Below are 72089 nucleotides of genomic sequence, written 5' to 3'. Positions count from 1 at the left end.
ACCCGAAGCAAAATTATTCCTATGTGCAAGATCTAATGGAGTAATCACACACAGAGAGAAGCAACATGGGAGAAAGAGTCTGACCTCCGGCTACGATATCCTTACCTCTTCGAAGAGTACATTACGCTTTAATCTCGGGGACAAGATTCTGTTAAGGGGGTAGGACTGTAACAACCCAAAAATCCGCACACTAAAAATACCAACTACAAAATTTTTCTTAGAACTCCCATGTGATGATGAGTGTCATGTATAGTAACCCAACCTAAGAGATGCATTAGGTCTAACCCCAACCCAAGTTAACACATAAGCATGGCATGTCATTAGTTAATTGTGTTTATTTAAATTCTAACAAATAAAGTGTTGCATACATTGATTATTCAAAATGTGATTTGGATTTCCATTTGAGTTATAATATGCTTAACAACTCCAATGAATATGGTGCACCAATTTGGAATCCAAATTTAAAAACCAAATTTGAATTCAAATCAAGGAAGAAGAAAAAGAAAATAGAAAAAGAAAAAGGGAAGAAGAAGGCCTCGCAGGCTCAGCCTGCTCGGCCCGCGCCAGCCAGCTAGCCCAACCAGCCTGCCAACCCCCTTCCCGTCTTCACAGCACACGCGCACGGCCCACGAGCCGGCCCAGCAAGCCCACGCGCCCTCCTCTTCGCCTACTGTCGCTACCTGCCGAGCCCCACCCATCAGCCTTCCCCTGTTCATCTTCTCCACGCCATGCTCAACCGCTCGCGCGACCAAGAGTCGACCACGGTGGCAGGGGCAGGCCAGGGGGTCACGCCTAGGGCATGACCCTGTCCCCCTTGCGCCATGCCCACGCAACCCTGCACCACCGTCTGATGCGATGCACATGCCTCCACCGCACGATGCCAGCCGCCATGGGAGGCATGGTGCTCGGCTATAAAGCTAGCCCGCACGCCGCTCACGCTCGGCGCCTTAGCCTCTCCCTTAGCCTCTGCCGCCGCTTGGTGGCCCAGCAGCCGCACCGCACCAAGAGTAGAGGGCCAAGAAGGAGATCGTGAGAGGAGGATCAGAGCCCCCGCGCACTGCCGAAGTCGCCGGAACCGAGGGTGACGCTGTCGTCGTCATTACGGTCGCGGGTCGGCACTGCACAGCTTCCGGAGCTACACGGCCACAACTCGTCACTGCACCGCCATCCTCTCTTCCACAACACCTACAGTGAGCCCCGGTTCTTCCCCTGCTCGCCGCCAGACCTTGCTACCCCGGCCATGGCGCTCCATACTGTGAGCGCGTAGGCCAAGGCCATCCCCGGTCTCTAGGCACACAAGCACAACACACTCACGCGCACGTCGCGACCACCTCTGAGCCCTTAGACGTTGTAGACCTCTCCAAGCCCCACGGACGCCGTAGTTGAGCACGCACGCAACGCTCATGACGCCGCCACCATGGCGCAGCCACCACCGGAGCACCTGACCACCTCGCTAGACTAGAACATAGCCGCGTAGACCAAGTCGACGATAGTCAGCCGTAGCCCCTTGGCCAGAGCACCAGACCACCTCCGAGCACCAGACCACCGATCCGAGCTCTAGACCACCGGCCAGAGCACCAGACCACCATGGCCAGTACCGCTGGGAGCGCCTGGCGCCTCCCTGACTCGCCCGCCCTGTTCACTGGAGCCACGGGAAACTCATGAGCCCCGCCAAACACGCTCTTGGCCACCACCATAGCCTGACCATGCCACACCGACGAGCGCCGCCACGCCCAGCCGCCGACCACCGTGGCTGATGCTCTGGAAAGCCCTGGCCACCACTTAGATTCCACCACCATGTATGCCGAGGCTCAGCGGAGCCTTTCCCCTCCTCAATTGGGCACCAGCGCCTACGGCAAGGCTCGCCGACGAGGCACGCCGCCGGCGAGAGCACGGCCGTGGAAGAAACATGGGAGAAGGGGCGAGTCGAGCAGCGCAGCCCTGCACTCGGTGCACGTGAGCCGAGCCGAGAGAAAAGATGGTGGACTCGGTCCACCATGGACCCTGTCCTAGGTCCATGGACCGTGAACCTGCGTCCACCATGAACCACGCACCATGAACCAGCACTGTGGACAAAGCCCAATAGAAGCCCACGGCTACGACGTGGCAGCGTCACAGCTTGCCACATGGCGGGCCAAGCCCGGTCCAGATCCAGCCCTGTCCAGGCCTCGTTGAGACCCGGCCAGTACTAACCATTGACCGGTCAATGTTGACCGTTGACCTGGCCCCACATGTCAGTAGCACAGACGCTCTAGACCCACATGTCAGATGCTGACGTCATACTGACGTCACATGGGACCCACACGTCAGTGACCCCTGACCGTTGACTGTAGACCATTGACCGTTGACTCGCCATTGACTGGCGTTGACTTTGACCGGACCCACCTGTCAGTGACCCGAAAAGCCCTGGTCCCACCTGTCAGAACTGATGCCGTTGCTGACGGCATGCTGACGTCATGCTGACGTCTGCTGGACCCCACCTGTCAGCTTGGAACCGAGACGATGACATCATGTTGACTTCATGCTGACGTCAGCATGCCACATGGACCAGTCACACCATGACACGTGTCAGCCCAGGATTAATTCAGCCTTTATTCAATTTCAGAAATGATTTAAACTTCAGAAATTCATAACTAATTCATACGACCTCGAAAAAATATGAAACCAGGACCAAAATTCATCTAAAATCGAGCTCTACGCAATGAACCCATGTTTGAGTGCATTTGGCTCTTTTGAATTTCCATTGCTTCTTTGTGCTATTCTATAGACGTCGCTAACGCGACTATAATGCGAACGAAGCAGACTCGGAGGAGAACCTGACGGACGAGGACCGTGAGTACCATAAGGAGAACGGAGATGACTACACTGAAGGTGCCACATCCCACCCAATCTCGTAGCACCTATTACGCATGGCTAATATAGAACTGCTATTGCTTTACTTTACTGCTACAGTCATATTATGATAGGACTTGCATGGTAGTATACTTACTTGAAGGCCTTTACCTTGACGCAACCTTACCCCTGCTCACCCTGCTGTTAGACTAGTCACACGCTTGCTACTATATTTCACTGCTTATTACTTCTACTATGCTTGCACTACATTGATGCGTGGTGGAAACTGGTGTTATCTGGACTATGGGGAGAGTGCTGCGTGTGTGACTTGGGTGCGTGGAGGGTGAGGGTTGTGTCGACCAAGTTGGAGTATACGACAAGCCTGGGGCAAGTCTTGCTATAGGATGCTACCTGGGCACCCCTGGAAATTGATACATGTGGTGGGTAAATGGTATATGAGGTGATCCTGGGTGTGAACCCATGATGGGAGGAGCCCGGGGTAGAGGTGCTGTGGTGGCATGGTAAATGGAAACCCTGATGAAGACGTTCTAGCTTGGTCATCCCTAAGGACTTACTAGTACTCAGATTCACCGGGAAGCCTTACGTACCACTCGCCCTATATGGTGCGGGACGGCTAGACTACTTGGTAGGATATTGCCACTACTGCTAGGTTGATAGCGGACAGTGTAAGGAGGTACGGGGCGCGGAGGATTCCCCCCCCCCCCCCACACCCTTCCGAGACTTCATGGAGACCTTGTGGACCCAGCTCATGACTCACAGTTTCAGCCACCCCAGACTTGACTTGGAGTGAACCAAGGCTAAATGGTAGAGTGGCATTATCCTAGGCTAGCAAGCGGCCGGAATCAGCCTAGTTGACGACGGTCAGTGAGGAAGGCGGATCTTGTGGTTATGTAAAACCTCTGCAGAGTGTATGGTTGATCGATCGATACATGTGCCGACTTGTCGGCTATGGACCTTTCCTGGGTTTCGCTTAAACTGGATAGTGAGATGAGTCCTTCTCTTCTTCCCCCGTGAGAGAGTGTCGGCCGTAGCCAGGGGCTATGGGCCTTGAGACAGTGCCGAGAGGGAGTTGGCCTGTCGACTGAGCGATGGTATGGTTATAGTGATGGTATGGAGATGGTGGTATATCGAGCCCAGGATCGAAACCTGGCTAGGGAAAAGGGAATGGAGTGGAATGTGTGTGGGAATGGTGTTAAAACTTGACAAACTATTATTATTTACTTGATATGCTAATGCATAGGAAATCGCAGCTTTATAGGTTCCTTTTGACTATATCCAACTTGCATCCAATATCCACAAAGCAATGCTCATAGGGTTGGGAGTGGCCAGTACAAATCGTACTGATAAATTTTGGCACACAGGTTCTGCTGAGGAGTATAGCTCCGAGGAGATTGACGGTTGAGGGGTTCGTGCCTACGCTCGAGTTTGGTGATCTTATCTTCAAGATGTTCTGAATGAATGCTACTTTTGATTCCGCCAATGCGGCGATGTAATAATTTATGTAATTCCGCACTACTTGTACTCTGATATTATCATGGTATGGATGTGATATCCGACTGGAATTTGGGGAATATGATCCACAACGGTCTTATTACACTACGACGCTGTGGATTTTCCTTCGCGGAAATCGGGGTCATTTCAGCTGGTAACCCTTTGTAGGGGCAGTTTGGCTAGCCGCTCTACCGAACCGTCTCTACAAATCATGCATTTGTAGGGGCGGTTCCTAGGCCACCCCTACAAATCGATTTGTAGGGGTGGTTGGTGATTGAGCCGCCCCTACAAATCGATTTGTAGGGGTGGCTGGTATGACGAACCGCCCCTACAAATCGATTTGTAGGGGCGGCTCAATCACCAACCGCCCCCACAAATCGATTTGTAGGGGTGGCTGTAGTGCCAGCCGCCTCTATAATACCTATTTGTAAGGGCGGTTCAATTTAGAACCGCCCCTACAGTATGTTTTCCCACAAAAAAAAATTCAAATTTACAATTCAAATTTGACCAGAACTGTTTGTTTCCGCGTATTCCATCCAGCGTTCGCGTTGCCGAACGCCCCGCGACCAACGTTCCGAACGCGACTACAAGCACAATAGTATTATATAAACTACAATTATAAGTCCAATTCGTAAGGATATATACAATCAATCATTTAATATACAAATTCCATACACATTGTTATTAACGTCCTAGAGCTAGCCTTTTAGTTTCACGAAGGTGTTGGTACTGAGGATTTCTACCTAAGTTAGACTCTCGGTCATGGTAGGCGCCTTTGACATGTACAATCTGGTCTAATATGAAGTTGCAAAGGTCGCCGACGAGCTCTAAGAGTTGGTCATCCTTGTATGGGTCTTTTTTCATTCCTTTCTCTTCTCTCCACTATAAGAGAACATGTTTCGGTTTAGTATTTCATACCATGTACGAAGTTTTTATACTACTGATGAAGAGGTTCAAACTTACCCTTAAGGGGTGTCTCCTATAGGCACTGGTGTTACTCATCATAGAACATATATAGTATCCACAATGTACACTCCCAGGCCTCTGCTTGGGGCACTGTGTGTTTTGCATATGAAAATGTTAGGTAATGCTTTTGACAGCCATGTAATGGAGTACTGAAGAAGTAAGTTACACTTACCGCACATAGTGTTTTTATAGCCAGCTTTTCCTTCCTCACTGGATCATGCCTTCCGTGATGATGAGTGACATAGAACCTAAATGCCATGTTTGAATTATTTTAGCAAATACAACTTGTTAGTATCCATAAGTGAACGTTACAAGTATGTATACAAACATATAAGCTAATGAGGATTGCCGATATGTATACGTTTTGAGAATTGATATGAAGTCTTTGTATGTTGCCGGGTCCTTATCTATTGAATCAAAGACCCATGCCATGCTCCTCCCGACATCGACGGCTATACAAATCCAGTGGTTGCTGCATGGATTTAATCATAGAACTAGATAAGCTCTTTTGCATCGAATAAAATATATCGAACAAAGCTTTAAGTATATAGTTGAACTTACTCGAAGTTGTATGGTAGCCATATAGTATAGTGTTGTTGTAGATTTTTGAAAACCAGAGCAATGTATGCCGCAACCTTAAGGGACTCTTCCTTTAGTTTCGCCGTACGGATGCGCTCTTTCTCCCAAAGAGTCTTTGCAGCAGCTAGCTCTTTGGCATCCAGTGTCCACTGTTTAGGGTAATTAAAATTTGGTTGGGCTATAGCTTGAGGGTCTACATACCCGGCTTTCAGACTTGGCATTTGTTTGACAATGTGCACTTGCATTCTACAAATCACGGCGTTGGTTAGTTACAACAAAATTCAAAGATTACATTCATATCATATCGGGAGGACAAGGACTTACAAGCACCACGTGCGAATTAGATTCATCTCCATTTCTCCCAGGTGAAAGCATGTGTGCATGTCATTGAAGTCAAAGACAATTTTTCCGGCTGGGCTTCCAAATGTGCCGGTGGGGAAGCATGCTTGTACGAGATCTATGCTCGTTGGGAGAACACGCAAGTACCAATCATGGAACCTTCTCATTCCAAGTGGTAGGTGCTGGATGTCCCGGTTTGGTATGAAGGGCTTGCCTCTTTCATATGTTTTTGGGCAATCCTTTGACCATTTGATGTCATCAACATTTGGATACTGCTTTGCAATTTGGTGGAGTTTGCTAGTTACGGCCTCCTCAGAACCCCGTGATGGGACTTGTTTAACTTAGTTCTCAGGCTTGAACTGGTCATGTGAATACCACTTGGACACCGACGAGACGTCTTTCACCGGAACATAAACTGGCCTTATGTTGATTGGAATCTTCTTTCTAAGTTCCAATTCAGGCACGTCCTTGTCTTCTTGTGCATCACCTTCTTCAGGAGGCACTCGTTGTTCATGTATCAGATGTGCTTGTTGAGAAGACTGTGGCATCTCATCATGCACTTGCTTGGTACGAGCTAGAGAAGGTTGTGGCATCTCATCAGGCACATGCTCGCTAGGAGGCGGGGAAGAATGTGGCATCTCAGGTACGTGGTGGTCACGAAACGGTGAAAATATCTCCCCAACCTCAACAACTCGCTCCAAATTTGGGAGAGGGGGAGGCGGCAAAGAAGCAGTCAATATAATGTCCCGTTTGTGCCAGAGGATGAACTGCCCAATAACATCTCCGAGTAACACCAGTCCCTTAGGAGTTGCGTAGTCTATCCTCCACTGCATGAACTCAGGCTTCACGGTATGCACCTCGACCCTAGTGTAGTCTGGCGGTATCTTATTATTGTGGTGTAAGCCACCGGGAGGATGTGCCACACCCGTTGCCACCTCCATCACAGTGTTCTGTCGGACGCTGAGAAACACCAAGGTGCAACTAGTTGGTTCCCGTATGCGATCGATAGGGGTTGTGGCTGCAGTGGAACCTTGGCTGCTAGGAATTTTCGGAGGGCTGCCAACTAATGCCAGTTCTCCCAGCAGCGTCACTAATATCCATGGCTCCGTAGACAGTCCTTGCTCCTCCAGCGCCTTCGCAACTAGAGCCTTCACTTGGAGCTCAAGACTAGTCTCCCGGTCTCGGCCATGTTTCTTGTACATGTGCCTGTCCTCTTCGAATCCTTGCTTCCAGGTCGTCCTTTTCCCTAGCCCCCTCGTGCAGCCTGTGTGCTCCTTGTTTCCCAAGCCAAGGCTAAGCTCGTCCCTCTCTCTGGAAGGATTGAAGGAGCCATTCTCCTTGTCTTCAGCATATTTCAGTATCCTTGATACCGCCTCTTGGGTCTCCGGCTTATCAAACTTAAGATTACTGCTGGATGATTCTGTACTCCTCGCATATATCCAGTTCATTGAGCGTACCTTCAGATTTGTCACATCGATATTCCCAGCAGCTGCGGCCTCTTCGTCCATCTTCCTAAACTGCTCTTCCTTAGCATAGTAGCCACCGGGGCCTAGATGATGGTGGTGTTTGTTCCTCTTCGCCAGCTCGGTGTTACGGGCACTGAGCTCCAATGCCTCCGGTGAAGTCTTCTGAGCCACGAGCTCCTCCCATTGACTAGGAGTTATTTTACCGAACTCGTTGAAGGGAGTTAACCCCTTTTGGATATACTTCGTGTTGAGCTCCGACCTCCAACGTCGGAATACCTCTCCCATCATCCTGACAGCATTTTTTTTACCAGTTCGTGCTTACCCTCCGGAAATCTAAAATTGACCCTCAGGTGCCTATCCCATAGTTCATTCTTTTTGTTCTCTGGTACCTCTTTCCAGTTAGGAATTGCTGGGTTCAATTTATCTCTTACTAGGGCCCCGATCGCATTACGGAATCGTCATCTTAATTCCTTCGGCTCAAGGACCTCCCATGCTGGCCCGACCTCCGTTATCACATAGCATGCCTTATCTGGATATAGATTTCCTTTTCTATCCCCTCATTTCCTCTTAGGCTTGGTAGTCGTGGTTGTGTCTTCAGGTTGTGGAGCAGAGGCATCGTGATCTGTCTCTGTGGCTATTGCCTCTGCTCTCCTTTCCTCTACTCTGTCTTGTCCAGCGAGATGTCGTGGACGTCGACGTCGTCTTTTCCGAGTTTTAGGAGGGACCTATATATACGACAGGTCAAAGTGTTAGCAGAGGTAACACAGCCAAAGCTTTAGCAAAATTTACAAGCTAAGGTTTTTTCCCTACCTCCTCGTTCGGGTCAAAGTCCTTGTCCAAATCTTCCTCCGTTGGCCTCCTTCTGGCTTCACATGGGAAAGGATCCTCGAGACTTCCATATCCCTCTTCTGAGTCATCATCATCATCATCCTCTTCTTCTTCGCCTTCAGCAGCCTCTCCTTTGGGGCCTTCCTCCTCGTCACACTGCTCCTGAGTAAGCATCACTTCTAGATCCTTTTCTACCTCCTTATTAAACTGTTCCTGAGTAAGCTGGTCCTCTAGTGCTTGCTCCTCAAGGGTTGGCTGCTCATCATGCTCGGGGCATCGGGCTGCACTGTCTGGTGTCCACGACATTATTTCGCGCTTTGTTCTAATAGATGCAAGAAAGTGTGCTTTAGGTACGCGAGAAGGTATAAGAAATTAAAAAGGTCTATAAACCAAAGTAGTCCTATAAAAGAACAATATATAAAAAAACGAGAAGTTGCAGTGGTAGAGGCCTCATAAACATGTCAATCATCATCTGATCTTGAACTTGGAGCATCAAGGCATCATAACAGAGAAGAGAAGAGAAGGTAATGTAAGGGCGGCTGCTAATGATGCCAAGTTCCTCACAAGTTCTTGATCATCAGCTCATATTCCATATAATGTATGGACTTGGACGATTTCATCATCGGCAAAACAAAGGAGAGGAGAGGAGAGGGGAGATTTGGCAAAAAAAAGCAGGTGCTGCTTCCAAAACATAGAGGATAGGAAAGGTGGCAACAAATAGAGGAGAGCGGAGATTTGGCAAAAAAAAAAGCAGGTGCTGCTTCCCAGAAAAAGCAACATGACAATGTAAGAACATCATATGCTTAATATCTTCCGAACCTGATAAGCAGATCAGACAATCAGAAGTAGTAGACAGTAGTAGTAGGGAAGTAGTAGAAGTAGCAAAAAAAACAACAACTGCTTAGGAGAGGAGAGGAGTAGAGTGGAGTAGAGGAGAGTAGTAGTAGAAGAGGAGTACAGAGAAGACAGCAAGTATAGAGAAGATTAGTAGCCACCGGCCACAATAGTGTATTTTTTATTTTTACTAAAACTTGAGGATCATCATAATACTGACAAATGACAATGTAAGAAGAATAATATAAATGCAAGGATTATTTCTACTCAGCAGATATTTATTCCCAAAAAATGAAACTGGATGAATCGAAGTCGCACTAATTAAACAAACAAGTGCAAGGCTGCAAGCATACAATGAAAGAAGAGCATCAGAGTGTAAACTGACCGATAAAGATGAACTGTAATGGATTAACATATCTATAATCATTATTGCCACTTATTTTTCAAACACTTCAGTATGTAAGACCATTGCCCAACACCAAAAAAAATCACTGAACATGGTCAGAGTGTAATCATCAACTGTACAAGCCACACTAAAACCCAAAAGGACAAATCATGACAAAAGGCAATATTGTTAGAACAGGCACTCACATTCAAAACCACATTCTGCTGAATACCAGTGGCATAAGTTTTTTTCAGCAAAGAATGCATAGTACCAGCATAACAGGAACCCCATACATTGCATTGACTCTCAGAGAAATTTCAGAGGAAGCCTGGCTATTGGGCATGGCTTCGGGTTAATGCACTAGAGGAGCTAGTTTTGATGTTAACATGGTAGAAATATAAAAAATTGCAGAACTATATAGCACACGGTGAAAACCTGAGTGACATCAAAAAAATCATATCTCCCAAAAATGGACAGCTCTATATGTATCTGGGACCAGAACAGCTATGATTAATGAGCTAATGAGCTGTTGCAAATGGCAGGAAACGAGTAACAACAGTTCACAGATGGGAAATAATACTATTAAGAATGTATAGAAACATCATTGCAAAGTGCCTTAGGTCTCAATTAATAACCCAAGTTCTCATCAAAGCTACTAATCAGTCCACAGATACCATTAGGAAATATTGCTAATTAGACAGGGAGGATGCACTGAGGGGGTGTACTGATTATTAGCTAGCAAAAATTGCAGACAACAATCGTAAGTAAGGTGCGGCTGCCGCACCTAAGGGTGCTCCTCCTGCGCCTAAAAATCTAACATCATTAACCTAAGGCACTTTGCTCAGTGTGAATCAAAACGGGCATGAACATCATGTATAGTTCCCATTACTCTAGGCACTTTGCTCAGCGTGTAAAAATCGAAATAGCCATCATCATGTCCAAGATAAGCATTAACAGCTTCTACAATTGGAAGCATGTTTCAATTTTTAGTAGCAAGCAGCAAGCAGAGCGGAGCAGTGGTGGATCCAAATTGGGGCATCCAATTGTACAAGCATGCCCAGTTGTACAAGCAAACCAATTTGCATAATTCAGTGTCCTAATTATTGGCAAAAAGATACAGATGCAAAAGAGAGAGAAAATCAACCACCACATCATGCACCACTGCACCAGCTGTTGTTGCCAGCACACAAGACAGAGTGACAGACAGATCATAAAGTAAAGGTTCCAGAAACAAAGAGGGGTTCACAATAACAATTTATAATGATTCGGCATCACTTAAATCAAATATCAAATGAACTCAAACCAGCTGGGGATGACCAAAAAGTAAAAGTAACTGTTATATGAAGCGTGCCAGGCCAGCAATTGCTAGCTGCATGCTGTGTGCATTCACACCAGGACAGGGAAGAGGTGTTTGTATTAGCTGCACCAGCAGCACCACACCACTACCGGCCTCTGCCAGTCGGCAGGCCCAGCCGGCCGGCCAAGATTCCAGATTAGTACAAAGTCAACTTTCACAAACAGGAGACTAAATAGGGGTGTGTGAGTGAGTGTGGTTGTGGGGATTAGTAATTAACATGTACAAGTTCAATCCTAATCAAATTTTTGGGACTAAGCCAGCTGACAGTACCGATGAAATGGCCCAAATAAATGCTTGGTTACTTGGTTTTTTCTCACAAATTCATAATTTAGTTGGTTAGATATGGAAATTAGGCAATCCGATTATTGCAGTACAGTTCATCGAATAATGCACACCAGCTTGCTGCTCCTAAAATAGTACTTTGCATAATACTAGTACCAGATATTGTAACTGCTTCTAGATGAGCAGCTACAAGCAAACAACACAACCGCTTAGTATTGTTAATGACCAGCTAATTTCAATGAGGACACCCAAGATTAACAAGTTGAATTATGCATGATGGCCCTTAGCTAGCTTTCCCTTTCGAACCGGGGGCCAGAAATATCTCACTGCAAACATAAAAAGAACCAATGGTCCAAGATGGACCAGTTCATGTGATAAGAGCGCATCATCAGGTGGTCACCGAGGATCAAGCTGGATATGGTTGTATCCCCGGTAGCTCTGGTAGATGTAAAGCCCCCACGCACTTATTAGCGATGAATTGATGAAAAACTAAAGTGATACGATGAACAGCTAACCCAGCGCACAAGGGCGGCACATGTGGCTCCCCTTGGAGGCCCCAGCAAATCACAGGCCATTTCAGATCACCACATCACTATCACTATGAAGCAACAAGAATATTAGGTTTAATTGGGCATATATAATTAGGAATTCTATATTTTTCTGTGTTCAAAAAATATGTTGGGTTTTTAACTGCTCGATATTAAAATCTATGGGCACATGGGTCGCTCTCGCATGCTACTTGAGTTTTCTCTATAATAAACCTTACCCCAAAGAAAAGCTCTTCCCAAAAGTATCACTGCTACGGCGTGATATTGCTAATTTACGCAAGCCAGTGAATAAAGCGATTGAGATAAGCATATCACATAGCCACCAAAACCTACAAATTTGGTTGTACACCTCACATAGGCTGCCAGGACAAGTTCCTAGAAATTTCTCTGAACCTAACAGTCAAAACTCTGTCCAAAACTAGCAAGGCCATTGCATGTATTTACACTGATTTAACCAATTTACACAATCAGGCACACCGTGTGCAGGAACCACCACCATTCATCCATGCATATATATATAGCAGATCTATCTAACAACAAAAATAAATGAGGACGCGTCCAGCCTGACGGCGGGGCGCGGGGCAAAAACTGGGCAGCCTGACGGCCTGACGGCGGGGCGCGGGGCAAAAACTGGGCAGCCTGACGGCGTTGGAGGAAGAAGACAGCGCCCAACTGGTTTTCTCTCGTGCGCCCTCCTATTTATACTCGACTATTTCTAGGGGCGGTTCCTGATCCAGCCGCCCCTACAAATAGATTTGTAGTGGCGGTTCCTGATCCAGCCGCCCCTACAAATGCATTAGTAGGGGCGGTTCCTGATCAAACCGCCCCTACAATTATTTTCTATTTTTTCAATTATAAATTCTATATTTTTTATATCATAAAAACACAAAGTAATATAAAAAAATTGTGTATATGCACAAATATAATATTTTGTATTATTCTATATATGAAGAAATATATATAAACAATTGTAGTCAAAACAATATAGAAAACAAAAAAAAATTAAAAATTTGAATTTTAAAACTTCGACTACAATTTTATGACATTAAATGAAATAAAATGAAAATATTGTAAACATAAAAGTTGTATAACTCATCGACATGTACAACTTTTATTTTGGTCATCTTGTCATGTGACTTTGTTTGAATGACTCAAATTTTGAAATTCAAATAATTTCAACTTGAAATAATATTTTGAAAGAGTAAATGATTTCAGATGAAAAACTCATGAATACCAAAGTTGTAGAACTCATCAATATGTACAACTTTTATTTTGATCATATTTTCATTTGACCAAATTTGAACAGTTCAAATTTTAAATTTCACTAAATGTCAACTTCAAACAAGATTTTGAAACCTTAAATGATTTCAACAATAAAAGTTGTGAACATAAAAGTTGTTGAACTCCTCACTGTCTACAACTTTTATTTTGGTCACTTCTTCATGTGACAAAGTATTAGGAAACATTATTCATAAATTCACATATGACTCATAGTTTCATGAACTATACGAGAAACATGTTGATTTGTGAACAATGTTTACTATCACTTTGTCAGATAAAGAAATGATCAAAATAAAAGTTGTAGATCTTGATGAGTTATACAACTTTGGTATTCATCACTTTTTCAGCTGAAATCATTTAGTGGTTGAAAATCTCATTCAAACTAAATGATTTCAGCTGATTTTCAAACACTAAATGATTTCAGCTGTAAATGTGATGAATATAAGAGTTGTATAACTCATCAAGATCTCCTACTGTTATTTTGGACATTTCTTCATTTCATAAAGTGTTAAGTGATTTCATAAAGTTTTAGTAGTAAAAGAGTGGATGTTCAAATAGAGTCATCTGGATGTTGCAAAGGGTAGTCTCACACACATACATAAATGTAGTCTCACACACATACAAAAATATGTAGTCTTACACACGTACATAATATATAGTCTCACACGCATCCATAAATGAAGTCTTACAAACACACATTTACATAAACACTCCACGTTAAACAACTAGCTAGCCCGCTGTAACGACTTTCCCCTTGACACCTTTTCGTTCCCATGGCAATATGTCTTTGGGGAGGTTCTTTTCCACAACACTGATCTTCTTAGGAAAGTCTATGAATAGCGGCATCTCATCATAGTTATTGTAAGATTCAACATCGTCCATGCCATCAACTCCAATAATGTGCTGTTTCTCGGAGGCAACCACGTGCTTTGTCTTCTTCTTTGGGGGGAGGTTACTTTGTGGGTCAGACATATAGAAAACTTGTGCGACATGTGAAGCGAGCACCCAAGGGTCATCTTGGTAGCCTAGATTCTCGAGGTCCATGACTCTTAATCCGATCTCGTTCAGTTGGTGTTGTTTGATCCAGCGGCATCGAAATAGAGCCACCGTTATATCCCTTCCATAGTCAAGTTCCCATATCTCTTCGATGATGCCAAAGTATTGGATCTTTCACCCTAATCCATCGAGAGCCTCTATTCGAACGCCGCTGTTTTGGTTCACATATTTACTATCTTTGTGTGGGTATAGTACGTATACCCATTGATGTCATAAGCATTCCAAGATATCACTTGTCTCAATGGCCCCTCCGCCAACCTACTGATGGTAATAGAGTCTATGGTTTCTTCAGGCGGTATGGTTTGGTCCTTCAACCATGTAGTTAGTCATTGCTTGTGTTGTTTCATGACCCAATCATCCGAACGGCCATTTCTCTCCGCCATAATGATAGCCAAGTGTTCATCAATATACGGTTGCATCAGTTGTGTACTCTGCAAGACACTGTAATGCACCCGACTCACCTCTTTGTAATCATGGTCGATGAAAACTTTTCTACCACTGGTGCCCTTCCCAGCCAGCCTACCCTTGTGACGAGAATCGGGTTTACCAATCCCTTTCTGTACTTTTAGGTACTCTTGACAGCACTCGATGACTTCTTCAGTACTGTAACCCTCTATCATGGAGCCCTCTAGGTATGCTTGATTATGCACGTATCAACTTAGAACCGACATGAACCGCTCGTAGGACCACATTTCATGCAAGTAGCAAGGGCCAAGCGCCTGTATTTGATGAACCATGTGAATCATGAGATGTGGCATTATATCAAAAAAGTAGGAGGTAAACACATCTCCAGTTGGTTTTCTGTCTCCACCACAAATTCATGTAGGTCACTCAGCTCTTCCTTGCCAATCGTCTTCTGTGAGATCTTCGAAAAGAAGTAGCACATACGGGTGATGGCCATTTTCAAGAACTCTAGCTTTATAGCCCTGATTGCAATAGGTAGAAATACTATCAGCATCACATGGCAATCGTGAGCCTTGCAGTGTGTTATTGACAAGTCCTTCATCGACACTAGCTTCTTCACATTTGCTGAAAACCCAGTCGGGACTTTGATCCCTATCAGGAAAGTGCATATAGCTCTCTTCTCGTCTGGTGTTATGTTGAAGCACGCCGCGGGCAGAGTGTATTTTCCATTAGCCTCAGGTACCGGGTGAAGCTGTGGCATCACATTTAGCTGCACCATGTCTTTCCGTGCTTTCAGACCATCCTTTGACTTGCCTGTGTCCATCAAGGTAGCAATGAGACTCTCAAAGACATTCTTCTGCATGTGCATAGCATCAATGGCATGGGGGACCTCCAAGTCTGGCCAATAAGGCAGATACTAAAAAAAGATCGATTGTTTCTTGAAAGGTACGCCTTCGACAGGAGGTGTGCTTCTATCTCTATTCGTCCCATCCAGATTCTTCTTTCCATAGATGACGCGTATGTTTTTCACCATTCTGTACACGTGTTCTCTGTTATGATGTCTCTCCGGAGGGGGTTCAATCTCCGGGGCGTTGTCATAAAATCTAAAGAACAATTTGTTGCGGTACTTGTGACTTATCTTTAAGAAGCGTCGGTTCCTTAGGTAAACTATCTTCTTGGATGCATCCAGGTACACCCATGTAGTACCATCAAAGCAAACCAAGCATCCCGTCTTCCCTTTGATCTATCCAGACAAAGCAAACAGCGCGGAGTAATCATTGGTAGTAACAAATATTATTGCTCTACATATGAAGTCCTCCTTTCAGAACACATCATACATCTGCTCCCCATGCCTCCATAGCCTCTCCATTTCTTGCATCAAGGGCTCGAGGAACACGTCTATATCAATGCCTGGTTGTTTAGGGCCAGAAATAAGAATAGTGAGGAGAAGGTACTTTCTCTTTTGACATAGCCATGTTGGGATGTTGTACATGGTTAAGATCACTGGCCATGTGCTGTGGTCGCTCATCCTCTCATTGAAGGGATTCATTCCATCGGTGCTCAAGCCAAACCATACATTCCTTGGGTCATCACTGAATTCTTTGTGCTTCTCATCAAACCTTTGCCACTGACTACAATCAACCGGGTGTGCAACCAACGTAGTGAGAGCTCAGAGGCATCAACGATGCCATCCTTCACCCACTCCATATCGCCATTGCCAATCCTCATCGTCCAGGTTTCGATTGTGTAGGCGGGACAAGAACGTTCGCAGCTGGAGGCACCAGCGCCGCCACAACAGCAGCGGGGAAGATGTCGACGAACTTGAGCACGTCGCCCCCAGCAGTGGCGCACACGTTCCAGTTTGATGGCTCCCCCCATATGTTTTCCATGGGGAGCGGTAGATACTGCAGCCTGGGTGTCTCCTCATCGAACACGTCGCAGAGCACGACGCCCAGTTCCCATGGGTCGACCCAGCAGAGTAGCCCGTCGTCGCAGACAGGGACGATGCCGTGCCACAAAGGAGGATCTTCTGGCACTTCACTGCGTCGCAGAACTTGATCTGCAGACGGATCCACTGACCAGAACGGAACAGGGAGAGGTCGGCCTCCCACATCAGCTCCGGCGTGTCCGGTCCCTCCGACCAGGGACGTAGCCAGCGATGGGGCTAGGGGGGCTTCAGCCCCCCTACCCATCCTAAGCACGTGGAGTTTTCCTAAGTCCCCCCTTAAAATTTTATGCATACATGTATTAGATAGAAGGGGCTAAGGTTAAGAGAAGATAAAAAAACCTCTATTCTTTTGTTCAGCCCCTCCTAAATTTTTTTCTGGCTTCGTCACTGCCTCCGACACCATCACGAGATCAGCCACCACGACCACGTGCTCTCCACGGCGCGCAAGGCCGGTGGGACGACCGAGACGGGAGCAAACACAGCGACGGCGGCCGTGGGGGGGGGGGGGCGGGGGGGTCCGTAGCGGCGGCGCCTGCGCTGTACACGAAGTGGTCTACCCTGAGGCGATGTGGAACCTCGATGAGCACGGAGTCGCCATGCGCCGCGATGACCGTTCAATACTTCGCATCAACGACGTCAGGAATCTGAAGGCAGACGCACGAAACCCCTGGTGGCTCCGCGAGGCGGAGGGAGACTTGGATCAGGTGGTCGGTGCTGGTGTGGGCGGCCACCAGGGTCTTGCTGGCGCCGGACGTGGAGCAAGAGGAGCCCTCGCCCTGGATCTTCATGTACGGCTCGAGCATCACCCACCGTGGGTAGGCGGCGGCGGACGACGGATCGGAGGGAGGTTGCGCCATTTGCGCTTCCATGGGCGCCGCCGCCATCATCACCGCCGAACAGTTGTGTGCCCTAACTATTCCGATCCGTTTGGATTGGTATTGGAGGATCGATAATGAACGGTTGATAATATAAGGAACGGTGGTGGATATGTATTGCAAACGGAAGGTTTTTTAACGGACATATCATTGATCTCTTGTGGCGAAAACCAGAAGTCAAACAATTTAAAATTTAATTAATCCTATATAAAAGATTAATAATGTTTATGAATGATGCTAAATAAATATTACTAATTAATTGTGAAATATATTTTTATTGTAAATCTATTTAGACCTAGGCCCCGTTCGGCTGGCAGAAACTTGGCTGAAACTGGCTGGTTGTGTGAGAGAGAAACACTGTTGGCTGGTTTGATAAACAGTAAAATGAGAGAGGAAGCAGCCAAACGCGCTCATAATGTTGGTAATGGTTTTTAAAACTTGGTCAAACTTGCAAAATTGATTTATCTACATTCCCGGTGAAAAACACCATCTTATATTCGAAAGAATGATGAGAGCACCTGTCATGTGTGTAAAGAGCAAGCTGGTGGACTAACTACATAGACGACCAAGAACCTAAAATTCCCCTCTTGCATCCCAAATGAAAGGGGAGAACTCCTTCCTCCCCTCTTGCACTGCCTGCTTTGTCTCAATGAAAAAATATAGAAAAGGAAAAACTCTCGTAACCATGGGTAACAGGCTCAATGATATCCTTTGGGCACCTATTTCTCTGCTCCAGATGTCATAAGCATTCCAAGATATCACTTGTCTCAATGGCCCCTCCGCCAACCTACTGATGGTAATAGAGTCTATGGTTTCTTCAGGCGGTATGGTTTGGTCCTTCAACCATGTAGTTAGTCATTGCTTGTGTTGTTTCATGACCCAATCATCCGAACGGCCATTTCTCTCCGCCATAATGATAGCCAAGTGTTCATCAATATACGGTTGCATCAGTTGTGTACTCTGCAAGACACTGTAATGCACCCGACTCACCTCTTTGTAATCATGGTCGATGAAAACTTTTCTACCACTGGTGCCCTTCCCAGCCAGCCTACCCTTGTGACGAGAATCGGGTTTACCAATCCCTTTCTGTACTTTTAGGTACTCTTGACAGCACTCGATGACTTCTTCAGTACTGTAACCCTCTATCATGGAGCCCTCTAGGTATGCTTGATTATGCACGTATCAACTTAGAACCGACATGAACCGCTCGTAGGACCACATTTCATGCAAGTAGCAAGGGCCAAGCGCCTGTATTTGATGAACCATGTGAATCATGAGATGTGGCATTATATCAAAAAAGTAGGAGGTAAACACATCTCCAGTTGGTTTTCTGTCTCCACCACAAATTCATGTAGGTCACTCAGCTCTTCCTTGCCAATCGTCTTCTGTGAGATCTTCGAAAAGAAGTAGCACATACGGGTGATGGCCATTTTCAAGAACTCTAGCTTTATAGCCCTGATTGCAATAGGTAGAAATACTATCAGCATCACATGGCAATCGTGAGCCTTGCAGTGTGTTATTGACAAGTCCTTCATCGACACTAGCTTCTTCACATTTGCTGAAAACCCAGTCGGGACTTTGATCCCTATCAGGAAAGTGCATATAGCTCTCTTCTCGTCTGGTGTTATGTTGAAGCACGCCGCGGGCAGAGTGTATTTTCCATTAGCCTCAGGTACCGGGTGAAGCTGTGGCATCACATTTAGCTGCACCATGTCTTTCCGTGCTTTCAGACCATCCTTTGACTTGCCTGTGTCCATCAAGGTAGCAATGAGACTCTCAAAGACATTCTTCTGCATGTGCATAGCATCAATGGCATGGGGGACCTCCAAGTCTGGCCAATAAGGCAGATACTAAAAAAAGATCGATTGTTTCTTGAAAGGTACGCCTTCGACAGGAGGTGTGCTTCTATCTCTATTCGTCCCATCCAGATTCTTCTTTCCATAGATGACGCGTATGTTTTTCACCATTCTGTACACGTGTTCTCTGTTATGATGTCTCTCCGGAGGGGGTTCAATCTCCGGGGCGTTGTCATAAAATCTAAAGAACAATTTGTTGCGGTACTTGTGACTTATCTTTAAGAAGCGTCGGTTCCTTAGGTAAACTATCTTCTTGGATGCATCCAGGTACACCCATGTAGTACCATCAAAGCAAACCAAGCATCCCGTCTTCCCTTTGATCTATCCAGACAAAGCAAACAGCGCGGAGTAATCATTGGTAGTAACAAATATTATTGCTCTACATATGAAGTCCTCCTTTCAGAACACATCATACATCTGCTCCCCATGCCTCCATAGCCTCTCCATTTCTTGCATCAAGGGCTCGAGGAACACGTCTATATCAATGCCTGGTTGTTTAGGGCCAGAAATAAGAATAGTGAGGAGAAGGTACTTTCTCTTTTGACATAGCCATGTTGGGATGTTGTACATGGTTAAGATCACTGGCCATGTGCTGTGGTCGCTCATCCTCTCATTGAAGGGATTCATTCCATCGGTGCTCAAGCCAAACCATACATTCCTTGGGTCATCACTGAATTCTTTGTGCTTCTCATCAAACCTTTGCCACTGACTACAATCAACCGGGTGTGCAACCAACGTAGTGAGAGCTCAGAGGCATCAACGATGCCATCCTTCACCCACTCCATATCGCCATTGCCAATCCTCATCGTCCAGGTTTCGATTGTGTAGGCGGGACAAGAACGTTCGCAGCTGGAGGCACCAGCGCCGCCACAACAGCAGCGGGGAAGATGTCGACGAACTTGAGCACGTCGCCCCCAGCAGTGGCGCACACGTTCCAGTTTGATGGCTCCCCCCATATGTTTTCCATGGGGAGCGGTAGATACTGCAGCCTGGGTGTCTCCTCATCGAACACGTCGCAGAGCACGACGCCCAGTTCCCATGGGTCGACCCAGCAGAGTAGCCCGTCGTCGCAGACAGGGACGATGCCGTGCCACAAAGGAGGATCTTCTGGCACTTCACTGCGTCGCAGAACTTGATCTGCAGACGGATCCACTGACCAGAACGGAACAGGGAGAGGTCGGCCTCCCACATCAGCTCCGGCGTGTCCGGTCCCTCCGACCAGGGACGTAGCCAGCGATGGGGCTAGGGGGGCTTCAGCCCCCCTACCCATCCTAAGCACGTGGAGTTTTCCTAAGTCCCCCCTTAAAATTTTATGCATACATGTATTAGATAGAAGGGGCTAAGGTTAAGAGAAGATAAAAAAACCTCTATTCTTTTGTTCAGCCCCTCCTAAATTTTTTTCTGGCTTCGTCACTGCCTCCGACACCATCACGAGATCAGCCACCACGACCACGTGCTCTCCACGGCGCGCAAGGCCGGTGGGACGACCGAGACGGGAGCAAACACAGCGACGGCGGCCGTGGGGGGGGGGGGGCGGGGGGGGTCCGTAGCGGCGGCGCCTGCGCTGTACACGAAGTGGTCTACCCTGAGGCGATGTGGAACCTCGATGAGCACGGAGTCGCCATGCGCCGCGATGACCGTTCAATACTTCGCATCAACGACGTCAGGAATCTGAAGGCAGACGCACGAAACCCCTGGTGGCTCCGCGAGGCGGAGGGAGACTTGGATCAGGTGGTCGGTGCTGGTGTGGGCGGCCACCAGGGTCTTGCTGGCGCCGGACGTGGAGCAAGAGGAGCCCTCGCCCTGGATCTTCATGTACGGCTCGAGCATCACCCACCGTGGGTAGGCGGCGGCGGACGACGGATCGGAGGGAGGTTGCGCCATTTGCGCTTCCATGGGCGCCGCCGCCATCATCACCGCCGAACAGTTGTGTGCCCTAACTATTCCGATCCGTTTGGATTGGTATTGGAGGATCGATAATGAACGGTTGATAATATAAGGAACGGTGGTGGATATGTATTGCAAACGGAAGGTTTTTTAACGGACATATCATTGATCTCTTGTGGCGAAAACCAGAAGTCAAACAATTTAAAATTTAATTAATCCTATATAAAAGATTAATAATGTTTATGAATGATGCTAAATAAATATTACTAATTAATTGTGAAATATATTTTTATTGTAAATCTATTTAGACCTAGGCCCCGTTCGGCTGGCAGAAACTTGGCTGAAACTGGCTGGTTGTGTGAGAGAGAAACACTGTTGGCTGGTTTGATAAACAGTAAAATGAGAGAGGAAGCAGCCAAACGCGCTCATAATGTTGGTAATGGTTTTTAAAACTTGGTCAAACTTGCAAAATTGATTTATCTACATTCCCGGTGAAAAACACCATCTTATATTCGAAAGAATGATGAGAGCACCTGTCATGTGTGTAAAGAGCAAGCTGGTGGACTAACTACATAGACGACCAAGAACCTAAAATTCCCCTCTTGCATCCCAAATGAAAGGGGAGAACTCCTTCCTCCCCTCTTGCACTGCCTGCTTTGTCTCAATGAAAAAATATAGAAAAGGAAAAACTCTCGTAACCATGGGTAACAGGCTCAATGATATCCTTTGGGCACCTATTTCTCTGCTCCAAACGAAGAAGAATATGGAACCGTTTTGTTCGCACATGAACACGTCACCGTGTGCCCTGCCTGGCAATCATCTTAACAATTAATTTGGCTACTCAAAATTATGATTCAAGCCAAATTTGAGTGTCAACGCGTTTGACCAATCGATAAGGTCTCTTATTTATCTACGACCAAAGTAAAGCGTGGATCCAATCTGAAATACAGGTTTTTAAGAAAGCATGGAGTATATACTTAGTACAATTAGTACTTTGATATGAAGGTATTGTTTAGTTTTGATACCAATCGCCTTAGACTCAAATATCACTACTACAAAAATGATTTTAGGAGACTCCTTATTTTATTAACAAAGGCGGCACAAAATTCTTGTGTCTTGACAAATACTCGCCTAATTTCCGAGCTAGTCCTCAAGTTTACGGAGACTACCCAATAAAGTACTGCCTCTCAAAATCAACTACCGAGGTCTCCTAAGTGTCTACCTCTGAAAATGAGAGCCATCTTTAGAGGCGAGCCTCTTGCGTGGCCCATCTTTGTAAAAAAGCCCAACCCAATAAGAAACCCTAAGTATATAGCCCACATTTTAGCCGCCATCACCCACGGCTCTTCAGCCAGTCGGTCTCTCTCCAAACACACACACACACCAGCTAAATTCTCAAAATCAATCAAATTACCTCCATGTCCTGGTTTACAGTGGTTTTAAAGGATGGTTTGTCTTTTTTTAGTTAAAAAATCAATAAATACTTGGTAAGGTTCTTAAAACGCAAAAGCTGCCTCTAAGCTTTCAAATTTTTTGAAAACAATTCTAGAAATATATTGGGATATGACAAATCCAAATAAATTATTTAAACCTAATGAAAATAGAGGAAATTATTTCCTTGGCCCCAAAAAAAGTGTTGCTTAGTTTTTTGGCCCCCTTTTCTCACGAACTTGCTTATTTGGCCCTAAAACAAAATTTCTTTGTTTTCTTGGTCCCTTCCGTTAGTTTGATGGGCTAACTGTGTTAAGTTGTACGTGAAATGACTCTTTTACCCCTAGCTTGAAAAATAATTATTGAAAAAAATAAAAAATAATGATGCCATGCTTGAAAAAATATTATACCTTATTTTGAAAAAATTTGATAGAGGCAGCTGAAAAGACTTGTGAACTGTAGTCTTCGGCGCTAGGGGCAGAAGAGTCATTTCACATACAACTTAACACCGTTAGCCCATCAAACTAATGGAAGGGCCAAGAAACCAATGGAAATTCATTTTAGGGCCAAATAAATAAGTTCGAGACAAAAAAAGGCCAAGAAACTAAACAACACTTCTTTTAGGGCCAAGGAAATTAGATGCTTCAAAAATAGATTTAGCTCTATAAAAAACAAAAATAATATAAAAAATTCAAAAAAATCCCAACACATTAATGTTGAATGTATCGATGCTGGTTGCATATTATGCTTTTTCTTGCAAAAAGTTTTCAAAACATATTTGCATTCCAATGAGAATGTTTTAGGAATGTTTTAGATTTTCTACAGCTAATCTATTTTTGGCATATCTAGATATATTTTATGGGCTACAAATATTTTATTTGGAGTTATTGTATCATAATCAGTTTGTTAAATTTTTTTAGAAATTTTAAAAGCTTAGAGACATTTCTATGGTTTAAAAACCGTATCAAGTATTTATCGATTTTTACTAACGTAAAATGGTACAAAACCACCTTTAAAACTACTCGAAGCCAAGAAAATGAGATAATATGAATGGTTTTAAAAGTTAAGAGGGTAAAATATTTAGTTACAATTTAAGAAGAAAAATCAGACTACAAACAATAGTTTAAGAGGTAGAATATATTTTTTTCTTTCTTTCTTTCGCTACATTCCGATGAAAGGCCGCTCCTCAACAAAGCCAGCGCAGCCCAGATGCTCTCTTACTCGCCACAGCGCATGAGGCCCAATACTGACAGCCCACGCTGATCATGCCCTTCCAATTTCTCGGCCCACTGGACACGCTCCCACCATCACGCGGGACACGCCAGTTCCAATTCTAGCCGTTACGACCCCGAAGGTTCCAAAATCCATGGCGGCGGGCGAACGGGGACGCCCCGATCCCAGTGGCCAAGGGCGGCGTCGTGATCAAGCACATCTTCCTCAACGCGCCGCCGCCGGTGTCGAGCGCGGAGGCGGAGGAGGATCCGTGGGGGTGAACAAGGAAGAGGAGGAGGCCGGTGACGGTGGGGCGGCACACCGACTGCCACGTGCTCGTCGTCAGCCGCTTCCACCTCCATTTACAGTGCCGACGTCAACAGAAGCTGATCAGGTCACCGACCTCTGCTCTCCGTGGGACGCCGGCCGCTCTGTTTCCTTTTCCCCCTTACTCTGCATCCACGTATTGAGCTCGTGATCGCGGCGCTGACTCGATTGATCCGATTCCGCGGACTGGTCTTGTCTGCCAGTCTTTGTTTCAATTGATTCATGCTCGATCATTTGATTGAGTGCACTGGACATCGCTGCCTAATTCTCCTTTATATACTCGCAGAAAAACTTTCTTGTTGTTCTGGAGCTAGCTGTTGATTCCTTGTCGTCTAATTGTTTGATAAAATGCGCAGGAACCCAACATCCAGTTAGTGTCTGGGCACATGGATTCAGTGGACATGGAGACCCATCAGGTTTGTTCACGTCAAATATGTATTACTGAAGAGTGGAAACATTGTATGAAATGCTTATCGATATCTTTAGGGCTGCAATCCCTGTTTATTAATCTGGTAGCCTGAAACTGCAAAGTGGCTACTGATGCATCTTTTTTTTTTTGTATTAACCACGCAAGAAGAAGCTGTGTTCAGTGCGTTCGGCAAGATCGAGTCTGTCAGGATCTGCTCCAGGCTTCAGGCCAAGTTTACGAGGAGAGGAGCTGTTTTACAGGGAAAGGTCAATGAATTGGTTGACAAGTCAGTACATGTTTGCCTCTGAATTGTTGTTCTTCATCTAGTTAGTTCTGTACTTGCACTGGTCACTCTTTTGCCTGACTCTACATTGCTTCAGTGAAACTGATTTAAAACACATGACGCTTAACAGCTTTACGTTAAAATATTCCCAAATTACTGCGTGATATTGACGTGCTGATTGCATAACTGCCTAAATTTCCATATTGTTTTTGCAAGTGAGTTTCCTTTCTAAACCTTGTAACCTTTTAGTTCAGTGGCAATCACATTCATGTTGCTGAGCTTTTCGCATGCCCATGTTCTTTAGCATGTCAATGACTAAATGAGTGCATCTTGACTCTAGACCAATAGTGTGAGAAAAGAAACGTGGTCACAACATGACCGATAATAGTGTGAGAGAGCGTTTTTTTAATAGGTCTCAGACCAAACGCTCCAACAGCTAATTCACCCTTTTTTGCGAGAAGTTGGTCACAAGAAAAAACAAACATGGTCACAACATGTTTGTGAAGCCTTAAGGTTCCCAGCCAATTAAAAAAAAATGCAGTCGAGAAAATAATAGTAGACACCTCAGGAGAAATTAATGAGCTGACAATACAAATAAAATATGACAACGGAGCACATTAACCATTGTAAATTCCATAGTGTTCGAGTTTGTTCTCAGCACACCAATCCATACACATATAGCTTGGTTTTGTGTGGCAATCTGAAAATGCCAGTTATTATCACACATACGAAACCCAAACAGACCCAGCAAACCAGCACAAAGATGCCGTGTCCTTAATTTGACAAACATTATTACAAGAAACATAACACACTCAGACACAAAGCAGGATACAGCTCACAGAGATGAATATAATGGAGACGGCCACCTTAGTTGTGTGGATATGAAAAGAAACTCATGTGAGGTAGCAATGGATGATATGTGTCTTGCGCGACACAAACTCCGCCGGCGGCACATGCAAGTAGTAGTCACTCTGCTCCGGCAGCCTCATCTGCAGGTTGTGCCACCACTCACGTTCTCCGCTCACCTCCACTTTTGAATTGGGAAGTTCCTTCTTCAGGAGTGGGAGATGGTGAAAGGATTGGCAGCCCCGGACAAAGAGCTTCTCCCACTTTGGCGTATCAAACTGAAATGTAACATCATCATGGATGTGCAGCAGTTGTGGCAGCTCCTGGAGGTAGATCCTTTTGATGTTTGGGAATGGAGAAGGTGCTACCGCATATCCACGTTGTTTGTAGAAAATTGTCTTGAGGTTGGAGCAGAAGAGGATGACCAGAGTCTCTAGTGCAGGTAATGATAAACTACATGGGAACAATTTCTCCAGCCGTGGGCAGTGCTCCAGGTGAATGTGCTTTAGTAACTTCAAATGGAGAAACCCAGAATATGAAAGATCAGTAGGCTCCACCAAAAGTAGCAGGTTATTTAGATCGAAGACCTTCAGTCTCTTTAAGTATTGTAAATTAAGCCTCCTTGCCCTCTGAATGCATGATAAATGCTGCAGTCATCTGATGACAGCGTTGGAGCAGGCATTCTTCTAGCCACATGAGACTATAGTTGAGGTCTGTAAGGCATCTGACAAAAGCATCATCTGTAATGAATATTGAACTTGTGACAGAAAGAATATGCCTTAAGCCATTTGGGTACTGAGTCACCACTGATATCTCAACATGACGTTGCATTGGCTCAAGTTTCAACATGGGCATAATGCTAGCTGCCTCAGTAAATTGGACATCACGATAAGTTGAATGCCTCTGCATGCTGGCTCCACGTAGCTCAACTTCATTGTTCCATGGCCCCTTGCCTCTTACTACATTGCATGGCTTAACTTGGACAGTGAATGACTGATGAAACTGTCCTTCCTTGACTAACTTGTTAGCAGCATCTGCTCCGAAGCTATGAAACATTCTGGGGTCATTTATGTTGATCTGAGCTTTATTGGTAGTTTTCTCCTTTTGCTGATTTTTATCTCCACAAGTTTTCTGCTGGCAGAATATCTTCTGAATTAACATATTTGAATATCTTCTGTTAGCAGCATCTGCTCTCTTTGTGATGATTTTCATCTCCATAAGTTAGTTCCTGCTGGCAAAACATGTTTGGAATCTGATTATAATCATTTGCACAGTGAACCAAATAGAAAACCTTAGGAAACCGGACCAAAATATGCCATGGAAATCTCATGGAACAAGGTACACCCAGAAGAATTAACATGTTGAGGTGTGGTAGATTTGGGAGATTATGAGGGACCTCCTGAATAGCAGTTCCAGAAAGATCAACACCCTCCAATGCTGTAAGATCATCACTAAAGTTCACAGATTGGAGCTTGCTGCACCCACACAAGGACAAGCACCTAAGACCTAACCCATGGTCCAGAGAGTGAGAAGGTTCTCAGATTAGAATGCCCAAGGATCTTGATGTCATCCAAGCCCTCCCATGTTTGTATATAAAGATTTTCAAGGAATGGTAATATTTCCCAGAGAATCTGAAGCGTTAAACCAATGCAGTTAGAGATATGTAGCACTTTGAGGCCCTTGGCTTCAGAAATGGACATTAGGAGTGACATCAATAACTGCAGGTTGTTGATTAGCTTGAGTGTATTCAGGCTTTGCATTTTTTGGAACATGTGCTCTGGAAAAGAGGTAATCTGAGTCCCCTCGACATGAAGAACCAACAGATTTGACAGTTGAGCCATGGAAGGAGGTAACTCTTTGAGATTGGTGCAGTTACCGAAAATGAGCTCCTCGAGACGACATTTCACAGAAGAATTCAGAAGGCAGGGTGGTGAACTTTGAGCCTGATAGGTCAAGGTAGTGCAGATTGCTCTTGTTACTGCCATCTTGTTGTGTTAGCTCAAACAAGGGAACCCCATTCATATCTAGGACTTGAATGTTTTCCAGATGAGCAAGTGATGTTGAGTTTGAAACAGTTAAAGAAGCAGAAAAAATATGCTCTAGAAAAAAGTAAATTTGGAAGGACCAACTAATCCCACAAAAGGGCCCATCCCATTTAATTGTTTGGCACTTTATGAAGTTGCGAGCCGTCGTCCATACATGGTAAGATTAAATAAAAAAAACAGAAAGCCAAATGATAAATCTGTAGCTAAACACGCCACGCACGGCAAGCCACAAAGCTCCCCATAATTTCTGGAAATCAAAGACCCTTGAGGCACACAGATGGGCCTAATCTGCAAAGAAAATAAAACAGAAATTCAGTCAACACAATGGAGTGGGCATAGGAAATCAAATTCTGCCGTTGCATCGGTCATTCTCAATGAGGTTCACGCCGATGTGTTGACACTAATAATCAAAGTACAAACAACACTAGCTATAGAGACAATACTGTATGATATGATAATTTAAAACTAATAGTTTTACTGAAATTGTACCTGGTTTCTGGCGAGACAGCATTATTGTGCCCTTTCAGTTGAGGAGAGTGTCAATATTATAATGTCAGATTTGAATGCGACAGCGTTGAGAGATTGGAACAACGAACAAGCCTGAGTGTGTGAGGTGTGAGGTGCTGCAAAAAAAACAAGTATGGATGCTTTTCTTTTCATACAGCTGGATGCATGGACAAGTAAGGAATGATGCTCCATTTATCTTTTGATGAGAAAGCTCGGCATGCATGCCATGTTATGATGCGATGATGCAGACCACAAGCAAAGGGACAGAGGAGGACACTGCTTTTCACCTCGTCAGTCAGGCTCTAAAGGAAAAGGTAAAGAAACGCTCAAACAAAGACCATGTACGAAGTTGAATGAACAGGTAAAACGGCATGGATGAAAGCAAAGTTATTTAAGGGACCTTAAAAGGCGCGATGGGAATGGGACGGATGCTGGGTAAGGGCTGAACGGCAGACCAGACAGACTGCATGGGGGAGGACAACAATTGCTTTCGCTCTGCCACGACCGTGACCAGCCGACTATAACCTGCAAATAAGCTGTTTTACTTGTGTATTGAATAATGCTGGTTCAGTAGAACCATAGCAGTAGTTTAGAGAAGGCGACAACTATATATATAATAAACAGAACTTCCTCAGGTGGCGGTCGGACTGCAGCGCCGAGAGCACCACGTACGTGGACTGCTGCACCACGGCGACGTAGTAGATGATCCCCGTGTACCAGACCGGCACGATGCGGATGAGGCACTTGACCTCCTCCACCTGCTGCACGCTGCAGAGCCTCCAGGGGTCGGCGAGCGCGGCGCCGCCGGGGCGCACCTCGTCCGGGGACGCCACGATGGCCGCCTTGTCGAGGCAGCGGAACTGGTCCGTGTGCGCGAGCTTGGTGACGATGGCGCTGGTGTGCGGCGGGTCGAAGAGGTCCTGCTTCGGGTCCTTGGGCTGCTTCAGCGACCGCTTCTTGAGCGCGGCCGCCAGCACCTGCACGACGCTGGTGAAGGGGCTGCCCTCGGGCGTCACCCGCACGTAGAGGCGCGTGCCCATGAAGAAGAGCACGCATGCCAGGAACATGAGCGCCGTCGGGATGCCCAGCCCGATGGGCCAGCTCACGTTGCTCTGCACGTAGATGATGACGGTGGCGGAGATCATCATGGCCGCCGTGAAGGTGAAGTAGTACCAGTTGAAGAAGCTGTTGATGCCGCGCTTGCCTGACTCCGTGGTGGGGTCGAACTGGTCCGCGCCGAAGGGCATGCTGCAGGGGCGGATCCCCGCCGAGCCCAGCACCAGGAATGCGAAGGCGATGAAGAGCACCGCGAACTGGTACGACGTCGCCTTCTCGCAGGTCTCGCCCACGCCGCACTCCGGCGGGTGCAGGCTGTCCGCGCCGGCCGTCAGCGTCAGCAGGAACATGCCCTGGTGGTGGATGCATGGAACCAACGAGTGAGCAGCATGCCAACATTGAAGCACGTCTAAGACAGAATCACGAGTCTTTGGTCATGGGCTCATGGCCCACTTATGCTCCCTAGTACATGTAAAGCCCATTATGGATCTCTCCTTTCTGCCCCAACGGCCCAACTCTCGAAGCACATGCTGAAACGACAAAACCGGCCTCGTCTTCCGCCGTGGCCACTGCAATGACTCAACCGCCGCCGGCAACAGGACAAAGTGTCACCGGCGGAGCAAACCAGCAGAGGAGGCGAACCTCTAATTGACGCCTGTCATGGTCTGCTGTGTCACGTTACACGAATGGGATTGAGCTATGGAATGGATGGCCCACGGTCTAGACTTCTAGTCTATCTAGTTAGTTAGAGATAACAAAAACAATTAATCTCCCCCGTCGTGGCCACGTTCTGGTGTGGAAAATAAAACCTCGATCAATACTAGTAGTACTTTTATAATAATAATTAGGTAGCATGTCCGTGCGTTGCTACGGGACAACTAAACTTTTGTACTAAAAATACACGGATCGCACGATAAGATAACAATACTGTAAAACATTAAACTGATATTTAATCCAAAAAGCAAAGTTTATAAAATTAACAGTCACTAAGAGCACGACACCGCAGGCTCACAAACTCTACTATATAGACCTTTTTGTAATATGGCTAAAATAATGTTTTATATCGGCAAAAAGTCTCCGATATTACAAACTAAATGAAGCAATCAAATATGTCAGACAAACATTGTTCAATCCACATATTTTGAACTTGTTTGACCAATGAAAATGCACAAAATGACTATTATATTAAACTAAATTCATGTTCATCATCTATTCAAAGTGCATGTCACAAGCGTGTAAATAATTTCAATATTATTTAGTTCTCTAAACCTATGAGACGCGACACGGTATCCTTAGCAAATTCTTGAACTCGGCGACGTCTGGCTTCATCAACAAGCAGACGATTGCGTAGGCCTATAAACAAATAAAAAACTTTTGGGTCAGTGTTGTAGTCAATAAATTAAATCAATGAATTACCCCAAAAGAATCTTACTTTGAAAATCATACGCCTGATTACAAATAGGACTGAATACAAATTCACTAAAATCGTCAGTAGTGGTCACTCCGCCTATCATGCACGAGCAAAAAAAAATGTAATAACTGATACTTTATTTAGTCAATACATATGAGGACATCAGTGATACAATACCTATCTTTCTATTCATTTGTACATGGAGATTAGCTAAAATGCGCAACTCTGATGCCGCTCGCCGCCATTCCGATAAGTGACGGCATATGTGTGTATACTTGACAGTTATTATGATGCCGTGGTACCTACGAGTTACAAAATTGATTAGTATCAAACAATAAAAAATTGATAGCATGGAGCAATGATAAAATTTTCAATCTAAGTACCTTTTATTCATCAGCATCACATATCTGTACGGTCGCATCCGCACGTCATCCCTTCCTCAAATATTAGACACATGCACAACTATACCAATGACATCTACAAACGCAAACGATGGTTATTAATGGAATATGGGCATGAACAGTTAACTATGTATTTTTAAATATAGGCGTATGAGGTATACCTGCAAAAAAGTACTCAGCTTCAGCGTATACATCCTCGAATTCCATAAAGGTATGAGGATACTGACAAATCCATAGCTCTCTCGGTGGTGCATTAGCCATACTTTGTGGAGATAGAACCACAAAGTAGTCGGCACATAAACGAAAGATGTAGCCCAACGGACCAACATGAGTAGGCGCGAAGCCAACTCTCATGAAGTCATAACATTCTCCTACACGAAGCAAACGGTCGAACCTCATGGTTTGGTCGTCTTACGCAACCGCTTCCATTTTGGTTCCCTATAAGAATATTAGATCCAACAGATAGATAACAATGGTCTGTAGAAAAAAAATTAGACATGGTCCAAAAAGATGAGCTCAAAATGCACCTACTCATCCTTCAAAATTACACGCAAATATGTATCACCATGGTGATGTCGTACGTTGCCTTTCCAAAAAACCATGGCACTCACATCCCAAATGGAAGATATGTGTTCCATTCCCACTTCATGGAATTCAACCCATCTACAATCCCGTCCGTGTCAATCAAAATGATAAAACACATGAGTAAACCTATGTTGACAGAAAATGATTGCCTCGATCAATTACAAGATAAATGTAACGTAGTTACCTGTAGATGTGTGTATCGGTGATTGCTGGTGGCGGGTCAGCGTACACCCTCTTTTTGTTTTGAGCGAGCGACAGCCAGAACCCATATCGACAACTGAGAAACCAAAATCATGAAAAATATACAGGATGACATTAGTCAGTCTGAAGGCGGGCCAGCGAGGCCACCATCGTCAACGCCCCCAAGAAGCACTCCGCTGTGCTGCGCTACCTCGGCGCCATCGATATTTTTCCTTTCTTTGGATACAGTGCTTGCTATTTGGGGGTGGGGATAGATTAATTGTCTGCACCATAATTTTTATACAGAAACTCCGAAACATAGAGCTAAAATGATTTAATTTGGAATTTTGTGCTCATGACAATATAGGAAAATAAAAGTTTTCATTAAATTAAAATTCATCATAAGGTTTAGCCACATGTTTGTGCATACATGCCCTTGCATTTGATGTATTTGATTGAGTGGTTTTGATTGAAAATTTAAAATAGTTAGAATTGCTTTTGTAAATGAAAATGGCTTAGAAGTAATAGAAAAGAGAATTTGAAAATAAATGTATTTTTTTTTAAAAGTTGTAAAATTTATTTTTGGGAACTTACCCAAAATTGTTTATTTTTATTTGAACTAAAAAATGTATTTTAAACCGTGTTCAAATTTGATTTGGTTCATATTTGAATTGGATTTGAAAAAAAAATAGAAAAGGAAAAAAAACGAATTTCCCTTCTATTTTTTTTCCTTCCTCCACTTTCGGCCCATAGGCCTGCTCCCGCTCCTACCTCGCTGTTCCAGTCGGGCCGCTTCCAGTTCGGCCCATCTCCCGCGCCGCGCGCTCCGCAGCGGCCCAGCCAGACGCCAGCGCCGCGCCTTCTCTCTCTTACCCGCTGACACCCCGGGCCCAGTCGTCAGCCCTTTCTCCTATCTCTTGTCGCCGACACGGACTCTTCGTGGTGGCCGTGTCCGTCTCCGCCTCCACCCCGATTCCTCGCGGCTTGACGTGACCCGCACGCCGAGTTGCCCTATAAAACCTGGATGCCCGCGCCGTCAAATCCGTGCCGTCACCGAACCGGACTCCGCCGCCGCGCCGAGTGTCCGCGTCCATCCCGTCCTCTGCCATGCCTTGCGCGCCACACCTTTGCCCCTCATAAATAGCAGCCGCACCAGCGCCGCTTTCCCCAAACCCTAGTGTAGCATCGCCCGAGCACAAGCATCACCGTCCTGCTTACGACGGATCTTGCCGAGGAGCCAGTCACCCGCCGCCACAGCTGTGACCATCGTCGGAAGCCTCTCCATTGACCCGAGCAAGTTCCCGAGCATCACTTGGTGGTAGTAGATCTCCCCGATCTGTTTTATTGTTTCCCCTTGCTTTCTGGGCTGCTCACCCCGTCGCCGAACTTAGCAGGAAGTCGCCGTCCGCCTCGCCAAGCCCCACGCCGTTGCCATGATCTCACCGCCGACCTTAAGTCCAGGGACGGAGCCCAGTGGAGGCGAAATTGGGCTCCAGCCCCTGCTTGGCCGCTGACACATTCTGAAGCACTAGTATATTGACGAAGCAAGAACCACTGCAAGCTTACAAGTTACGTGAAGCAAGCTTAAATGCAGCAGCAGTAATACGTGTACAAGCTTACATTCAGCAGCAGTAATACGTGTACTCCTACTTGCTAAGCAGCCGCAACTGATGGGACGAGTTTGTGTCGTCACTCGTCAGGCCTCTGCAGCTCCGCTTTACATCCGGCAGCCAAGTTACTGTAGCACAACCGAATAATGGTCCCCCTTCATTTTATACCACGCTCCGCCACTGCTTAAGTCCCTTGGTGAGTTCTCCGTAGTCCTCTCTACCTCTCCGTTCTTTTTCCATTAAAAACCAAAGTCTGGAACCCCGATTCCATGAACTCCAGCGAGCAAGTAGCCCGGCCGTGCATGGCTTTGCCCTGTTCCAATCTGCTGGCTAGCTTGATGACATCATATGAGGTCATGCATGAGTTTTGTGGCCATTTTTCTTTAAGAAAACAAATCTTGAAATACAATAGAAATACACATCATCCTGAGCCGTCCGTTTTTAGATCAATGGCCCAGATTAAAACATACCCCTTTGCTGTTCATTTTGCTAAAGAGACCCTGTATTTTCAGAAAATAAACCTACAGTCCAAAACATGTTTACAGATTTTGATTTCTTCGTTTGAAAGCGTATTTTGTTTCGGTTAAGTCTAAAATATGTTTTCAGCTATTTACAAAATTGCCACTGATTTTGTTTTAGCCATAACTTCTCCGTTTTAACTCCGATTAGATCCGTTCAACTTGCGTTAGGTTCGTAATTTTATAATCTACATGTTTATACTACTGTTAGATGTGTTTTCAACTTTTAAAATTCATGATTAGATTTAATCTATTATTTTATTAAAGGAAATCTTGTTTAAATCATCTCTTCTACGTTTTAACTCCGTTTTAGCCCATTCAAGTTGCGTTAGATTCAAAGTGACGAGATCTACGCGTTAGTAACAGTGGTTACCATGTCGCTATTTCTAGAATTTTATGGTTTAAATTCTAATTTGAATAATAATTATGCAACTGGGTTTTGTAAATAAAATATGATTTGTTTTACCTTAGTATTATAATTCAAACTTAAATTTGACTTAAATTATAATCTCTATAAAATATCTTATATATATTTTTATATAATTAAAACACATGAAACTAATAGTTTTATGAGTAGATCTTTCGGTAGATGTATCTTTTTCACCGTAGCTCCGATTAGAGTGCTTTTCGCGTCTGTGTGTTCGTAGCGAGACGTAGATTCGTTTTACAAACTTTTCATTTTGATTTTATGATTGGTGTACTATTCTGATTTAGTTCTATTGTTTGCTCCGTGTATGATTGTATGGATGCTTGTGTGGTGCTTTATGATTACATCTAGTCGGTGAGATATACGTGGTGATCAAGAAGAAGAAGGAGAAGAAGAACGTTGAAGATTAAAGCTTACCGAAGGATCGGTGTTTAAGGCAAGTATAGCATGGGATCATCCTTGTTGTCCTATTCACCTTTAATCATTTAATTCATATGGCATGTGTCTACCTTGACTACCACTAAGGATATCCTAGTCTTTTGTACTTGTACCTTGACTCCTATGGGGTATTGCATTGGGTAGTATGATGCTAGTGCTCAACTACAACCATGATCTTGTAACTTGACTAATGGTATATGCAATAAACACTAAAAGATGCTTTTTAGCAACATGGAACAAGGGGGCTAGAGCATTGGGCTGTTTTTATGGTGCTCTAGATTCCTCTCCCTAAGGACTTATCTGTAAGTAATCATCCGGGACTTACAGTACAGCTGTGAGGGCTATATGGCTCTGGCTTTAGCTCAGTATGAGGACCTTTTCTAGCTTGTTAGTGGTTACCTTTATTGGCGTAAGAATGGCTTGACGAATTGGGTATAGGACAGCCTCTATCCCCTTGTGTATAGGCTGCGTGTCATTGTGCCAACGGGAAGGGGGGTTCCTACATCTGTTTGACGAGTGAATCTAATGACCCTAACTTGTTAGACGAACCTTTGAAAGGCTTCATAGTGAACCCTGCTGACCTTTCTTGGAAGTGGGTCAAGAGATTAGCTACCTCGGGAAAAAGGGTAAATCACGACTCACAGTGAAAGTGTACAACCTCTGCAGAGTGTAAAACTGGTATATCAGCCGTGCTCGCGGTCACGAGCGGCCTTGGAACCCTTATGGAAGAGATGATCACTAATGGTTAATGATGCTGAACACGGATGATACTGATGATGAATATGCTCATTAATAATTACTGTTTATGCTATTCATTATTCATGTTTACCTGATCATATGTTTATGGGCTTGTGATAAACTTGTTGCTACTCAATTGCTAAAAGATGACTCATTAAAAGCTAATCGCAGTTAAACTAGTGTCAGCCTTTCGAGCCTCATGAACCCCATGTTATATTTGTTGAGTACGACATGTACTTACGCTTGCTTTACTTTTTAAATCATTGGAAAAATCCCAGATGGGTACCAGATTGCTAGTTTGGAGGAATTAGGCTTGTGATCAACCAGTCAGTTGTCCCTGTGGATTTGGAGTCTTCGCCTGAAGATCGGAGTTGTCTTTCCGCTGTCTATACTCTGAGGTTATAATCTTTATATTAATACACTATGTATTTAAGCATTGTCTTTTGATATTACCCTTATTTGTAGCTATATGTGATATTTGACTTCCTGGGCTCACATATGGTGTGTATCTAGTTTTGTTCTTAAAACCGGGTGCTACAATTTAGGGTGGGGATAGATTAATTGTCTGCACCATAATTTTTATATAGAAACTCCGAAACACTGACAATGATACCGAGCCATATTATACTTGTGTGGTATAATACATCATACATGCCACATAGTACTTCCAATCTTAGTCAGGCAATTGTCACTGCCATGGGGATGGCCCGTGTGCTCGTCGGCCACCAGGTGTGGCGCCCGCCATCTCGTGGCACACTGGTGATTCCGCCCCTACTCCTATATGCTATTTGTGCCAAGCACGTGAATAAGAAAATAGCCGACATGCATGCTAGCGGTAGGGGCCTGCAAGGCCGCAGCAACCGAGAGTCTATCACCATCTGCGGCTATTGTCTTGCCCTTGCTAAGAAGCTAAGGTCACAGGCATGACAGCCATGGGTACAGATCCGAAGGGAGAGAATAGAGAAGGACCGTGGTGGCATGGTGCATCGAGGACGTGACACGAAGGCCATTCAACATAGACCGGTGAGGAACTCATAGTGGGTTCAAAGAAGAGATGTCAGTCGTAGGCAGACGGTGGGCAGCGCCAGGCCAGGGCCGAGCACCTCGTGGTGTCATGGTGCAACAAGATGGAGCGAGAACCGCCGATGCCGGCGTATCAATTGCTGAACAGAGTGGCGATCAATCTGGTGCTCATTGGCATAGCCGATTTCAATCCTGCATTGATGATGTAGGGCACGCGGTCTCAATCTATATCGTGGAGTCCAGTGGCAACCGAGCGGGTGATCGGTGGCAACTGGCAAGGAAGCGGCTGATTGCTGATATACCGTGACTTTCTCTTTTGGTTGATATGAGATTGAGATTGAGATTGAAATGGGAGCGAGGAGACAATGGAGATGGGAGAAGGGATCGTGACTTCCCATTTTGGTCGAGAAGACGGCGCGGAGCGAGACGGGCATCGCGGCGTTTCCGGCCAGGTTTTCTTTGTTTTTCTTTTTTTATGGAGGTAGCCGGGATCGAACCTGGCTTGCCACACGTGGGGACACGGAGCAGAGCGTTGAAGCCTAGGCATGGGGATGATCCAAAGAACCTTGGCCATCGGATCCAGTTGAAATCTTTGAGGGTTGATTCTTAGCCATTGGTTTTAATAAAATGGAATCCTGGGTACAAATTATTTGGTGCACAATGGTTGAGCTGTCTCAATGGGGAAGCATTCTGGAGTGTACCAAGGATAATTTTGAGTGTTCCTTTATGTGAGTTTCTTTGCATTAAATAGGTTGCCACATGGCACTTTTGATGACATGGCAGTGTATTAAAGAAGAATGGTGGAAAGTTTAGAACACAAATGGTGGAACACGTTCATTCCTTTTCTGTTCGAACTGAAAGTTTACTTTTGGTTTCATAAGACATTGTTTTTTACCAAAGAGGTAAAAATGAAGTCTAAAATTACAGGTGAACAGCAATACTCCAGGTGCATTACCTGCAGAGCTCCAGTCCATAAGGAAGCTAAATGAGTAAGAAATTGCAAAGGAACCCAACCAACTAAAGGATCTCACAAAACATTGTACGTAATAGCCTTTATTTATCTGTATACACCAGCTCAGTTTTGTAGCGTTTATACGATGAGGAGAACCCGTCTTCCACTCCTATCCATGAGTTTGGCCCTAAACAATGTAATTGGAATCTCAAATGACCATGGTTATAAACAAAGTGTTCTAATCAGTAACTTGTAGCACTGAAAGCAATTTATCTCAAACCTGAATAATGCCAATGAAGATGGTTCCAAGTTTTTCAGGAAATCCTAAAGTTATGATAATAGCTGTAAAGTTCAACTGTTTATATATATATGTACTGAAGGTAAAAACAATTTCTTTTTTTTTAAAAAGAACTAGACAATTCCTGAATTTCTTTTTTTGTAACAGAAATGAAATAGCTAAAGAACCAATGAATCATCAGCTTTGTTTATGTACATGATACTTTATGAACTGCAGCCGCTGCAAGCTGCAGCAATCAGAACCAATACTGGCACACAACTGGTAAGCTCATTGACACAACAACAAGCAATTTTGTTAAGAACAGATTGAAAGCTTCTTTTTTCAGTATAGCGCGTCTTTCGGATCTGATAGTGTGATCAAAACTATTATGCAGTACACACATGGAGCACGAAAAAAAACTCAGCAGCTCAGTGGTATAAGAGAACATTCCATGGTACTATCTAAAATGCAGCCATGTACCTAATTTCGAAAGGTCAAAACACCACAACTGTTGTACGGAGGCTGAACCAACAGTTGCTATCACTCTAAATTAAAGCGGCACTACAGTACTTGTATTTGCAACCTAAGATGCGAGTACTAAGACTTGCAGCAGAGAAGTAAAGCGAAACTTCTTAGAAATTACCACTTACAGTTCAGAGCACAATTGTACCTGACTTCTTGAAACTTTGGGGATTCCACTGAGCTTCCAGGTAATCTTGTCGCTGACATTTTTAGTTCTTGCTGACCTGAACCAAGCAGCAAAAGCGCTTTCATGAAACCTATGATGTAATCTGACTCAAATGATCTCAAACCATGCAAGTTACCAATAGATACAAGTATAAGAAAGAAGGAACCTACTGAAAATGCCTAGCAAACATTTTTGGCGATTCGCAGAACCTCCCATCATTGTCTGCCTTCTCCAAGATTATTGAGATAGTCAGTGTTAGAACTGACATGTATATGTGGGCTTATACGACACAGGAAGAGAAGAGGCCAATGTAGGAACATGTTCCTGTGAACAGTGGGAAAATAAGAAAGGACAAAAATGTGTCATATCATCGTCACTTCTTTGAACAAGAACAACCGATATCATATATGCGATATCTGTTATTGAGAGCTGACTATGGACCTGCATTTCCAGCAATCAATCAAATATTTAAAGGAAACGAATGAACATACGAAAATGAGAGAAACCATATGGCTAATATTCAACATTGAAAAAGCCGATAACTCGTACTACTTGAAACAGGTAATATAATAATGTCATATGGACATAATATATTACAGGGGACATCTCATTGTTACATGTAGACATGGCAAAAACATATTCTTTAGCGACAGCATGTATGAGGTGGCAAGGTTAAATAAAAGTTCATAGATAGGACGACACGCATGGTAAAGGCATATTCAGCAAGTAAACAACTGAGGAACTTATAACTGCAATTGTTAACTATGCACCTTCTGTAATGCGAAAACAGATAATATATGTACCTCCCTTCAGTTGTTTGATGCACTGATGTGCCTTGATTATCATTTGCAATTCGCCAATCAATGTTGAAGATAGGCACTGCCAGGCAACAGCATGACTGAACCACCAAGAGGTGTGATAGGAAGAAGACTGAAACAATCATTTTTTCCCTGAGATCAAACCTGGTGAACAGTTAGAAGGTGTCAGGTTGCATAAACCTCATAGCACATAGCAAGTGATATGATCATAAAAATTAGCCCATGTACTCCTGATAGTTTATAGAATTTGCAGTGACCAATATATAATAATTTGCAGGTAGCATGTAAATTAAGCAATTGTGTGCAAGTAGGCAAGATCTTTTATGGCTTGTTGAATATCGCTTCGCACCTATATTTTTCTAATCAAGCTGCAGATATAGAAACTCAGTGACTGTTTATAAGGTCTCAACCTGCACAAACTTCTACTAACCAATAGTTGGTGTTGAAATCATCAAAATAGAGCCATATGTTCTGCCAACTCCTAGAATTTATAGTGATCTACATGTGATTTTCAGACAGCATCTGAATGAAAACAAACAGAGAAAATGGAGGAGTATTTCCTCTGCCACACTCCTACATATCTATTTTACAATCCAGGATGTAAGCTAGATATCATATGCAGCCTTCAACTCTGCCAGATATATTTCACAACTGTAACTAATCTGAAATGAAGTCTCATAGTCATATAACCTGAGGACCCATTATATACCGTAAACATCTTACATAAAGCACCACACAGGAAGAAAAGAGGAATTTTCATTGGCCCAATGGTAAACTCACCAATGGTTTGAGGAGTTGGCAGGATAAAAGCACAAAAAACACACACAGTATTAACCCGTAGGCAACTGTTTGTAAGAGTGGTAACACACATGACAGGGAAATTCATAAGCTCAATTGAATTTATCTGCCTTTTGTGGTCTAGGTCTGCATTAAAGGCAGGACATACAAAAGCTGACCTTCTTGTTGAAGAGGCAGCTATGATTCCAAATCTTCCACATGGCCCTTCTGAAGCAGGCAGCAATAACACCACTCCATATTTGTTGAAGGCTAACCAAGAACTAGAAATCTAAAGGACAACAAAAGAAACAAAGTCAAGTCGAACTGTAGAAGGCCGATATTCATAACCGAAAGTAATTTGATAGGACCTCGAAGCCCTGTGGAGCAGGCAAGTATTTAATTTCATTAGGAGCAACAAGATAGTATCTAATTTCATTAGGAGCAACAAGACTGGAAGGAAAGAACCCTAAGGACGAAGAAGATAAGGTATTGACGCACACCCGATCTGGGCGATGTCGCGCAAGATATCCGAGCAGGGCGCCGACGAGCAGCAGCGCCATATGGTCCATCAAAAACTGTGAATCTATATAAACAGAGTAGGTGCTGAAATCAACAGGAATGGGGCACATGTTGAAAAATCAACACATGCTTTGGTGATATGGAAGAAAGGAGAGTACTCACCCTAGGAAGATATGAGCAGCAGGAAGAAATCGACAGCTGTTACAAAAGGCCAACACAATATTGGAGACATTTGATTATCAGCAGAACTGAAAATATAGGTTGCATAGAAGGCAACACCATTTATCCCTCCGAGTTGGTGAAAAACCATGAAGCCAACACCCACCTGTGCATATAAGATTAGCCGTTACATACCTGATAAATATTCTGAAAAGTTTCATATGATCAAATTCCAAATTCAATGACCAAAAGAGATGCGTATTCTAAAGGTATGTAGTTGAATAAATGATTCGTTACAATAACTGCATGTTGTGCCTACCACCATGCAAGAACAATGCTGTACCTGTCCTTCTATCAGGTTGTCATGAAGATGGACACGTTTTGATAGCGCCACTCACCTGATTTTGGTCCAGTGAAGCCCTTTAGCACACTTTTCAACTTTCCATGACCTCACCAAGGTAGGCACACTTCCTAATACTGTCACAACAGTATCGTGCGAAATTTTGGAGGCCATACACAATCGACATTCATGCATTCACATCCATTTGCATATACACTCACAGCCGTATTTACAATTGACAAAAAAAAGGAGGAGAAAAAGGCAGAGCATATCTGAGTTGGAGGCGACATTGTTGGTGCAGGGGCAGCGCAAGGGAGATGGCCACACACTGGGGTGGTGGTCTGCAGGGGCTAGGCGCGGGCGAAGTAAAGCGGCCTCATTGTGCCGGTGCTTGAGTATTCGTGCTTGGCCGCCTCTAAGCTGTCGTGCAGTAGGCGCGAGGTGGGGAGCGGGGAGCATGCGACGATGGCATGTGGCGCTGAGGCCGCGCTGTTGCGTCGCCATGACGGGGGCCAGCAACAATGGAGAATTATGTTATGTCTGAACAGAACATAAGAAATGAGGCACAAGAAAGAAAACCAGAACTCACCCAACGTTGAAACAAAAAAGCTAACATTACAGGTCTTGTGTAAATTTCAAGAACTACACCTGTTGAGGCAATAAGAGGAGAATGAAAAAATATAACGTTTTGAGGTTGATATTAGTTAACCGTTTTTTATATGAATGTGAATAAAGTATGACACAAATAACACTGAACGTTCCAATTTTTTCGTCATCTTTTGCTAGTGCCTACTCAAACACTGACGCATCAGATCAGGCAATGAAAAAAAATCAATGTCAACCTTCTAAGCTGCTGGATTCAGAGGTTTCGCAGGTTTGTGCAGCAAAATGCAAATCAATAAACAGTTTAATGCAGCCAAAAAAAAAGATTTGAGATTGTAATCCAGCTAGCTCAAACTGCAAAAAGGTGAAATTACATCTTTTCTATTGTTTGTACCATGTAGGATAAAGCATTGTCGCCGGTGTGTATCTGAGACTGAGAGATGGCAGGTTGTCTGAGCCGCAAACCAGCTCCAGGTGTAGCAGGTCAGGACGGTGCAGGGCAGGGGCGTCCGCGGTGAAGGGGCCGGGAGGCCATCGGAGGGCTTCACCAGCATCGTGGATGAGCTCCTGTGAGGGCGGTGAATCGACTGCAGCGACCTTTGACCGCTGGCTTGGGGAAACGAGAGCAAGTAGCGACTCTGGGAACCACTGGGGGGCGGAAGCGCGGGCCGACGTAGGAAGCTCGAGCGGCCGGCGACGACGGCGAGGTGACGGCGCAGCGAGGCCCCAGCGACTCAGCGACCGAATGCGCGCGCATGGCCGCGCCGCTCGATTCGCAGGATCCAAGCTCCGGTGCGACACGGAACGGGCTTTCGGTCGTCTCGCGCGACGCGGCACCAGATCCGGCACACCGGCTGCTGCTGTGCTAAGGCACAGCGAGATGACGGCGAAGCGCGACACGACAGCGAGACGACGAGCGTGACGTGGGCCTCACGGGACGATTAATTAAGCGGTGACGACGCGGACGTAGCCGAAGGAATCCGCCACCGCCGTGTCTGCCCCACACGGATCCAAAGCCTGAGGGAGGCTGACCGTCACCGACACCCACGCACGCAAGGCCGTCGGGATGGGGAAGGGCGCTGTGGCCGTCGTCGCGAGGGGATGGGAAGGGCGCCGCCACCATGGTCGCGGGGAGAAGGGCCAACGGCGTGGCAGCTTTGGTGTCGCATCCGGGGATGCATGGGAGCGAGCGGCTTTGGTGTCGCACCTATGGCGGCCGCGGGCGGCGGTGAGGGCCAGAATCACGGGAGCGACGTTTCTTTCCTTAGAAGGGAGACGGGCATAGGGGGCGCAGAGAGAGATCGCACGGGCGGCAGGCAGGACGATGGATGAATGTCGCACCAAAAAGTGTCCACGCTTTGTTCTTTTTAGTTGTAGGAGATAATAATAATAATAATAATAATAATAATAATAATAATAATAATATGGGCTGAGGCGGGCTTGGCTGTGTAAGTGGACCGAGGTCATATCACAGGAAACAAAAGTGTCTGTCCGTCTAGACGGACGGACCGAGCCGCCCGAGTCGTCCAACAGACCCTGCCCGCAATGGCGCACCACGCCCGTCCCGCATCTCCATTCTTCACCACTGCGACTACCATGGCGTCCTCCTCTCCTCGCCCCATGGATCCAGCAGCGCCACGTACCCAAGACTGCGCTCCGCAACCGCGCTCCTCCCCGCCTTCCGCCCGTCTTCTCCACACAGCCTGCTCTCTCCCAGACCAGCGACGGCATCCTCAGCCCTCACTCTGGGGTCCTCCTCCCCCCACCGCGGCATCCTCCTCCCCCCACACCGGCGTCCTCCCCACAAGGAGCTCCCGATGCTCTAAGATCCGGTGGCCATGGCGCTCCGCGCGCCATGTTCTCTTCTCCCCCCATGTTGCAATTGTATCTTTCAATTGTTTCTGACGCTTCAGAGTATGTTTCAGTTGAATCATATGGATGTTGCAAAAGTAGATCATGGGGATGTTGCATATATTGCAAGTGTTTTAAAGGCATGTTGCAAGCATTTGTTCAAAATATTTCACCTGTTTCTAAACGAAATTGCAAACATTTCTAATCTGGATGTTTTATATGCTTCACACAAATGTTGCAATAATATGTTCTACATGTTTCAGTTGCTTCAGTCTTATGTTGCAGCAGTTGTTCCATGGTGTTGCAAGTATTTTATTTGACCGTTATTTCATATGCTTCACAGAGATGTTGCAATATTATTTTCCAAATGTTTCAGCTGCTTCAGCCTAATGTTGCAGCAGTTGTTCCGTGTTGTTGCAAGTGTTCTATTCGAGCTTTTTGTGTTGTTCGGCCGGGGGGGGGCGAGTCGAGCGGACGGGGCGCGTGGCTCGCCGGGGGCCTAGCGGATGGAGGTGCTGGGGTAGCGGACGGGTGTGCTGCGGCCAGGGGGCGCTAGGGCGTGCTCGTCGCGCACATGGGGCGAACATGGCGGGCTGCGGGGGCGAGCTGGGGGGGCGTGCGGACTAGGCCTGGGGCACGCTGGGGCGTGCGGTGTGGGCCGGGGGGCTTGCGCATGGGCGGGGGCGGAAGCGGACGTGGAGGGTTGAGCACTTTGAGTAGGCGTCCGGACGCGTGTGCTGCGCTGGACGTCCTGGCGCTAGATTAGCCGCTAAATTAACCAACCAACTGACATTAGCCCCCTAGGTAGCCTTAGACGCCTAAGACCACGCTTTGAACATGAATGCATGGCAATGGCATCAGCACGAACATTTACCAGGACGCCTTTGACGGATGACATGGTTCATGGAATTCTTGGCCGTACGATGGAGTTTGCCGAGCTCTCGTCCCTCCAGAACACAAAACAGTAGTGGTGTAACACCATAAAATTGGCCTCTTTGAAAATAGAGCTAAAATGATTTACTTATGAAATTTTGTGCTCATGAAAATATAGGAAAATAAAAAAATTCATCAAATTAAAAATTCATGAGAAGGTAGCAACATGTTTGAGCATACATGCCATTGCATTTGATTTAATTGGATGAGTGGTTTTGATTGAAAATTCAAAATGGTTTAAATTGCTTTTGCAAATAAAATTAAAAATGGCTTTGAAGTAAAAGAAAAGAAAGAAAAGAGAATTTCAAAATAAAAGAATCTAAAAAAATTGTAAAAATTGTTTTTGGAAAACTTACTAAAATTGCTCATTTTTGTTTGAATTGAAAAGTGTATTTGAAATCCTATTCAAACTTGATTTGGTTCAGATTTGAATGTGGTTTTGAAATAGGAAAAGAAAATAGAAAAGGAATTCTTTATTTTTTCCACTCTCCCTACCCGGCATCTGGCCCGCCCGGCTTCTCCCCTTCTCCCTCAGGCCTTCACGAGCTGGCCCAAGTGCTCCTATCCCACTCTCCCACGCAGGCCCGCTCCACCTCGAGGCCCAGCCTCCCTCCAGGCCGGCCCAGCCGGACCGCGCGCTCATGCCCCACCTCTCTCACCGTCAGCCCCCCCCCCCGCTCTCTCCCGTTGACGATGCGGCCCCACTTGTCAGTGCCATCCTCTTCCTCATGTCGTCGTCGCTCCGGACTCCGCCACCGCTAGGAGTCCACGCTGCCCCCGCCCCGCCTCGTTGTCGTGTGCCCTACGCCATTGCCTTCTTAAATACCGAGCCCCCACACTCCACCGCCTCCCTACCGAACCCTAGCTCGCGCTGCCTCGCCTCAAGCCACACCACCACTGCGGAACCCTAGCACCGTCGTCGCCATCTGCTCCGTCGTGACCCGTGCCCTTCCGTGCCTCACCGTCGACGATAACCTCCTAGGTGAGTTCGCCATGCTCCGCTCTCTCTCCCGGTGCCTTCCCCGTGTCGTAGCATGGCATGTAGGTGTTTTCCCGTGCACGCCAATGAGCTTCTCAATGCCGGCCATGGCGCCACCATCTTCTCTTCCTGTTCTAGCACCGGCCGTGCCTTCTCTCTTCTCCTGTGTAATCCCCACCATCCATTCCGAGATCAACCAATTAGATTTAAAGATATCGGTTCAGCCAACATTCTTTCATAAGAGCCCCTGTAAATTTTTAAGTTCTAACCCGCCGTCCCTAGTTTCTTTCAAAAGAGCCCCTGTCTTTCTTCAAAATAGAATCCGCAGTCCTCGGCCAGATTTAAAAATCAATATAAAATTGCCACTACCTTCAGTAAGCCATATATTCTCCGTTTTTACTCCGATTTGATCCGTTCAACTTGTGTTAGGTTCGTAATTCCATAATCTACATGTTTATACTACTGTTAGATATGTTTTCAACTTTTAAAATTTGAGGTTAGATTTAATCTATTATTTTATTAAAGAAAATCTTGTTTAAATCATATCTTATACATTTGAGCTCTGATTTGACCTGTTCAAGTTGCGCTAGATTCATATCTGCCACTAAGGATTCCCTAGTACTTTGTTACTTTGTACCTTGATACCTATGGGGTATTGCATTGGGTAGTATGATGCTAGTGCTCAACTAAAGCCATGATCTTGTAACTTGACTAATGGTATATGCAATAAACATTAAAAGATGCTTTTTAGCAACATGGAATCAGGGGGCTTGAGCATTGGGCTGCTTTTATGGTGCTCTAGATTCCTCTCCCTAAGGACTTATCTGTAAGTAATCATCCGGGACTTACAGTACAGCTGTGAGGGCTATATGGCTCTGGCTTTAGCTCAGTATGAGGACCTTTTCTAGCTTGTTAGAGGTTACCTTTATTGGCATAAGAATGGCTTGCCGAATCAGGTATAGGACAACCTCTACTCTTATGTGTATAGCCGTGATGTAATTATGGATAGAGGGTTCCTATATCTGTTTGCTGAGTAAATCTAATGGCCCTAACTTGTTAGACGAACCTTTGAAAGGCTTCATAGTGAACCCTGCCGACCTTCCTTGGTAGTGGGTCAAGAGGCTGATCACCTCAGGCGAAAGGGTAAATCATGACTCACAGTGAAAGTGTACAACCTCTACAGAGTGTAAAACTGGTATATCAGCCATGCTCACGATCACGAGCGGCCTTGGACCCTTACGAAATAGATGATGAACACCGATGATACGGATGATGAAGATGCTCCCTAATGATTACTATTTATGCTATTCATTATTCATGTTTACCTGTTTATGTGTTTACATGGGCTTGTGATAAACTTGTTGCCACCCAATTGCAAAAAGATGACTCGTTAAAAGCTAATCGCCGTTAAACCAGTGTTAGCCTTTTGAGCCTCATGAACCCCATATTATATTTGTTGAGTACGACATGTACTTACGCTTGCTTTACTTTTTAAATATTTAGAAAAATCCCGAATGGGTACCAGATTGCTAGTCTGGAGGAGTTAGGCTAGTGAACAACCAGTCAGTTGTCCCTATGGATTGGAGTCTTCACCCGAAGATTAGAGTTATCTTTCCGTTGTTTGCTATCTAAGGTTATATCCTTTATACTAAGTATGTTATATTTGAGCATTGTCTTTCGATATTACCCTTATTTGTAGCTATATGTGAGATTTGACTTCCTGGGCTCACATATGGTGCGTATCTAATTTTGTTCTTAAAACCAGGTGCTACAAAGTGGTATCAGAGCAATGCTGACTTGTAGAACGTAATCCTAGTAGAAATTGGTCATTTTAAGGATTAGAAGTTGCTACAAAAACCCTTGATCTATGAACCTTGATATTTTCTTCTCTACTATATCTCTATCCTTGCTATTCATCTCTACCTTGGTGCTTATTTTGAAGTCTTTGTTCTCATCTCCACTCCTTGGTTTGATATGCTTTTAGAACTATTCCTCACCACCTTCTTGCGTAATCTAAAGATTAGTCTTAGGATTATTACCCCTAGTACAATGAGGACGATAGTATCGCAAGTTGAGTCAATGATTGAATTGTGCACCTTTAGTGCTTTGTTGAATTGTCATTATGCTTCTGCTTGTTTTGGATCTTTGTAATGAATGCAATGATCTTATGGGGTTTGCCCACAATTTCATTTAGTTCATAGGCCTAACATATAAGGATTAATGAAATAAATACTTGGGTTTTGGTTATCTCCTGTTTCCTCTATCCTGTCTTTTTGGAGCAGCCTGCACTCATCGGCTTATATCTATGTTTTTGGACTACAAAAAATCATGAGAAAATTCTGTACAATAGTAGACTTCGATATCTTTCTGTGACCGCAAGAACTGCCCTCAAATTGGTTTTGGTTATGGATTTATTAAAATCACAAGACGATGCAACTGCGCTGTCTAAAATCTGGAGTAGTTTCTGTTGTGCCCTATTTTTGACTACTTAACTGCAAAATTCGGATAAAGTGTTCCATAAGGAAGTTGTGGAGGATTTTATAAGCTTTCCAACGATATAAGCTACAACTTCATTGGATTAACAGAATGAGAGTTACAGCTGTTTTACTGCACTACTGTCTTTCATCCCGCGAGGAATTTCAGATTTCTTGTCCTTGCCCATACACAAGGGTATCATTGGGATAGAACGTCTTGATACTAGTTAGCTCATCTAGAAGAATGTGCAAGCTACCCTTTTTGTGACTCCTAGTTGATCTTTTCTTAAGGGGGTAGCCAAGTGAAGTAGTTTAGCGAGAGCTTCAGGTCCTACCATATTCCGTTAGGCGAGGTAGAACTTAAGCAAGAAGAGTTCCTCAACTTGAAGCAAGGATTTATGTCAGTGTGTGAGTATCGTAACCGGTTCACTCAATTATCATGCTATGCTCTAAGAGAGGTGGATAGTGATGCATTCAACAATATGGCTCTGCAGTTTGAGCTATCCTCAGTTGGGAGTCCGATCTTCAACATACCCAAGACAAGTAGGCATTGATGACATAGGAATGAGATATATAACCACTACAGTTGGTTCTATGGTGTCTCAGAAAATCCCAACAAAATACTAAGCATGACAAGAAGGTTTAGATTGAAGAGAGTTAATTGGAATCCACTCAATGTGAGAGAAACTTAAAGTCTTTAATAATGAGGTTTGGTTAGAGGTTCAAGGGAAGTTTAATCAAGACCATCAAGATATTGATAGAGCTACTGAAGAAGGTTTTAAGTTCGTTTGGATTAAGAAACCTCAGGTAAGCTTGGAAGAAGAGGCTTATGCAAGAAAGCATGAGATGGAACATCTGAAGTATGATCTGGAGTTATCCATTGTAAAGCATGAAAGTACTATCTACTTAGGCATAACAAGTGACATTTAGGAGGATCACAAGAATCTATAGGACATGTTCACTAAGATGGTTTTGAGCTTGTGATATCCTCGTTGGAATGAAATTGATTATGACTTGGAAAAGTGCTATCACCTGGGGAAGGAAAAGTCGTTGCCGATGCACTTAGCAAAGGAGAGATAAGCTAAGAAGATTCGGACGACACCATGAGCTAAGAATTGTGTCTAAGAGTTGAGCAACTTAACCCAAGCATATATAGCCATTGATGTTTTGAAGTCGGTGCCAGAATCTACTTTAGGTCCAAAAAGTAAGGAGGCTCCGTTGGAAGGTGAACATATGAAGAAAGAGAATTGATAGTATGGACTAAAAAGGAAAGGTGGACTAGTGATTGGAGATACCTGAGAGTTGTTTAAGGTGCCTGTCAGAATCTTGGAATCAGTTTGGCAAGATACTTGGAGTAAGGTTAACAGGTATGCAAAGTAAAGTGGGATCCTTATCAAGACGATGGAACTACACGAGGAAGTAAAGAAGAATCCAAAGACGGAGTATCCTTATCTCCTAGTCAACATCTTTCGAATCTTGGGGACGAGATTCATCTTAAGGGGGGTAGAATTGTAACACCCTAAAATTGGCCTCTTTTGAAAATAGAGCTAAAATGGTTTACTTATGATTTTTGTGCTCATGAAAATATAGGAAAATAAAAAAATTTCATCAAATTAAAAATTCATCATAAGGTAGCAACATGTTTGAGCATACATGTCATTGCATTTAATTTAATTGGATGAGTGGTTTTGATTGAAAATTCAAAATGGTTTAAATTGCTTTTGCAAATGAAATTAAAAATGGCTTTGAAGTAAAAGAAAAGAAAGAAAAGAGAATTTGAAAATAAAAGAATCTCAAAAAAATTGTAAAAATTTCTAACACCCTAAAATTTGCTTTTCTTCAAAAAGAGTTAAATTCATCTAATTATGTATTTTGTGTACATTTAAACCTAGGGAAAATAATAATTTTTATTGAAATTAAAATTCATCATAAGTTTAGCGACATGGTTGTGCATTCATGCTGCTGCATATTATTTTTGTATTGTGTGGATCAAAATCAAATTTAAAATTGACTTGAATTTGTACTCAAAATTGATTTGGAAAACTAGTTTAGAAAAAGAAAAAGGATTTTTCCTTCTCTCCCTTGAATCCGGCCTGAGCAGCCCAGCTCCAACCCGCTTTCCCCTCTCTCTTGGCTTCGGCCCAGACGCAGCAGCGCCAGCCCGTTCTCTCCCGCGTGGGCCTACAGCGCCCCGGCCCAGGCCAACATGCCTAGCCGAGCCACGCAGCTCTGCTCTCTTGTCTCTCTGTGACTGACGAACCAGCCCCATGTAACACACTAAAATTTGCTTTTCTTTCAAACAGAGTTAAATTCATTTAATTATGAATTTTTGTGTACATTTAAACCTAGGGAAAATAATAATCTTTATTGAAATTAAAATTCATCATAAGTTTAGCAACATGGTTGTGCATTCATGCTGTTGCATAGTATTTTTGTATTGTGTGGTTTGAAATTTGATTTCAACTTGATTTGAATTTGCATTCAAAAGTTGTTTGGAAATTAGAAAAAGATTTCATTTCCCTCCCTTGCTTTTGGCCCAAGCAGCCAGCTTCCACCACCTTGTTTTTTTTTTCCGCTGGCCCAGCTCGGCTTCATTCCTTTCCCGCAGGCCCAGTGGCCGCTTCTCTGGTTTTCCGCTGCGCTGCCTAGCTTCGCTCGCAGGCAGCCACGCGCCCCGCTTCCTGTTCTTCGCCCGTGCGGCCTGCTTTGCTCTTCTCTTCTCCGCGGCCCATTCCAGCTTCTCCGCTGCAGCCGGCCCAGCAGCGCGCGCCTCGGCCTAGCCAGACGCACCGCGCCATTCCCTTCTCTCTCCGTTTCGCTGACGTCCCTGGTCCACCCGTCAGCGCCATCTTCCCCGTTCGTGTCCGGCATGGACACCATCACCGCCGCCGCCCACGCTTCCCCTTTCATTGCCTTGCTGTCCAAGTCCCCGCGCCTCATAAATAGCAGCCGCAACGAGCGCCTTTTCCCCTCATAGACTCTAGCCCGAGCTCTAGAACCATATCTGCCGTTTGGATCTCGCCGAACCCGAGTTCGTCCACCCCGTCGTGTAGGTCGTCGTCACTGCACCACCGTAGACCGTGCGAACCTCTGTGGTGAGTTCCCCATCCTCTCCTCTATCTCCTGGATCTTTCCGTTCAGCTAACCAAGCACCGTAGCGCCCAAACCGTGCACGCCGGCGAGCTTCTCGTCGCCGTCCATGGAAGGCCACCGCGCCATCCCTGTTCCCGGCCGGCGATGCCCTTCGTTTTCTCTGTTTGATTTTGAGCCGTCCGATCTAAAATCAAAGGCCAGGATTAGAACTTACCTCGCGGTGAAATTTGCATAAAGTCCATTATAATTATTTCAGTCTTAAACCGCAGTCCTTGGCTTATTTCAAAAGGAACCCTGCGCTTTTCTGTTATCGAACCCGCGGTCCATCGCGCATTCCACAGATTATGCCTTCTTGTTTTTAACTTCAAAAATACGTTTTCACCTATTTACAGTTTTGCCACTAATCTTGTTTTAGACATAAAATCTTCGTTTTAACTCCGATTTGATCCGTTCAAATTGTGTTAGGTTCGTATTTACGTTGTCTACGTGTTCATACTACTGTTAAATATGTTTTTAACTTTTAAAATTCAAGGTTAGATTTAATCTATTATTTTACTGAGGGAAAACTTGTTTAATCCATAACTTCTTCGTTTTAGCTCCGAATTTGTGATCTCCGCGTCTATGTGATCGTAGCGACACGTAGATTCGTTTTACAAACTTTTCATCTTAATTTTATGTTGATTGGTGTACTGTTCTAATCTATAGCTTTTGTTTGTTAGGCATGATTGTATGGATGCCTATGTGGTGCTGTTTGATCTCGAGTAGACAGAGAGTTTTGAGTTGGTGATCTGGAGCAACACTTTGAGGATCAAGTCCAGCAGCGATACTTTGAATTAAGGCAAGTATAATATGAGGCTCCTTGTTACCTATTCACTTTAATGCAATCTCAATTCATGTGCATATGTTAATGAACTGCTTGGAGTCTACCTACCTTGATATTGATTACCCTGTCCTTGATATACCTATGGGTTTTGCATGTGGGTAGTATGCTCAGTTTGCTCCAACTAATATTGATTAAAGAATACAATTAAAGATATATGCAACATGATATTAAATGATGCTTTTTAGCAACATGGAACCATGGGGTTTAGAGCATTGGGCCTTTTCTTAGGGTGCCCTATTTTCTCTCCATAAGGACTCATCTCTAAGTGACAACCCAGGACTTACAGTACAACTATGAGGACTACATGGCTCTGGTCTTAGTCTAGTACCTTGCTCTTTCTTATTTGTAGCAGTTTACCAAAAGGGCAAGATGGGCATACCTGGCTAGGTATGGGCCTCATCCCCAGGGTGTGTACTATGCTACGGGTATCAGTTCCACTTTTGGAGATGACTCCATAACACTTGGGAGATGGAATCCTTAGCGACTGCTCCTTATTAGAAGGACTTGGGAAAAGCTTTGTAGTGTACCATGCCTGCTCACCTTGGAAGTGTTTTGGGAGTTGCAAACCCGGGCATATGGGTAACACGACTCGTGGTGAAAGTGTACAACCTCTGTAGAGTGTAAAACTGATATATCAGCCATGCTCATGGTCATGAGCAGCCTGGATCCTTACTGAATAGTTGGTTACTCGGGTGGTTTGGGTTATGATTAAAATTGCTGATATCTCTAATTATTCATATTTGGGAGCCTAAGCATAACTTAGCAACTTATGATTAATAATAAAATATGACCAACTAAAAGTGCTTACTGCAGTTCAGTCGTGTCAAGCCTTTTGAGCCTGCATCCCCTCATGTTATGCTCGCTAAGCAGTAGTAGCTTACGCTTGTTTTATTTCAATACTTTGGCAAAATCCCGGATGGGTACCAGATGGAGGTTCTTCAGTGGAGTTTTCCAAGAGGTGTTAGGCTTGTGATCAACCAGTTGATGATTCCTGTGGTCTTGGAGGCTTCGCCAGAAGAATAGAGTTATAGTATATACTGTAAAGTAAGACTATGTCTTTTCTAACAACTACTTATGCGCTATGAAATAAAGGCATTGTCTTTGATATTACCCCTTTATTTGTAACTATATGTGTGAATTGAATTCTTAGGCACACATATGGTGTGTATCTAGTTTTGTCCTTAAAACTAGGTGCTACAAAGTGGTATCAGAGCTATGTCGACTATAGGATGCAAGCCTAGTTAGAAAATGGTCGTTTTAAGGTTCAGAATTTGCTATGAAATCCTTGGTCTGTAAACCTTGCTATTTTCTCCTATACTATATTCTTGTCTTTGCTGTTCATCTCCTCCTTGTTGCTATAAATTTTGTCCCTATCCTCACCCTTGCTTTGAATTGCTTTTAGAGCTATCACTTACCACATTCTTACGCAACATGAAGGTGAAGCTATAGAGTTTTGAGCCCTTGATACAACAAGAACGCTAGTAACGTGAGTATAGTCACTGAGTCCTAATGCTTGTATTGTGAACCTTTAATGTTTGATGGTTTTCTTGATGTTCATGCTTGATTTGGATTTTTGTAATGATTGCAATGATTTTGTGGGTTATACTCACAATTTCATTTAGTTTACATGATAAGGCATAAGGACCAATGATTAGATAGTTGGGTTAGTCTTTTTCGTCTCTACGCATGCTGTCAATGTTCATCGGGTTATATCTCCAAAGGTAGATGCCCAAAAGTCATGGATTACAACCAATAATTGTGCTAAATGTTGCAAACAGATGGTTTCTACTAGGAGAATTCAAAGCCAATCTGTAGGTAGCAACACACGCCCCCTCTACACTCCGCAGCAAGAATTTCAGCAGAGATACCAGGAACCAGCTAGTCAGTGGGATTTTGATCCTCCTCAACAACTCCCTCAATGCCAGCAAGATCAACAGTATGTGAACCAGAGTCCACCCCAAGAACCACTCGTCAATTCCCCAATGAAGGATAGTGTGCCCAACACCTCCTCTTCAGGCAAGAAGTGCTACCGCTATGGTGAACCCGGTCACTATGCAAGTCAGTGTCCAAAGAAGCCGAACAAGCAACAATCCCGCAACGAAAACCATAAACAACGGACTCATGTGCAAGGCAGAGTCAATTATGTGATGATAGAATCTGCACAAGAAGCCCTAGATGTTGTGTTTGGCACATGTCTAGTCAACTCTAGCCCTGCATCAGTTTTGTTTGACTCTAGAGCTTCACATTCCTTCATTGCACATCGTTTTGTTAAGAAGCACAATATACCAAAGTGTTCTATGAAGAAATAGATGTTAGTTGACTCACCTTGTGGGGATATGCAAGCTACTCTAATGTGTCCCAGTGTAAGAGTTGAACTAAGGGGGTAGAGTTTTTGTCAAATCCGATTGTGCTGAAGTCTTCAAGCATAGACATAATTCTTGGAATGGATTGGCTAAATCCACGAAAGGCTATTATCCAAGGTGAGAATGGTACAGTACACTTGATATCCAAGTCAGGAGAAGAAGTTATATGCTAGGCAACTACAAAAACAAAAGAGGTGTGCAGTGTTAATCAGATGGAAGGTGCAACCATAGATAAGACCAAGGTTGTTAATGAGTTTTTAGATGTTTTTCCTGATGATTTGCCGGGTATGCCGCCAGACCGTGATATTGAGTTTATTATTGAGCTTTTACCTGGAACTGCGCCTATAGCTAAGAGACCATATCGGATGGGAGTCAATGAGCAAGAAGAACTTAAGAAATAGTTAAAGGAGCTACAGGATAAAGGTTTCATATGTCCTAGTTCTTCACCATGGGGAGCCCCAGTTATATTTGTTGAGAAGAAAGATGGTACGCAGAGGATGTGTGTGGATTATCGCTCTCTCAATGAGGTAACCATCAAGAACAAGTATCCTTTGCCTAGAATTGATGATCTGTTTGATCAGTTATGAGGTGCTTGTGTGTTCTCCAAGACTGATCTTCGCTCTGGATGTCATCAGTTGAGGATTCGTTCATCGGACATTCCCAAGACTACCTTTACTACTCGGTATGGATTATATGAGTACACGGTTATGTCTTTCAGACTGACTAATGCCCCGCATACTTCATGTATATGATGAATAAGGTGTTTATGGAATATCTCAACAAGTTTGTTGTGGTCTTCATTGATGATATTCTGGTCTTCTCCAAAACAGAGGCAAAACATGAAGAGCATTTGAGATTAGTTCTACAGAAACTTAGAGAACATCAACTATATGCTAAGTTAAGCAAGTGCGAGTTCTAGCTGAAGGAAGTCTCTTTTCTTGGGCATGTTATCTCTAATGGTGGAGTAGCTGTGGATCCCAAGAAGGTTAGTGATGTGTTGAGTTGGAATCCGCCTCAGGATGTGGGTGAAGTCTGGAGTTTCCTAGGAATGGCCGGATATTATCGGAGGCTCATTGAAGGTTTTTCTAAGATTGCCAAGCCTATGACATCGCTACTTGAGAAGAATGCTAAGTTTGTATGGACTAAGCAATGCCAAGCTAGTTTTGAAGAGTTGAAGAAAAGGTTTGACTACAGCTCCGGTGCTGGTACTACCAGATCTAAACAAGAGTTTCTCCATCTACTGTGATGCATCTTGACTTGGTCTGGGTTGTGTTCTTATGCAAGAAGGATGAGTAGTGGCTTATGCATCTAGGCAACTAAGGAAGCATGGACTAAATTATCCAACCCATGATTTGGAGGTAGCAGCTATGGTCCATGCATTGAAGATTTGGAGACATTATCTTATTGGACATAAGTGTGACATTTATATAGATCACAAGAGTTTGAAGTATATCTTCACCCAGTCAGAACTGAATCTGAGGCAATGTCGTTGGTTAGAGCTGATCAAGGACTATGATTTGGAGGTACACTATCACCCTAGAAAGGCAAATGTTGTAGCTGATGCTTTGAGCCGAAGGAGCTATGTTAATGCAGCTCTAGTGACACAGTTACCTAAGGAGTTATGTGCTGAATTCGAGCATCTTAATTTGGGAATAGTTGCTAATGCGATTGAATTGGAAGTGGAACCTACACTTGAGCAAGAGATCATCAAGGGTCAGTTGGAAGATGAGAAAATCAAGGAGATAGCAGAACTAATCACAATTGGTAAAGCACCGGGGTTTCAATTGGATGATCAGGGAACATTGTGGTTCGGAAAGAGAATATGTGTGCCAGCGATACCGTCCATTCGAGAGATGATTCTAAGAGAAGCTCATGACCCAACATACTCTATCCATCCAGGTAGTACTAAGATGTACCTAGATCTGAAGGAGAAATACTGGTGGTGTGGTTTGAAAAGACATGTGGCCGAGTATGTAGCAATATGTGACACCTGTCAATGAGTCAAGGCAGAACATCAAAGGCTAGCAGGTTTACTTCAACCTATGAAGATACCTGAGTGGAAGTGGGAAGAAGTTGGTATGGATTTTATTGTTGGATTACCATGCACTCAGAGTGGCTTTGACTCGATTTGGGTAATAGTAGATCGGTTGACTAAGGTTGCTCACTTCATACCGGTCAAGACTACATATACGGGTGCAAAGTTGGCAGAATTATACATGCAACGGATAGTATGTTTGCATGGAGTTCCTAAGAAGATCGTGTCAGATAGAGGTACTCAGTTTACATCACACTTTTGGAAGAAATTGCATGAGTCTATAGACACTAAGTTGAACTTCAGCTCAGCTTATCATCCACAAACTGATGGACAAACAGATAGAACCAATCAGATCTTAGAGGATATGTTGAGAGCTTGTGCTTTGCAATATGGTACAAGTTGGGATAAGAGTTTATGTTACGCTAAGTTTTCCTACAACAATAGTTACCAGAAGAGTCTCAAGATGGCACCATTCGAGGCACTATATGGTAGAAAGTGCAGAACTCCATTGTTCTAGAATCAGACAGGAGAAAGTGTTTGGACCTGAGATCCTCAAGGATGCTGAAAGGAAATTACATACTATTAGGGAAAACTTAAGAGTGGCATAGTCTAGACAGAGGAGTTATACTGACACTCGGAGAAGGGAATTGGTATTTGTACCGATAGATTATGTCTATCTCAAAGTGTCACCCATGAAAGGTATAAAGCGGTTTAATGTGAAGGGCAAGTTAGCACCTCGCTATATTGGTCCATTTAAAGTTCTGGAAAGAAAAGGAGAAGTGGCTTATCAGTTGGAATTGCCAGAGAGTTTGTCTGGGGTACATGATGTGTTCCATGTGTCTCAACTGAAGAAGTGCTTGCGTGTGCCGGAGGAACAAATACCTTTGGAGGAGCTCAATGTGAAAGAGGATCTTACCTACAAAGAGTATCCTGTCATGATCTTGGAAACAGCTGAGAGAGTTACTCGGAGTAAGGTGATCAGGATATGCAAGGTTCAATGGAATCGATACTCACAGGAAGAGGCTACTTGGGAAAGAGAAGCGGGTCTAAAGGCGGAGTATCAACAACTTTTTGAGTAAGCATCATCCGAATCTCGAGGACGAGATTCATTTTAAGGGGGGTAGAATTCTAACACCCTAAAATTTGCTTTTCTTTCAAACAGAGTTAAATTCATTTAATTATGAATTTTTGTGTACATTTAAACCAAGGGAAAATAATAATCTTTATTGAAATTAAAATTCATCATAAGTTTAGCAACATGGTTGTGCATCCATGCTGTTGCTTAGTATTTTTGTACTGTGTGGTTTGAAATTAGATTTCAACTTGATTTGAATTTGCATTCAAAAGTTGTTTGGAAATTAGAAAAAGATTTCCTTTCCCTCCCTTGCTTTTGACCCAAGCAGCCAGCTTCCACCGCCTTGTTTTTTTTTTCGCTGGCCCAGCTCGGCTTCATTCCTTTCCCGCAGGCCTAGTCGCCGCTTCTCTGGTTTTCCGCTGCACGGACTAGCTTCGCTCGCAGGCAGCCGTGCGCCCCGCTTCCTTGTTCTTCGCCCACGCTGCCTGCTTTGCTCTTCTCTTCTCCACGACCCGTTCCAGCTTCTCCGCTACAGCCAGCCCAGCAGCGCGCGCCCCGGCCCAGCCAGACGCGCCACGCTGTTCCCTTCTCCCTCTGTTTCGCTAACGTCCCTGGTCCACCCATCAGCGCCATCTTCCCCGTTCATGTCCGGCACGGACACCATCACCGCTGCCGCCCGACTCCGCACTGCCCACGCTTCCCCCTTCGTTGCCTTGCTGTCCAGGTCCCCGTGCCTCATAAATAGCAGCCACAACGAGCGCCTTTTCCCCTCATAGACTCTAGCCCGAGCTCTAGCGCCATAGCCGCCACTTGGATCTCGCTGAACCCGAGTTCGTCTGCCCCGTCGTGTAGGTCGTCGTCACTGCGCCGCTGTAGACCGTGCAAACCTCCGTGAGTTCCCCATCCTCTCCTCTATCTCCTGGATCTTTTCGTTTAGCTAACCATGCACTGTAGCGCCCAAACCGCGCACGCCGGCGAGCTCCTCGTCACCATCCATGGAGAACCACCGCGCCATCCCTGTTCCCGGCCGGTGATGCCCTTCGTTTTCTCTGTTCGATTTTGAGCTGTCCGATCTAAAATCAAAGGCCAGGATTAGAACTTACCCCTTCGCGGTGAAATTTGCAAAAAGGCCATTATAATTATTTCAGTCTTAACCGCAGTCCCTGACTCATTTCAAAAGGACCCCTGCACTTTTCTGTTATCGAACCCGCGGTCCATCGCGCATTCCACATATTATGCCTTCTTGTTTTTAAAAGCGTATTTTGTTCGGTTAACTTCAAAAATACGTTTTCACCTATTTACAGTTTTGCCACTAGTCTTGTTTTAGACATAAAATCTTCGTTTTAACTCCGATTTGATCCGTTCAAATTGTGTTAGGTTCGTATTTACGTTGTCTACGTGTTCATACTACTGTTAAATATGTTTTTAATTTTTAAAATTCAAGGTTAGATTTAATCTATTATTTTACTGAGGGAAATCTTGTTTAATCCATAACTTCTTCGTTTTAGCTCCGAATTTTGTGATCTTCGCGTCTATGTGATCGTAGTGACACGTAGATTCGTTTTACAAACTTTTCATCTTAATTTTATGTTGGTTGGTGTACTGTTCTAATCTATAGCCTTTGTTTGTTAGGCATGATTGTATGGATGCCTATGTGGTGCTGTTTGATCTCGAGTAGACAAAGAGTTTTGAGTTGGTGATCTGGAGCAACACTTTGAGGATCAAGTCCAGCAGCGATACTTTGAATTAAGGCAAGTATAATATGAGGCTCCTTGTTACCTATTCACTTTAATGCAATCTCAATTCATGTGCATATGTTAATGAACTACTTGGAGTCTACCTACCTTGATATTGATTACCCTGTCCTTGATATATCTATGGGTTTTGCATGTGGGTAGTATGCTCAGTTTGCTCCAACTAATATTGATTAAAGAATACAATTAAAGATATATGCAACATGATATTAAAAGATGTTTTTTAGCAACATGGAACCATGGGGGCTAGAGCATTGGGCCTTTTCTTAGGGTGCCCTATTTTCTCTCCATAAGGACTCATCTTTAAGTGACAACCCAGGACTTACAGTACAACCATGAGGACTACATGGCTCTGGTCTTAGTCTAGTACCTTGCTCTTTCTAGTTTGTAGTAGTTTACCGAAAGGGCAACAAGGGCATACTGGGCTGGGTATGGGCCTCATCCCCAGGGTGTGTACTATGCTACGGGTATCAGTGCCACTTTTGGAGAAGACTCTATAACACTTGGGAGATGGAATCCTTAGCGAATGTTCCTTATTAGAAGGACTTGGGAAAAGCTTCATAGTGTACCCTGCCTACTCACCTTGGAAGTGTTTTGAGAGTTGCAAACCCGAGCATATGGGTTTAGAAAGTCCATTCAAGAGATGATTCTAAGAGAAGCTCATGACTCAGCATGCTCTATCCATCCAGGTAGTACTAAGATGTACCTAGATCTGAAGGAGAAGTACTGGTGGTATGGTTTGAAAAGAGATGTGGCCAAGTACGTAGCAATATGTGACACGTGTCAGCGAGTTAAGGCAGAACATCAAAGACCAGCGGGTTTACTTCAACCGATGAAGATACCTGAGCGGAAGTGGGAAGAAGTTGGTATGGATTTTATTGTTGGATTACCACGAACCCAGAGTGGTTATGATTCAATTTGGGTAATAGTAGATCGGTTGACTAAGGTTGCTCACTTCGTACCGGTCATGACTACATATACGGGTGCAAAGTTGGCAGAACGATACATGCAACGGATAGTATGTTTGCATGGAGTTCCTAAGAAGATTGTGTTAGATAGAGGTATTTAGTTTACATCACACTTTTGGAAGAAATTGCATGAGTCTATGGACACTAAGTTGAACTTCAGCTCAGCTTATCATCCACCAATTGATGGACAAACAGAGAGAACCAATCAAATCTTAGAGGATATGTTGAGATCTTGTGCGTTGCAATATGGTACAAGTTGGGATAAGAGTTTGTGTTACGCTGAGTTCTCCTACAACAATAGTTACCAGAAGAGTCTCAAGATGGCACCATTTGAGGCACTATATGGTAGAAAGTGTAGAACACCATTGTTCTAGAATTAGACAGGAGAAAGTCAAGTGTTTGGACCTGAGATCCTTAAGGAAATGAAAGGCAAGTGCAAACTATCAGACAAAAGTTAAAAGTGGCACAGTCAATTCAGAAGAGTTATGCTGACACGCAAAGAAGAGAGTTGGTATTTGTACCTGGAGATAATGTCTATCTCAAAGTGTCACCCATGAAAGGTATAAAGTGGTTTAATGTGAAGAGTAAGTTAGCTCCTCGCTATATTGGTCCATTTAAAGTTCTGGAAAGAAAAGGAGAAGTGGCTTATCAGTTGGAATTGCCAGAGAGCTTGTCTAGGTTACATGATGTATTCCATGTGTCTCAACTAAAGAAGTGTTTGCGTGTGCCAGAGGAACAAATACCTTTGGAGGAGCTCAATGTGAAAGAGGATCTTACCTACAAAGAGTATCCCATCAAGATCTTGGAAACAACTGAGAGAGTTACTAGGAGTAAGGTGATAAGGATGTGCAAGGTTCAATGGAATCGATACTTAGAGGAGGAGGCTACTTGGGAAAGAGAAGAGGATCTAAAGGCGTAGTATCCACAACTCTTTGAGGCAACAACTTTTGAATCTCGAGGACGAGATTCATTTTAAGAGGGTAGGTTTGTAACACCCTAAAATTTGCCTTTCTTCAAAAGGTGTTAAATTCATCTAATTATGTATTTTTGTGTACATTTGAACCTAGGGAAAATAATAATTTTTATTGAAATTAAAATTCATCATAAGTTTAGCCACATGGTTGTGCATTCATGCTGCTGCATATTATTTTTGTATTGTGTGGTTCGAAATCAAATTTCAAATTGATTTGAATTTGTACTCAAAATAGGTTTAGAAAACTAGTTTAGAAAAACAAGAAGGATTTTTCCTTCTCTCCCTTGAATCCGGCCCAAGCAGCCCAGCTCCAGCCCACTTTCCCCTCTCTCTTGGCTTTAGCGCAGATGCAGCAGCGCCGACCCGTTCTCCTCTCCCACGTGGGCCTGCAGCGCCCCGACCCAGGCCAAGCCACGCAGCCGAGCCACGTAGCTCCGCTCTCTTCTCTCTCTGTGACTGACGACCTGGCCCTGCCTCCCCTCTCGCTGACTGGTGGGACCCACCTATCGGGGTCATCAATTTTCCTCTTGTCACCGAGCTAGACTCTACCACCGAAGTCCTATGCCACGCCGCCTACGCCCTATATAACTGAGCCTTAGGTGCGCCGCTCCCCTCTACCAAACCTAGCGTAGCCGCCATAGCCCTAGCTTCGCATCGTCGCCCGATTTGGATCTCGTTGAGGTGCCGAGTTCGCCGTCGTGGCTGCCTATTGCTTCTCCATCGTCTCTGAGCGTCTACCAAGCTCCGCTTCGTGGTAAGGAAGCCGTAGGTACCGGCTTTGCTCTCCTTCATGCTCTCTATCCCTTTATTCACGCTCGTCGATGCTGCGCTGGACTCCCCGAGCCGCTCGAGAAGGTCTCAAGCCACCTTGGTGCCCTCGCGTCCTTCCCTGACCCCTAGCTAAGTTTGCCGTGCTTCCATGTACCTCCCCATGCTCTTCCCATGACCGATGAAGGCTGGAGTCACCGATTCGACGAACTCCTGTGAGGTTCAACCCCGCCGGCCATGGTGTCGCCGCGCGGCTCTCTGTTTTGGCTAGCCTGAGTCCTAGAGCCACCACAACCGTTCCATTCAGGATCAACGGTTGAAAATAGAAGATACCACTCATCTGATATTTTGCTAAAGAGCCCCTGCGCTTTCCTATTTTCAAACCCGCCATCCCTGTATTTTTGCTAAAGAGTCCCTGAGCTTCTGCTAAATCCATAGTGTATTTTTAGAATACGTTTACTTATTTTGAAAACGTAGTTTCCTTCGGTTTAGATCCAGAATACGTTTCCATCTATTTATAGTTTTGCCACTGGTTTCTATAGGCCATAACTTTCACGTTTTAGCTCCGATTTGATCCGTTCCACTTGCGTTAGGTTCGTAATTCCATAATCTACGTGTTCATACAAATTAAGTATGTTTTCAACTTTTAAAATTCAAGGTTAGATTTAATTTATTATTTTACTGAAGGAAATCTAGTTTAATTCATAACTTCTTCATTTTAGCTCCGATTTGAGTGATTATCGCGTCTACGTGCTCCTAGCATCGCGTAGAACAGTTTTGAAACCTTTTTAACTTCTATTTCTACTGTTTGGTGTATTGTTCTAATTAGCTTATATTTGTTTTCTATGCATGTGTGTATGTATGCCTGTGTGGTGTTGTTTGATCTCGGGTAGACAGTGAGTTTTGTGTTGGTGATCTGGGGCAACTATTTGAAGATCAAGACCAGCAGCGATACTTTGAATTAAGGCAAGTATAATGAATCGCTTGGAGTCTACTTACCTTGATATTGATTATCCTATCCTTGATTTACCTATGGGTTTTGCATGTGGGTAGTATGCTTAGTTTGCTCCAACTAATATTGATTAAAGAGTACAATTAAAGATATATGCAACATGGTATTAAAAGATGCTTTTTAGCAACATGAAACTAAGGAGGCTAGAGCATTGGGCCTTTTCTTATGGTGCTCTAGTTTCTCTCCATAAGGACTCATCTTTAAGTGGCAACCCATGACTTATAGTACATCCATGAGGACCACATGGCTCTGGTCTTAGTCCAGTACCTTGCTCTTTCTAGTTTGTAGTAATTTACCGAAAGGGCAACACAACTACAAAACAAGGATATTGTATCACTTTCTTGTAACATATTCATCAATGTGTTCCAGTGAAATTTCATAGTAACATAAAATAGTGTGTTACAGACTTCGGTTGTAACACAAAACACTTTTTTTATAAAAATGTGTTACTGGCAATAATTATAGTAACACAAAATTAATGTTACAAGCAAAATGTTACAAAAGTGTACTATGTTGTAACATATAAATGGAACATATAAAATGTGTTACAAATATATACCTTGTAGTAAGACAAAATAATGTTATAGTCCAAGTGTTACAAAGAAACATATACATGTGGACCTTCCTATTCATAGGCGACACGAACATCGCACCTAGCTGTCATCAAGGCTGTTAGGCAAACACGTTGTGGTCATCACATGTGAACCAAGTAACAATGAGTAAGGGGATGTTTGGCAGGGCTCCTCCTGAGGGGCTTCTTCGGAGGAGTCAAAGCCATTTTGGAGGAGCTTCTATGGCCACCAGAGGACATTTTCATTAATACAGTGACAATAGTTCTCCTGTCAATAATTCGTGACAAGACAAAACTCGTCACAACATATTGAATAGAATACTGCCACGTGTATGGTGACATGGCAGAGGACGTGGCGGGTGACGTGGCATTTAGCATTTGGCCCATATAGCATGGGTTTTTTCATTATTATTTTCATTTACAATCTGCCCAATTGGCCCAATTTTTTTTTCTGCCCAGCTACAAATTAGCAACATGGAACTAAGGGGTAGACAGTGAGTTTTGTGTTGGTGATCGGGAGCAACTCTTTGAAGATCAAGACTAGCAGCGATACTTTGAATTAAGGCAAGTATAATATGAGGCTCCTTGTTACCTATTCACTTTAATGCAAACTCAATTCATATGCATATGTTAATGAACCGCTTGGAGTCTACTTACCTTGATATTGATTATCCTATCCTTGATTTACCTATGGGTTTTGCATGTGGGTAGTATGCTCAGTTTGCTCCAACTAATATTGATTAAAGAATACAATTAAAGATATATGCAACATGGTATTAAAAGATGCTTTTTACCAACATGGAACTAAGGGGGCTAGAGCATTGGGCCTTTTCTTATGGTGCTCTAGTTTCTCTCCATAAGGACTCATCTTTAAGTGGCAACCCAGGACTTACAGTACAACCATGAGGACCACATGGCTCTGGTCTTAGTCCAGTACCTTGCTCTTTCTAGTTTGTAGCAGTTTACCAAAAGGGCAAGAGGGGCATACCAGGCTGGGTATGGGCCTCATCCCTAGGGTGTGTACTATGCTACGAGTATTAATGCCATTTTTGGAGATGACTCCATAACACTTGGGAGATGGAATCCTTAGCGGCTGCTCTTTATTAGAACGATTGGGGAAAAACTTCGTAGTATTCCTTGCCTGCTCACCTTAGAAGTGTTTTGGGAGTAATTAACTCGGGCATATGGGCAACACGACTCATGGTGAAAGTGTACAACCTCTGTAGAGTGTAAAACTGGTATATCAGCCGTGCTCACGGATACGAGCGGCCTGGATCCTTACTGAATAGTTGGTTACTTGGATGGTTTGGGTTATGATTAAAATTGCTGATATCTCTAATTACTCATATTTGGGAGCCTAAGCATAACTTAGCAACTTATGATTAATAATAAAATATGACCAACTAAAAGTGCTTACCGCAGTTCAACCGAGTCAAGCCTTTTGAGCCTACATCCCCACATGTTATGCTTGCTAAGCGGTAGTAGCTTACGCTTGTTTTATTTCAACACTTTGGCAAAATCCCGGATGGGTACCAGATGGAGGTTCTTCAGTGGAGTTTTTCAAGAGGTGTTAGGCTTGTGATCAACTAGTTGACGATTCCTGTGGTATTGGAGGCTTCGCCAGAAGAATAGAGTTATAGCATTTACTGCAAAGTAAGACTATGTCTTTTGTAACAAATACTTATGCTCTATGTAATAAAGGCATTGTCTTTGATATTACCCCTTCATTTGTAACTATATGTGTGAATTGCATTCCCGGGCACACATATGGTGTGTATCTGGTTTTGTCCTTTAAACCAGGTGCTACAAAATTATTTTTGGAAAACTTACTAAAATTGCTCATTTTTGTTTGAATTGAAAAGTGTATTTGAAATCCTATTCAAACTTGATTTGGTTCATATTTGAATGTGGTTTTGAAATAGGAAAAGAAAATAGAAAAGGAATTCTTTATTTTTTCCCTCTTCCTACCCGGCATCTGGCTCGCCCAGCCTCTCCCCTTCTCCCTCAGGCCTTCCCGAGCCAGCCAAGTGCTCCTCTCGCACTCTACCACGTATTCTCGCTCCACCTTGAGGCCCAGCTTCCCTCCAGGCCAGGCCAGTCAGACCGTGCGCTAGCGCCCCACCTCTCTCATCGTTAGCCGCCCCCCGCTCTCTCCCGCTGACGATGTGGCCCCACCTGTCGGCGCCATCCCCTTCCTCGTGTTGTTGTCGCTTCAAACTCCACCATCGCTAGGAGTCCACGCTGCCCCTGCCCCATGCCGTTGCCATGCGCCCTACGCCGCTGCCTTCTTAAATACCGAGCCCCCGCACTCTGCCACCTTCCTACCAAACCCTAGCTCACACTGCCTAGCCTCAAGCCACAACGCCGCCGTGGAACCCTAGCGCCACCGTCGCCATCTGCTCCACCGTGACCCGTGCCCTTCCGTGCCTTACCGTCGATGATAACCTCCTAGGTGAGTTCGTCGTGCTCTGCTCTCTCTCCCGGTGCCTTCCCCGTGTCGTAGCATGGCCCGTAGGCGTTTTCCCGTGCACGCCGATGAGCTTCTCAACATCGGCCATAGCGCCACCGTCTTCTCTCCCTATTCTGGCGCCGGTCGCACCTTCTCTCTTCTCCTGTCTAATCCCCACTGTCCATCCCGAGATCAACAAGTTAAATTTAAAGATACCGGTTCGGCCGACATTCTTTCATAAGAGCCCCCGTAAATTTTTAAGTTCTAACCCGCCGTCCCTGGTTTCTTTCAAAACAGCCCCAGTCTTTCTTTAAAATAGAATCCACAGTCCTCGGCCAGATTTAAAAATCACATTTTATTTATTTTAATTCAAAAATCAAGTTCCATCTATTTACAAAATTGCCACTACCTTTAGTAAGCCATATCTTCTCCGTTTTAACTCCGATTTGATCCGTTCAACTTGCGTTAGGTTAGTAATTCCATAATCTACATGTTTATACTACTGTTAGATATGTTTTCAACTTTTAAAATTCGAGGTTAGATTTAATCTATTATTTTATTAAAGGAAATCTTGTTTAAATCATATCTTATACGTTTGAGCTCTGATTTGACATGTTCAAGTTGCGCTAGATTCATAATGACGAGATCTATGCGTTAGTAACAATGTTTACCATATATCTAGCTCTGAAATTTCATGGTTTAAGTCATATCTTAATTAATGATTATGCAACTAGATTTCTAAATAAAATATGATTAATTTCGTTTGACCTAATTCAATTTAGATATTTCTCTCAAATATCTTATACATCTTTTTATATAGTTAGAATTAATGAGGCTCGTGGTTCTCTTTTATAAAATAAATCTTTCAGTAAAGCAAATTTATCGGTAGATGTATCTTTTTCAAACCGTAGCACCGATTAGTGTGCTTTTCGCGTCTGTGTGTTCGCAGTAACGTGTAGAACCTCTTTAAAACATTTTTATTTGCTATTTCATATGTTTGGTGTATTGTTCTAATTTAGTTCTATTGTTTTCTTCATGTATGATTGTGTGTATGCTTGTGTGGTGCTTTATGATCATGTCCAGTCGGTGAGCTTTACGTGTTGCTCAAGAAGGAGTTTCTTTGAAGTTTTCGACTTGAAGAAGGATCAAGTTTTAAAGGCAAGTATAGCATGGGATCTTTCTTGCTGTCCTATACACATTTAATCATTTAATTCATACTGCATGTGTCTACCTTGACTGCCACTAAGGATTTCCTCGTACTTTGTTACTTTGTACCTTGATACCTATGGGGTATTGCATTGGGTAGTATGATGCTAGTGCTCAACTAAAGCCATGATCTTGTAACTTGACTAAGGGTATATGCAATAAACATTAAAAGATGCTTTTTAGCAACATGGAATCAGGGGGCTAGAGCATTGGGCTGTTTGTATGATGCTCTAAATTCCTCTCCCCAAGGACTTATCTGTAAGCGAGCATCCGGGACTTACAGTACAACTGTGAGGGCTACATGGCTCTGGTTTTAGCTCAGTATGAGGACCTTTTCTAGCTTGTTAGAGGTTACCTTTATTGTTAGAGGTTACCTTTTCTACTCTTATGTGTATAGCCGTGATGGAATTGTGCCATTCGACAGGGGGTTCCTATATCTGTTTGCCGAGTGAATCTAATGGCCCTAACTTGTTAGACGAACCTTTGAAAGGCTTCATAGTGAACCCTGCCGACCTTCATTGGTAGTGGGTCAAGAGGCTGATCACCTCGGACAAAAGGGTAAATCACGACTCACAGTGAAACTGTACAACCTCTGCAGAGTGTAAAACTGGTATATCAGTAATGCTCACGGGGACGAGCGGCCTTGGACCTTTACGGAATAGATGATGAACACTGATGATATGGATGATGAAGATGCTCACTAATGATTACTGTTTATGCTATTCATTATTCATGTTTACCTATTCATGTGTTTACATGGGCTTGTGATAAACTTGTTGCCACCCAATTGCTAAAAGATGACTCATTAAAAGTTAATCGCAGTTAAACCAGTGTCAGTCTTTTGAGCCTCATGAACCCCATGTTATATTTGTTGAGTACGACATATACTTACACTTGCTTTACTTTTTAAATATTTAGAAAAATCCTAGATGGGCACCGGATTGCTAGTCTGGAGGAGTTAGGCTTGTGATCAACCAGTCAGTTGTCCCTATGGATTAGAGTCTTCACCCGAAGATCGGAGTTGTCTTTCCACTGTTTGCTGTCTAAGTTTATATCCTTTATACTAAGTATGTTATATTTTGAGCATTGTCTTTCGATATTAGTCTTATTTGTAGCTATATGTGAGATTTGACTTCCTGGACTAACATATGGTGCGTATCTGGTTTTGTTTTTAAAACCGGATGCTACAAGTGGCGTCACAAGAATAAACTAGTGCCTCAGGCTCTGAGCCCAGTCGTTTAAGTCCAGACAGCCGAGACCCGCGGAACCAACTGAAGAAGATGATGTGCACATGCCACGAAATGAGCTGTGCAGAAGCGAGTTAGGGAACCCTTTTTTTTGCAGAAATTCCTAGCTAAAAAGCGCAAATATCATGTTTATCAGTGGTGGTGGAGTTAACTCATGCAACAGGTATTGCTTCGGGCCAAGAATCGTGTTGCTGTTGCCTCCATCTCCATGAATGTGCTCAGGATGATAATTAATTTCAGCTTGGTCACTAGTTTCCTCTGCCTGTAAAAGTATTCGACCGTGACGGCCTGACGGGGAGACTCCCCTCGGCTCCATGTTAAGGAGGTGCCATGCGTTGACTGGTTACTTGTATTCAAAAAAACACAATTCAAATTAAGGCTCTGTCCAGAAAATTATTACATGGATGTATCTTGACAGCAACTTACTTATTCGTTCCCTACAACTTATGATCATCAAATAACAGCTAGCGAGGTGACTCTGTTCTTGATTCTATTGGACGCTCAAAAAAACACTCTGTTCACAACTATGTGCAGTGCATTACACTAATTATATTGGTAACAATTAGAGCTCGTGAGTGGTGACAGCCATCCATTGTCTATGTACTTGACTGTGTTTGGAAGGACACTGTAGACATGGCTTTGCGCAAGTTGCGGTGGCAGCAAGCCAGCAACAGCACAGTTCAACAAGGTAACATCATGTGTCTGGATAATTTACAACCAACAGTATACAATATCCAATACCAATCACAGATTTCTATTTGCTACCACCTTCTATAGTTCGTCAAATAACAGATACTTACCACAGGACTCAGGAGTAATCAACAACAAGCTCACGACATAAATAAATTACAAGAACAGAGTACATTAACCGTTCCAAATCACAAAGAGTACAAGTTTGTTCTCAGCACACCAGTTCATAACTTCATACACACAAAGCTTGGTTCCATGGCAACCCGAAATCACCAATTATTAAAACACATACAAATTAAACCCAGACAGATTGAGCAAACCAGGACAGTGATGACATGTCCCTTGGCAAACATTATTAAAGGAAAAATAATACACTCCATCACAAAAGCAGGGTAGAACACACTGTGATGGATAGAGAGAGCAACTGAGTTGTGTGCTTGACACAGAGCTCTGGATTTGAAACCAAACTGATCACCTGAGGTAGCTTCGGATGATATGTTTCCTGCGTGATACAAACTCTGGTGGCGCCACATGCAAGTAGTAGTGACTCTGCTCTGGCAGTTTCAACTGCAGCCTGTCCCACCACTCACGCTCTCCACTCACCTCCACCTTTGACTTGGGATATTCCTTCTTCAGGAGTGGGAGATGTTGAAAGGATCGGCAGCCCCGGACAAAGAGCATCTCCCAATTTGGCGTTTTAAACTGAAATGTAACATCATCATGGATGTGCAGCAGTTGTGGCAGCTCCTGGAGGTAGATCCTTTTGATGTTTGGGAGTGGAGAACGTTCTACCGCATAATAAGGATTTTTGTAGAAAATTGTCTTGAGGTTGGAGCAGAAGAGAATGACCAGGGTCTCCAGTGCAGGTAATGACAAACAGCATGGGAACAATTTCTCCAGCCGTGGGCAGTGCTCCAGGTGAATGTGCTTTAGTAGATTCAGAGTAAACAATCTAGAATATGAAAGATCACCAGGCTCCACCAAACTTAGCAGGTTATTCAGATCGAAGACCTGCAGAATCTGTAAGTGTGGTAAAGCCTCTGAACCATATGAATCCATTAGAAATACTACTGTCATTTGATGGCAGCGCTGGAGCTGGCATTCTTCTAGTTCATTGAGACTGTAACTGATGTCTGTAAGGCATCCAACAAAAGCGTCATCTGTGATGAATATTGAGTTTGTGACAGAGAGAATATGCCTTAAGCCATTTGGGTACTGATTCTTAGCTGAAATCTCAACATGACGTTGTTTTGGCTGAAGCATCATCATGGGCATAATGCTAGCTACCTCTGAGTACTGAACATCACTGTAAGTCGAACACCTCTGGATCCTGGTAGATAACTCAAGTTCATTCTTCCGTGGTTTCTTGCCTGTCACACTGCATGGTTTAACTTGAACATTGAATGACTGAAGAAAGTGTCCTTTCTTAACTAACTTGTAAGCAGCATCTGCGTTGAAGCTATGAAACATTCTGGGGTCATCTATTTTGATATGAGCTGTATTGGTAGTTTCCTCTTTGTGCTGATTTTCATCTCCATAAGTAAGTTTCTGCTGGCAAAACATGTTTGGAATTTGATTATAATCATTTGCACAGTGAACCAAATAGAAAACCTTAGGAAACCGGACCAAAATATGCCATGGAAATCTCATGGAACAAGGTACACCGAGAAGAATTAACATGTTGAGGTGTGGTAGATTTGGGAGATTGTGAGGGACCTCCTGAATAGCAGTTCCAGAAAGATCAACACCCTCCAATGCTGTAAGATCATCACTAAAGTTCACAGATTTGAGCTTGCTGCACCCACACAAGGACAAGCACCTAACCCATGGTCCAGAGAGTGAGAAGGTTCTCAGATTAGGATGCCCAAGGATCTTGATATCTTCCAGTGCCTCCCATGTTTGTATATAAAGACTTTCAAGGAATGGTAATAATTCCCAGACAATCTGAAGCGGTAAGCTAATGCAGTTCGAGATATGTAGCTCTTTGAGGCCCTTGGCTTCCGACAGGGACACTGGTAGTGACATCAATAGGATGTTGCTGATTAGCTTGAGTGTATGCAGGATTTGCATTTTTTGGAAAATTTGCCGGGGAAAAGAGGTAATCTGAGTCCCCTCGACATGAAGAACCAACAGATTTGACAGTTGAGCCATGGAAGGAGGTAACTCTATGAGATTGGTGCAGTTACCGAAAATGAGGTCCTCGAGGCTTGACATCTCACAGAAGAATTCAGAAGGAAGGGTGGTGAACTTTGAGCCTGATAGGTCAAGGTAGTGCAGATTGCTCTTGTTGCCGCAATCTTGCTGGGTAAGCTCAAGCAAGGGAACCCCATTCATATCAAGGACTTCAAGTTTTTCAAGATGAGCTAGTGTCGATGTTTGTTTGTCCGAATTAGGTGTTGGTGTAGACAAGGTCTCCAGCTGAGAGCAGCCTCTGAGCGAAAGCAAGTAGAGATTGAGTAGTTTGGAAAATGAAGGAGGAAGTGAATTTATAGGTGTATAGGACAAATCAAGGACACGGAGGTGTGGGGTGAGAAATTTATCAAAAGGAAAGACTGACACATTTGAACAGCCCCTCATAATAAGGGTTGTCATCGTTACGTCTCCTTCGGTTTCCCTCCATGGCCAGTTCCAGCTTACATGCCTACCATCATCATTCAAAAATGAGACCCATCTTAGTTGGTTGCTCTTCTTCACATGAGTATTGAGTTCATCTTGTCTGAGACGTGGGACATTGCTAGCTAACTTTGACACACCAGTGAGCACATCCTTGGAGGATGATGAAGTGCTTCCTGCTGAGGTAGAAACATCAGAGTAGATTGGCAGTAATGAATATTCCTGCAAGGCTTTAATCACGACCTTTCCAGCTTCATATGCAGACCTGTAGTAGTTGCTCTGTTTCTGGCTGGTGGCTGCTGGTGTATTGGTGGAGATTGCTGTTGAGAAAAGCAG

General features: G+C 44.1%; 2 protein-coding genes and 1 long non-coding RNA gene across 4 annotated transcripts; 2 read left to right on the top strand and 1 right to left on the bottom strand.

Moving 5' to 3' along the window:
• The first annotated feature begins 24001 nt into the window (after positions 1-24001).
• Positions 24002-25034, top strand: LOC136481610 (uncharacterized). 2 transcript variants are annotated; one of them, XR_010764794.1, is made up of 3 exons: positions 24002-24273; positions 24563-24622; positions 24784-25034. It is a non-coding gene; the product is annotated as an uncharacterized lncRNA (long non-coding RNA). The 2 variants fall into 2 exon arrangements; XR_010764795.1 differs by having other exon boundaries at positions 24781-25034.
• Positions 25035-28886: 3852 nt separating this feature from the next.
• On the bottom strand, positions 28887-29827 carry LOC136481609 (protein NRT1/ PTR FAMILY 2.10-like). The gene has a single exon (XM_066478946.1). It carries the CDS (start codon positions 29700-29702, stop codon positions 28902-28904), a length of 801 nt encoding a protein of 266 aa, XP_066335043.1. The 5' UTR covers positions 29703-29827; the 3' UTR covers positions 28887-28901.
• A 27292-nt stretch (positions 29828-57119) lies between these two features.
• LOC136479536 (uncharacterized) lies at positions 57120-57506 on the top strand. Its single transcript, XM_066477374.1, has one exon. It carries the CDS (start codon positions 57120-57122, stop codon positions 57504-57506), a length of 387 nt encoding a protein of 128 aa, XP_066333471.1.
• The last annotated feature ends 14583 nt before the right edge of the window (positions 57507-72089 follow it).

This window comes from Miscanthus floridulus, chromosome 9 (genome assembly GCF_019320115.1).
Source record: "Miscanthus floridulus cultivar M001 chromosome 9, ASM1932011v1, whole genome shotgun sequence".
Lineage (NCBI taxonomy): Eukaryota > Viridiplantae > Streptophyta > Magnoliopsida > Poales > Poaceae > Miscanthus > Miscanthus floridulus.
The sequence above is the reverse complement of the archived record's forward strand: the minus strand, read 5'-3'. Positions and strand labels throughout refer to the sequence as shown.

Coding starts and splice junctions, on each gene's coding strand:
- LOC136481609 (XM_066478946.1), bottom strand. CDS start 29,702: ATGTTCCTGCTGACGCTGACGGCCGGCGCGGACAGCCTGCACCCGCCG.
- LOC136479536 (XM_066477374.1), top strand. CDS start 57,120: ATGAAAGGTATAAAGCGGTTTAATGTGAAGGGCAAGTTAGCACCTCGC.